Raw genomic sequence first — 63,671 nt, forward strand, 5'->3', positions numbered from 1 at the left:
GTTGGATTTTGTGTGAGGGCAAGTTTAAGTTAATTTTCCTGTTCTTGCTTGCTACAAACATACATTGATAATTATTTCTGTTATCGTCGATTTCAGTTAACTTTTCAAAAGGCGGTTGCCAAGTTACTTTCCAATGTTGCCAACTACATTTCCAAATATGGAATATTCGTTATGAACTTGTCAACTTGAATTGTGAAGTTGTGTACTTGAGTACTGAAGTTGTGAACTTGAGTACTGAAGTTGGGAACTTGAGTACTGAAGTTGTGAACTAAAGTTGCGAAGTAGTGGCAAACGCGAAAGGTCTTTGTACCCTGTAGACATTTGGCAATGAATCCGTTCAGTAAGCAAGGAAAAGCTTTACCAATAGAAGTAAGAAATGAAATACTTGAAAGGTGGTTAAATAACGAGCGTTTGACAAACATTTCGAAACAACTAAACCTACCGTATAAGACTATATAAAATATAATAGATCACCTCGCCAGAGCGAACGTGATGTTCGAACCGCGCGTACAGATGACGTTATTGCATACACTGAATATCTAAAAATTAATAAACCATCTATTTACGCAAAAGAGATTCAGCAACACCTAGAAAATAACAAAGTTTGCCTTCCAGCAAACATACCTAGCAGCTCATCCATTAGTAGAATTTTGACTAAAGATCTTGGTTACTCTTACGAGATAATAAGTCAAATTCCTCGATCTACCCATAGATCTATTATATTTGATATAGTCTTATACGGTAGGTTTAGTTGTTTCGAAATGTTTGTCAAACGCTCGTTATTTAACCACCTTTCAAGTATTTCATTTCTTACTTCTATTGGTAAAGCTTTTCCTTGCTTACTGAACGGATTCATTGCCAAATGTCTACAGGGTACAAAGACCTTTCGCGTTTGCCACTACTTCGCAACTTTAGTTCACAACTTCAGTATTCAAGTTCCCAACTTCAGTACTCAAGTTCACAACTTCAGTACTCAAGTACACAACTTCACAATTCAAGTTGACAAGTTCATAACGAATATTCCATATTTGGAAATGTAGTTGGCAATATTGGAAAGTAACTTGGCAACCGCCTTTTGAAAAGTTAACTGAAATCGACGATAAAAATGACGACCATATTACTAAATACGAAAATATTTTAGAACTAGCATGTTTACTTTTAAATGCAATATTTGTCTATATTTCTATTTATGTCAAACCAGAAAAAGAGAAAGTCGTTGCAGCTCAAGCCTCATGCATGTCAGCATGTGTGTCATTGGTCCATTGCGAAAACAATTTCGTTTGTCATTTTCATTCTGTGTATCCCTCTCTGTACACTCTAATACCTAATTTACCTATGTAATCCTCAGTATAAATTTGCGGCGGGAACTAAAATTTAAAAACGCATTATTTTAAACGAATTACGAAAGAGATCAATATATTTTTCTCAAAAAATGTTGCCTCGAAGGAATGTTGCTTTCCGAATAGATGTTATTCTTCAGAGTGTGAACGAGTTACGTGAAGGTATGAATATTTAGCGATGTAATCTCGGTTTTTCCGTCGTCATTTCATTTTCTGCCATGGAAAAATTGTTTATTTACAAGGCGAGTAAGAGTAAACGGCTTCGTTTGTATGTGTTGCAGAGAAGCAAGCTTTGGAGCAAAGATATACAGAGGAAAAGAACCGCTGTAGTAGTCTTGAAATGAAGCTTGAACACGGTAAACACTGAAAAAATTTTCACTTTCTTATCTTTTCATTTTTCTGCTGGACAGCAAAAGGTAAATAGCGTTTGTACTCTATATTTATCATTTCACTCCATGATATTTTTCAAGTAATTTAGTCAGGATATTCAACTCATGGACAAACTGTAATTGTGGAGTGAATAATAACACTGGAAAATGTACTTATAGGATGCCTAGTTTTGCAATCTGACTTCAATAGCATTTTAGTACTTCTTGAAATTTTACCAAATTTGAGCACGATTAAAACCTTACAACTCATAACTAATGACGGGAAGGAGGGGGCCATTAAAGTTATGTATAAATGGTGTGGTAGGTTTATAGCTAGTATATCTAGTAGGTAACATATGTAGTAAAACAGTTTGTACAAGGTTTTAGTTTTTAGGTTTATCAAAATAACTGCAGCTCTTTAAAGTCGCGTTAAAGTCGCGTTTGTATGAGCCGTATATAGTGTTTGTATGAGCCGAGCATAAAATTCCTTTCAGTAACGTTTACGATTGAGAGTGAATTCGTGCAAATCATATAAATTCCAAATAAGTGATTATAAATTCCGAGTGATTTCTTGCTTTATGGGAATACATTTGATCCCGAGTAGCTTGAAGAAAAACTGGCGTCATTGATTATTGTGCAGACTTTGTTCCATTTCAGAAAGTCTTAAATTTGGTCAAAGCAGAGGTAGAAATTCCAAGATGCAGGGTAGGTGATCATTTCTGTATTTTATTAACCAATAAATGCCATTTGTTTGTATAAAATATAATTGAATGTATAGAGACGGTAAAGTTGGCAGAGAAAAAGGTTGGACAAACTGAGAATCAGGCTGACAGGTAGCGATTTATAGCTGTATAAACCTAATGCCTGGTTTCCATATGATCGTTTCTGTCGCTAGAGTCGTTTCTGTCTGTTGAAAAGTCCCCTGCGGTGATCAAACGACAGAAGCGATTATTGCGATGAACTGGTTTCCATTAATCGTATGCATCGTATCTAATTTGAACTAGTCACCATACACTTACTGTATGATATATTCAAAATGGCGGCAGTCAATCGAAGAGGAAGACTTGTAGCGTGTTATTTTCTTTTGCGTGTGCTGAGAAGAAGGAGAGAGCGAAAGCAAAAAAGAAAACATCGTTTTTGGGTTTTAATAGTTCGAAAATTTGTTATATAAACAATCATACTTCTGTACTTCTTCCATAAATGAAGACGTAGAATTAAAGTTGATTGCCGCCATTCTTGAATAAGGAATCTCGCACATGGAATTACGGATGTATCATGGGATATATCAAGTCGCTTCTGGCGTAACGATCGTTTTGCACCGGTTTCCATTAAAAAAATGCAAGCGCGTAAAAGGTGTTTCCGGTCGTTTCTGTCGCAAGGATAGAACTCTAGTCTATCTCAAACGATCGATACGCAAGGATCGTTTCTAACGTAAGGATCGCTTTTGTAGTTTGAGTTGAGCGTTTCCATATGATCGTCTCTGTCGCTTCTACAAATTGCAAGCGACAAAGACGATCCTTACGACAGGAACGATCATATGGAAACCGGGCTTAAGATTGCTACAATTCTACATAACATGTTAACGACCCATGGGCTAAATAAAAGTATATTATAAAATCGTGGCCAGAGATTTGCCAGGCGGAAAGCGAATTTTCAATATGAACATAATAGCCCAACACAAGACTTTTAAAAAAGCCATCACAATAATAAAATAGAGAAAGATTTATTAATAACGTTTCGTCTTTAACTTAAGACATCTTCAGATTATTTGAGATAAATTATATACATGAGGTTTTAAATACAAGCATATATTACAGGGTGTTAAATTACATGTGAGGGGAGTAGGAAGTTTAGATGACGGAATTAAGTGAGAAGGTGGTATATTAAAGAAGGTGAAGGGGGATTGAGTTGCCTTGGGTGTTAAGAGAGGGTTTAAGTTTGGATATAAGAAGGCTTTCATGAATCATAAGGTCGTAATTGTCGGAGGAGGAAGAGAGAATTGAGAAGTCATTAAAATCGGCAGAGTGAGATGTATTTCTTATATGAGAAAGAACTGCAGATGGTGGTGGACATAAGGAAGGTTTCCCTGTTAAAGGAGAGATTCCCAAGTGTTCCGATATTCTGGTGTGTAATTGACGCGTGGTTTGACCCACATACGATGCAGAGCAGCATCGACACTTAAACGAGTATACAACACCACATCTCAGGAGCTTGGGAACCCTATCTTTAAAAGGAAAAAAAGAGGAGAGACGCCTGGAAGAACGAAAAACAAAGCGAACGTTGATATGAGGAAAAGCAGCAGCATTGTAGAGTCGAGTGATTTGAGTGCGAATCTGAAGACAGTGTAGGACAGTGAAAGGGAGACAGAAGTACATGATTTTCTTAGGAGCAGTGTGAATGGAAACTATCATAGTAAAATAGTCAAAGTTTAGTATGGCAGATTAAGATGATGGTTTTGATACAACACGAAACTCAATTTTACCAATAGCACCTTTTCTCAGCTTGTATGTGTCACTAAGTTCAATATTTTGAGCCACAGCCTTACATTTGACTGTTACTTCTTCAGAATGATTGAAAAGCTGGATTGCAACAATTGGTGTTCTGAAATGTGATTCTCCTCGAAATGGCCAGAAGCTTATTGGAAAGGCTTTCTTGCAATCGGGATAACACTTAATCTAAATTGAATAAATTATACAAATAACAAAAATTCGATTACTCAAAATGGCAATAGTTTAAGAAAAACATGAAATTAACATACATCCTTATGAGGTTCACAACTTATTTCTACAAAATTGCCAGTTTTTGGTTTTGGACTCCATTTATAAATCTACATTTAAATCATAAAAGAAAACCGTTAACAAGCATTGCAATGGCTTTGCCTTGAATGTGATAATAATAAACAGCCAAAAAATTGTTTAGAGCAATAAACCTTTGACAAACGAAGATATAAACATGGTCTTTTGTCATCATATCCATAGTTGGAATTTGAACGAGGGCTACATGGTCCCAAAGAAGTAAAATCAAAACCACATTGTCTCTTTGCATTCTCTGGTCGATAAGTATCACCAGGTTTGCACGGATCCTTTAAATAAGATTGTGTGTCATTGTAACCTACAATTTCATTAATCCTGTTTAGTAAATTATTTTTTATTCAAATGAGAGAGGAGATTTGTACAAGCATTCATGAGTGAAATAATCTTACCATACAAAAAATCATCATAGCTTTTTCTAATATTATTAATTTCAGATTGTTTCCAAGGACTACGCCCATCAGGAAACACCAAAAGTTCTATATGAAGATGAAAATAATGCTTTATCAGAAATGCAAAAGTACATTACAAATTACAGTTTTAGAAACATTTTCAGGATTCAAATGCAAAAAGTTAAAATACTTTTATGCCCAAAAATATTTGAAAAAATAGGTCTGAGGTCATGAGGCTTTATGGTTATTGAACCCAGACTGGTTTGTCTAAAGCACTGTTTGTTTTGGAAAAAAAACAATTATCTGCTTTTACATAAATCATTTGCAATTGTGAAGTGAGCAGTCATCAATTTACAGAGCCATTTAGTTGAATGTCAAATTTTTAGTACTTTATTATTTTTATTATTCTTATAAAGACAGAATCAACTTGTTCAGTCACTAGCCAGCTGGCAAAAATTCAACTAATGCAGTGAAGTGTTAGGATCCAGGATGAAATGTGCAATCTTTGACATGGAAAATGAAATCAAATTGCACATATGAAATGAAAAATTCATGTTGTTTATATTCATCATGAAAACAAATATACCATCTGAAAATAGTTGATTATTACAGTGGCAGTTACATAAGTTAAACCAACACTTCATACCATAACATAGACATTTCAAATGCTATATTATAGTCTCATAAAGAACCATCAGCCTTAACATAAATAAGAACGTGAAAGAAAGTTTGAGAATATTAATTGAAAACCAATTTCTGAACTGGAGTCAACTTACGTGGTTTGTTATAAAGAATCGATTTTGATACAACACGAAACTCAATTTTACCAGTAGCACCTTTTCTATGCTTGTATGTGTCACTAAGTTCAATATTTTGAGCCACAGCCTTACATTTGACTGTTACTGCTTCAGAATGATTGAAAAGCTGGATTGCAACAATTGGTGTTCTGAAATGTGATTCTCCTCGAAATGGCCAGAAGCTTATTGGAAAGGCTTTCTTGCAATCGGGATAACACTTAATCTAAATTGAATAAATTATACAAATAACAAAAATTTGATTACTCAAAATGACAATAGTTTAAGAAAAAACATGAAATTAACATACATCCTTATGAGGTTCACAACTTATTTCTACAAAATTGCCACTTTTTGGTTTTGGACTCCATTTATAAATCTACATTTAAATAATAAAAGAAAACCATTAACAAGCATTACAATGGCTTTGTCTTGAATGTGATAACAATAAACAGCCAAAAAATTGTTTAGAGCAATAAACCTTTGACAAACGAAGATATAAACATGGTCTTTGGTCATCATATCCATAGTTGGAATTTGAACGAGGGCTACATGGTCCCAAAGAATTATAATCAAAACCACATTGTCTCTCTGCATTCTCTGGTCGATAAGTATCATCAGGTTTGCACGGATCCTTTAAATAACATTTTGTGTCATTGTAACCTACAATTTCATTAATCCTGTTTAGTAAATTATTTTTTATTCAAATGAGAGAGGAGATTTGTACAAGCATTCATGAGTGAAATAATCTTACCACGCAAAAAATCATCATAGCTTTTTCTAATATTATTAATTTCAGATTGTTTCCAAGGACTACGCCCATCAGGAAACACCAAAAGTACTATATGAAGATGAAAATAATGTTTTATCAGAAATGCAAAAGTACATTAGAAATTACAGTTTTAGAAACATTTTCAGGATTCAAATGCAAAAAGTTAAAATACTTTTATGCTCAAAAATATTTTAAAAAATAGGTCTGAAGTCATGAGGCTTTATGGTTATTGAACCCAGACTGGTTTGTCTAAAGCACTGTTTGTTTTGGAAAAAAACAATTATCTGTTTTTACATAAATCATTTGCAATTGTGAAGTGAGCAGTCATCAATTTACAGAGCCATTTAGTTGAATGTGAAATTTTTTGTACTTTATTATTTTTATTATTCTTATAAAGACAGAATTAACTTGTTCAGTCACTAGCCAGCTGGCAAAAATTCAACTAATACAGTGAAGTGTTAGGATCCAGGATGAAATGTGCAATCTTTGACATGGAAAATGAAATCAAATTGCACATATGAAATGAAAAATTCATGTTGTTTATATTCATCATGAAAACAAATATACCATCAGAAAATAGTTGATTATTAAAGTGGCAGTTACATAACTTAAACCAACACTTCATATCATAACATAGACATTTCAAATGCTATATTATAGTCTCATAAAGAACCATCAGCCTTAACATAAATAAGAACGTGAAAGAAAGTTTGAGAATATTAATTGAAAACCAATTTCTGAACTGGAGTCAACTTACGTGGTTTGTTATAAAGAATCGAGTTATATTTTGGCCCATCCTTTATGTCTGGCCAAGTTGAATAAGCAATGGCAAACATAGCGGCAAAAAACGAAGCCAGGCATATATAGTAGATCAGGAAAAACAGATTAATCTTAGCTGTAAAAAAAGTTAAAACAAGCTATCAGTAAAACAACAAAGTAAATTTTATGTATTTCTATTCTCTCGTTGCCAACAGCTGCAACGTACCCCAACTTTCGGAAGTTCGTCCCATTATTTCTCCTGTTTCTTTATTGTACATAAACAGTTTAAAACCTGCATACATTGTTGCAAGTTTTTCTTTTGTTGTTGGTTTAGATTTTTCAGCCATTTTTCAAAAAAAGTACAAATTATGCCAACTATGTAGTTCACCACAAGATGTATACGAAAAGTATGAATATAATAAGCAATAGAAACGTCAAATTCCCACAATGCAACAGATACAACAAACCGCAGCAAAAGCATTGAGTTCTATAAGACCTAGAGGGGAAACGTCAACAAAATTACTATAAATTATCAGTGCGCGGCCGCGTGGTCAAAAACATGGCGGATTTTGGTGGTCAAAGTCAGCGGAGAGACGCGGGCTCATGAAATAAAAATTTTGTCACCCACCCAGATTTGACCACCACGATTGCCAGTATAGAAAATATCAAAACTATTTATTTTCCTAACATAAACACTTTATTACAATTTTATTTATTAAACTGCCAACTTCTGTGGTTTTCGGATGATGAAATAGCGACAGAAAAGGAACATTTCTTGACTCCGGTAAGTAGCACAGTAGTAGTTTTACTATTTTGTTTCTAACACGATACTTGAAGTGTGTTTCTACTACTAAGTTTTAATTTAAAGTTATTTTGGTCCAGTCTTGTTTGTTCTTCACTTAATCGCTCGCCAGACGTGGCGAAGCTGTCAATTTTTATCGAGTTTTGCATCCATCTTGTATCATGATCAAGGCATCAAGCTAAACTCTCCTGATTTGAATTGAGTTTACCTCCCAAAATGGGGCATAATTTGTTCATGTTTTTTGAAAGATGAAGGAAAGTTTACAACAGAGTTGTGTTGAAATTGAATGCAGTGCCATGCAAAATTAATGAGAACTATGGTATATGTTGTATAATAAAAATAACTATTAAACTGTTTGCCTGCTCAATTTGACTGACTGTATAGTGTAGACAATTATAATGGGATTGGAAAGTTGGATTTATGCAAACAATTTTAAAGTACTACTTAGCGTTTCTGTAAATGAAGTATTTATTGTTATAGTAAACAGGTTACTACTTCAAAACCAAGATAAAAGTAGTGTGTTGAACAATGTGCTAAGATTTGTTTCTACCTTGAAATTTTTGTTCAACAGTAGCTTATGATTATATCATTAATATGCATGAAAAATTAAACATATTATTGTCTCATCTCATTAAATCCATACTTGGTATGATTCCAGGTGATCCACAAATTCACATCGGATGCATTGGTTACAATGAAGTTGAATGTAGAAGAAGCAAAATAGATGGCAAAGAAATTCTTTGTGTCTTATGAAGAATTAGTAGAAATCAATAAAAGAATTCTTTAAACAAATTGTAAACAAATTTAAATTTGCTCATGGTCAAGCAACCTAGTCAAAGAAGCAAAGTCTGTCTTCAACATGTGACCTTTCCAATTATTTAGTTTCTTTGTACAAAATACTATTTTCGAGAAACTTGATTTGTAAGTCTTTCATTAATATTTTTTACCAAGAGATAAAAGGAACTAATTCAAAGGCTTGATGTAAAATACAAAGATTTAACAAGTTGTTTATCATTTAATTCCCAAATGTTAGTTTGTACATATAAATAATTAGTATTGGTAGCTGTAAGTTGTTTAAGCAAAACAGAAGAGTAGTAGTGCTCGAAGGGGTTAGCATTTTGAAAAATTATATCTTGTTCATGACATATATTACACAATTCCAAAAAACTGTAAGTAATGCACAATAATATCTATAGAACTTGATAAATTTCTTCACCTACACTGTCAAATAACTATTTTGCCTTCATGCAGCAATAGACAGTGTTTTTGTCAGAGAAACCAATGCACTTTAGTTTCCAAATTTGTAATTTCAATGGAAAATTAATGTAGTTCTGTTCAGTAATAGACCCAAGGTTCTGCCAAGCAGTTTACAAAATACAAATTACCAAGCAACAGTGTCATGGTGTTTTGAATTTATTTTTTTTGTAGCTCTACTAGTTCAACATACTTTCTTTATGAGTTTTCAGTAGATTTATCAGGTAATGACAATACACTTATGATACTTATCCATGGTAAATTTTCAGTTGACTTATGTCGTAGAACTGAAGCAAACATTTTCTCGCTTCCTTAGGAGCATTTTAACACAGATTTATCCATTTGAGCAAGAAAAATAGTTGCACCAAACTGTTTACAAACAGTCAAACACACAAGCATGAAATAATGTATAAGTTTGACGAGATTGACAGGTCTAGTAAAGAATGCCGTTTGATTTTCACTTTTAAAAGGCTAAAATGTCATAAAATAACTTAAATGTTACATCCAAAATATGCGTTTCTCTACCGTCGATTTTCTTTATTTGTACTGTGTTTTCACGCAATGCTGAAGCATTATTTTCACATGATATGCTGTCGGTATCGTAATTGTTTTTTCTCACTTGTTTTCGTTCATACAAACAGTATTAGAAATCAGGAGGAGTGAATATTGAAAAAATTTTTAAAGTGGAAGTTTTGACCACCAAAATCCGCCATTACCGCCATGTTTTTGACCACGGGGTCCAGGCCCTGCCCCTCCATATATCTCAATGATAACTACAATACATTTTATAGATATAAAGAAGCCAAAGTCCTAGTCTCTTGCGCGGTTTGTACGTCAGTTCCAGTCCTTCAAAGTCGAATTCATCGGTTTGTACGTCAGTTTCATTCCCTGAGTGCCAAACATACGGCCAATATAAATTTGAATACAAATTGCAAAAGCATAAACATATAAACAACATCACGACAAACAACACACAACTCTCTTCATACAGCTAAAACTTTACTACAGTGAGTTCGTTTGTAACTTACAACTTGTAACGAGGAAAAGCCAACTGAAAATTACACTTTATGCTAAAAGGCAATACAATAAGAAAATATGACGAAAATATTCAAGAATAAATTTTCTTTCGTCGGAAAAATTTTCAAACGGTGTCAGACAGTGTTTGTCTTTGGTCGTTTCAATGGATTTAAAGATCTGTTTTCCGAAGAAAAAGAAACTTGAATATCCAGGTTCATAAAAAATATTGAGTCTATAACTCGCATTTTACTTTTTACAGAGCGATTGTATCTTTCATCGATTTTGATAGTGCTTGAAATACTAAATGGTTGTCATCTCGATATCATAATTGAATATCCTTAAAGACTTTGATATGTTTTAAAGGAAAACCGCAGCGTAAAAGCAGATCGACTAAGTTAAGCTTCTCGATTTATCACTTTGATCACCAAAATTCATTTTATTTCGATCAAGATCCGAACTCTACCATTACCAAGGGACAAATGATTTAAAAATTAAAATGAACACAGCGACTCTGACGTGATGACGAATGATGACGACGTCATTTTGGCTTCACTTTGGCTTCGGTTATCATTCTCCAGTTATTCAAATGTCGGTTCACTGGGTCCGGCAGTGAACTCATTATTTGAATAACTGGAATGATAACCAGCAAATTAAAAAAATATTTGTCGTCATCATCTTCATCACACGTCAGGCTCTAGTCCTTGCGTGTTCATTTTATTTTTTCAAATCATTTGTCCCTTTAGTAATGTAGTAGTTCGATCTTGATCAGAGCGTAAAAATAACGTAGAAATTTTGAATGAAAAGGTCACGGAAAGGAATCAAAGTGATAAATCGAGAAGCAGTGAGCAATAGTTTATTCTTGCTTTTACGCTGCGGTTTTCCTTTAAAACATATCAAAGTCTTTAAGGATATTCAATTACTGATATCGAGATGACAACCATTTAGTATTTCAAGCACTATCAAAATCGATGAAAGATACAATCGCTCTGCAAAGCAAATGCGAGCGACCTAACATTTTTAAACCTGATATTCGCTTCTTCTTCGGAAAACAGATCTTTAAATCCATTGAAACGATTAAAAAAGACAAACACTGCTGACACCGTTTGAACTTATCTTCCGACGAAAGAAAAATCATGCTTGAATATTCTTCGTCATGTTTTCTTTTATATTGCCTTTGAGCATAAAGTGTTTTCAGTTGGCTTTTCCTGCCGCAAGTTGTGCGTTACAACGAACTCACTTTGTGTTTAGCTGTAAAATAACCTTTGCGAGGAGTTGGCCTCGTGTGTTGTTTTGTCGATGTTGTTTATATGTTTATGCTTTGCAATTTGTATTCAAATTTATATTGGCCGTGCGTTTGGCACTCAGGGAATGAAACTGACGTATAAACCGCGTGAATATTCGACTTTGAAGGACTGGAACTGACGCATGCCCAAGAGATTCAGGACTTTGGCTTCAATTTTATATCTATAAAATGTATTGTCGTTATCATTCCAGATATATATATATATATGGAGTTCACTGGGTCCAGACCATTGAGTTCTATAATAACTGGAGCGGCTATCTTTACTGGGGCGAGGCAGTGAACTCGACATTTGAATAACTGGAATGATAACCAAAGCCAAAAATTGAAGCCAAAAAAATATTTGTCGTCATCACTCGTCATCACTCGTGTTTCTCGCGTGTTTATAAACAATTTGTATTTTTTCGTATCCTAGATCTTTAGTTTGACCTCAGTTGATTTCATTTTACTAATCAGTTTTATCTTCACGAAGAAAATATTTTGAAGTATATTTATTTCAATTCTACATCATCCTAAGTGCAAAAGTATTATTACGTTTTTCAAATAAAGTAAGAGGATATGTTGGTATGAATTTTTATTCGACAAATTTTACATATAGAATGAAAACATCTTTAATATAGCTACTAAACATTTTTGTCATACACAGTCGATCTGCTCTTAAGCTGCGGTCTTTAAGGATATCATATTAAACATATCAAAGTCTTTAAGGATATTCAATTATTGATATCGAGATGACAACCATTTAGTATTTCAAGCACTATCACAATCGATGAAAAATACAATCGCTCTGTAAAAAGTAAAAATGCGAGTTATAGACTCAATATTTTTTATGAAACTGGATATTCAAGTTTCTTTTTTCGTCGGAAAAACAGATCTTTAAATCCACTGAAAATCTGAAATGACAAAAAAAGACGAACACTGTCTGACACCGTTTGAAAATTTACCTTTCGATGTAAGAAAAATTTTCGCTTGAATATTTTCTCGTCATATTTTCTTATTGTATTGTCTTTTTAGCATTGAGTGTAATTTTCAGTTGGATTTTCCTTGTTGCAAGTTGTAAGTTACAACGAACTCACTGTAGTAAAGTTTCAGCTGTAAAAAATAACCTTTTGCGAAGATTTGGCCTAGTGTGTTGTTTGTCGTGATGTTGTTCATGTTTATGCTTTTGCAGTTTGTATTCAAATTTATATTGGCCATGTATGTTTGGCACTCAGGGGAATGATACTGACGTACAAACCGCGTGAATATTCGACTTTGAAGAACTGGAACTGACGTACAAACCGCGCAAGAGACTAGGACTTTGGCTTCAATTTTATACCTATAAAATGTATTGTCGTTATCATTCCAGATATATATATATATGGAGTTCACTGGGGCGAGGTCGCCAAAAAAATGGCGGCCAACGGACGTATTTCCGCTGAAATGATCGCTTTGCAGAAAAATAATATTCTCGACCTCCCCCTGGTGTATATAGTAAATTATAAAGAATTTTTCAAAAACCAACACGATATCGTTAGTTCCATATTCTGTGACGATATCTTTTTGGCATTTCTTTATAATGCCAACACTTCAATCGTTCAATTGTTGGATGTCGTAGTTTCCACAAAAGGAACATATCGCTTCTCACAGGTGAGATAGTTGCTTGGTTTTTAGTCCGTCAACGATTGAAAACTGAAAAGCAATTATACATGCACTTTAAAGCCATAAAATACATATTAAAGATCGTATTTTTTAAGACTGACTTGAACGCCAAATATACTGATGTTTTCCTGTTTTTGTTTATAAAATTCTGCATACTTTTCTAAAGTCTGCATGAAGTCGTAAATTTACCCATCTATTTGCAAAATAGTTTCCCTAAAGCAAAAAAGACCCTGCACACATTTTGCTCTGTGAGTAAGTATCAAAACGAAATGATCAGCCCCAAGAGTACCCATGATTTGGAGCAGAGCTTGTTATGTTCTATTTGCTGACAACATGCAGGAAGACCAAGGAGTAAAGATGACTGGAAGATGTTATTGACCAGGCAGAGTCTTAAAAATTATGATGCTGTAAAGATAATTGATTTATCGTCTGCCCTATCCAGAGTTATTTAATTTGATCATGGTCAAATTCTAGGATGGAGACAATGGATTCACTAAGGATGCCTTGAATGCTTTGAAGTTAAAGTTCATGAACCAAAGAAAGATGGCAAGGTTGTGTGTGTTTTGATGCTTAATGAAATGTCAATTCACAAAGATATAAAATGGGAAAGCCATAAAGTCTATGTAAACATTTGTACTGAGATTGATGACTTGATGCAGATGTGAAGCATCAAACTGTATAAGCCATTGGGTTTTATATAACTTATGTTTAAATCAAGTCATATCTTTATCAAAACATTTTAGTTGAGTGTTGTATAAATGTTACTAATATCTAATGCACTACACTGAAGCATTAAAGATTCAGTGATGAAACTTTCAAAGTTACTGTACTGTATATTTCTTCATTATTACAGTTTTGTTTCAAGAAACAGTTTGAGCTTATTTACCTAGTAAAGTACAGAATGGAGATTTATCATATGCATTATTGCTACTTTTTAAAGAAAAGTTTTCACTTTTCAAAGCTTTCCTACAAATTTTTGCTTCTTATTTCTTTTCATGAGATTGATGATATATGGTTAATATAATCCAATAACTTTATAATTTCTAAAAGCTTTTAAGCTTCTAGCATAAAAGTACGCTATAGGTATTTGATTCATTTGGTTATATTGCCTTGCTATGACATATCTACTTGCACTTCATCATTCTTGTATGAACAAAACACCAGATGTGGATACTCAGAGAACAAAATGCACTACCAACTGCTTATGAAATTTATTATTTAGGTGAAAACTGTGTTAATCATTCAAATTGTGTACTTATTTGCAAATATAGGAAAAACAAAACAAAGTGAAAAAGAAGGGTAGAAGTATTAAAACTACAAATGAATTATAAACACCATTGGAAGCATAAGTGTTTTGATGATTATTTGCATTTTGCCCAATTCATGTATCAATACAACAAAATCAAAATGTGCTACAACTTTACAAGTATTTGATGCAGTTGCACTTCAGAACATCACAAAAGGTTACTTAAAGTAATTTCTATACAATATTGTTTGTTTTGATTTACCAAACCTATGCAGACTTGAGTCTTTTGAAATTTAATATGAAACTCAATTACAGAAAATCCGTAAATATCCAGAGATTTAATATTTACTTTTTTAAAGAAACAAGTAAAAATCCAACAATTGTGGCGAAAAAAGCCATTGCCCATTGCATCATGAAAAGAAGCAAAATAGCAATGATAACAAATAAGCTAACTTCTCTCTCGTGAACCGTGGAGATGAACTATGATATACTTTTTTGTATAGACTAAAGAGTTTAATCGATCAAACAAGTTCGACGTTGGTAAAAAAACGACGCACATCTGCATTCATACATGTGTAGCCGACATATAGCTCTTTCGTCGATAGTTATAAATGCATCCTCGTAGTAGCACATAACTGACAAACACAGTTGACTCGTTGTTATGAATTTGAGGTTTTTACCTTGATTTTCATCAAAAAATGCTTGACGAATCCCAAATACACACATACATTTTCTTCACTCTTTCCTCAGGAGGGAGTGGGAAATTGTGAAATTTTCGGAAAAGCGATCAATTTCGGTAAATCTCAGCGGCAACGGACGAAATCCGCCATTTTTTTGGCGTCAGCAGATATCTAAGGCCGCGCTTGAGATAGCCGCTCCAGTTATTATTGAACTCAATGGTCCAGGCCCCTTTGCCCCTCCAGGTTTTATAGAGCTCAATGAGCAAAAGCCACAGTGCAAGCGCATACGGCGCAAATTAATTATTTATATTGCCTTGTATTGATTTATATTGTGTTAATATAAATGTTGAGCAATAGCAAAGTTTTATTTATGTTTATGGTTTATCTTTCCGTTATGAGTTTTCATATTCTTATAAGCCAAACCACATTTTCTGGTCTTTCAAATTCTATTATCGTATAATATCAAATGCATTTATTGAACAGATTTGCTTTTCCTTTTCATGTTCTATTAGGAAAGCTTACAGATAATAAAACAGCGCAGATGAAGGCGAAATAACTTAACTCCTTACCCCAACTTTTTGCAGTACGACCCATAATAACCCGCTGGTTGATCACCTTCCTTTGTGTAGAGAAACTTAGCGAAGTCGGAACGCAACTGCGCCAACTTTTCAGTTTTCGTAGGCTTCTTTTTTTCCTCCATATTTTCGAATTGATCTGACGTCTGTTTCTCTGATTAACTGAGACAAAGTAGCTCCAATGTAAATATGGGTTGCTGTATAACGCACAAAGCCCAGACAAGTCTGGTAATATTCTTACCAAACACCAAATAGACAAGTGAGTTGTACGAACTACGAACTACGAACAGTAATTCAACACCGATAAATATAGGACCCTGAATGACTAAATAATTCATCACTTGGGTTGGGGTTCAAATATTTGAACATGTTGCGCAAGATAATACGCAATAGTATGAGGCCAAACTGGGCCATACTATTCAAGTCATTAGAAGTCATTAGCATTTTTTACAAATTTTTGATCCATCTGCTACCTTTCTGGTCCACAACACAATCTTTTCAAATATCATTGAAGTTTTTTGTTGGATTTTGTGTGAGGGCAAGTTTATGTTAATTTTCCTGTTCTTGCTTGCTACAAACATACATTGATAATTATTTCTGTTAAAAATGACGACCATATTACTAAATACGAAAATATTTTAGAACTAGCATGTTTACTTTTAAATGCAATATTTGTCTATATTTCTATTTATGTCAAACCAGAAAAAGAGAAAGTTGTTGCAGCTCAAGCCTCATGCATGTCAGCATGTGTGTCATTGATCCATTGCGAAAACAATTTCTTTTGTCATTTTCATTCTGTGTATCCCTCTCTGTACGCTCTAATACCTAATTTACCTATGTAATCCTCAGTATAAATTTGCAGCGGGAACTAAAATTTAAAAACGCATTATTTTAAACAAATTACGAAAGAGATCAATATATTTTTCTCAAAAAATGTTGCCTCGAAGGAATGTTGCTTTCCGAATAGATGTTATTCTTCAGAGTGTGAACGAGTTACGTGAAGGTATGAATATTTAGCGATGTAATCTCGGTTTTCCGTCGTCATTTCATTTTCAGCCATGGAAAAATTGTTTATTTACAAGGCGAGTAAGAGTAAACGGCTTCGTTTGTATGTGTTGCAGAGAAGCAAGCTTTGGAGCAAAGATATACAGAGGAAAAGAACCGCTGTAGTGGTCTTGAAATGAAGCTTGAACACGGTAAACACTGAAAAAATTTTCATTTTCTTATCTTTTCATTTTTCTGCTGGACAGCAAAATCTAAATAGCGTTTGTACTCTATATTTATCATTTCACTCCATGATATTTTTCAAGTAATTTAGTCAGGATATTCAACTCATGGACAAACTGTAATTGTGGAGTGAATAATAACACTGGAAAATGTACTTATAGGATGACTAGTTTTGCAATCTGACTTCAAAAGCATTTTAGTACTTCTTGAAATTTTACCAAGTTTGAGCACGATTAAAACCTTACAACTCATAACTAATGACGGGAAGGAGGGGGGGCATTAAAGTTATGTCTAAATGGTGTGGTAGGTTTATAGCTAGTATAGCTTGTAGGTAACATATGTAGTAAAATAGTTTGTACAAGGTTTTAGTTTTTAGGTTTATCAAAATAACTGCAGCTCTTTAAAGTCGCGTTTAGTGTTTGTATGAGCCGAGCATAAAATTCCTTTCAGTAACGTTTACGATTGAGAGTGAATTTGTGCAAATCATATAAATTTCAAATAAGTGATTATAAATTCCGAGTGATTTCTTGTTTTATGGGAATACATTTGCTCCCGAGTAGCTTGAAGAAAAACTGGCGTCATTGATTATTGTGTGGACTTTGTTCCATTTCAGAAAGTCTTAAATTTGGTCAAAGCAGAGATAGAAATTCCAAGATGCAAGGTAGGTGATCATTTCTGTATTGTATCAACCAATAAATGCCATTTGTTTGTATAAAATATAATTGAATGTGTAGAAACGGTAAAGTTGGCAGAGAAAAAGGTTGGACAAACTGAGAATCAGGTTGACAGGTAGCGATTTACAGAAGTGTAAACCTAAGATTGCTACAGTTCAATTGATGCTTTAAATAACATGTTAACGACCCATGGGCTAAATAAAAGTATATTATAAGATGTGAGACAGTTATACTTTTGCTGTTTACTTTAGGAAATTTGTTTGATTTTCTCATGGAAAATCAATATATAACCACCAAAAATATTTCCAAGCCAATAAAAGCGCGCGGTATTCACAGAAGATAACGCTTGCTATAAAATAATATTAAGTGTCAATATAATCATACATATATCTACTCTGGGGCCGCGGAGAGGTTTGAAAAGTGGGGCAAAAGTAGGTCCCAGAATCGGATTGTTGTTCCCAGTATAGCAAAGTTCTTTTAAACAGTTTCATCAGTAATCATTCAATACACAAAATTTGTTTGATTTCGTTTGTAAAGTTTATTTTAGTGCGTTCAGACTGAGTGCCCTGGCACAGTGCTCAGGTACGGGGACCAATATAAACCCAACATTTCGATGTATTAGTGCCCAGGTCTAGGCACCAGGAAAAGAGTTAGTACGCAAGCACGGTGTTCGGACAAGGGCACCAATGTGAACACAACATTTTGATGGTGCCCGTGTATAAGTGCCCAGGTGTGGGCACCAGGAAAAGAGATAGTACCCAAGTACGGTGCTTGGGCAAGGGCACCAATATGAACACAACATCTGAGTGACGTGTACAGAGAGGCACGTATTTAGCGCATGGTTTTAAAACTTGTTTACAAAGAAAAACATGAAATTATAAATAGACGAAGCTAGTGGATACTACGTATTGTAAAGAGCCTGCAGATTTTAGCCCGAACCTGGATATCGTACTCCGGCAATCAGTCTAAACGTGCTATAATTAATCAATCTAACGTCACCTAAAAATGAAAGTGGAACATAAGTGAGACATGAAATACTGTTAAACATCCATACTTATCAAATGTAAGTATTTGTTAAAGCGGATTTTTATACTTTTACACTATACAAAGCAAGAGATTATGAAAAAAGTGGGGGGCAATTGCCCATCTTCCCTCCCTTCTCCGCGGTCCCTGCAGTACTGTATAAGTAAAGGAGTAATGTGTCGAGTTAAAGAAATTATTTTATACATTTTTTTATTTCAGATTAAATGAAATAAATGATGGAAAGCAAAACATAATTTCTGAACTAAATAGAAAAATCAACGAGGAAATAATGCAAGAAGACGCGGACATGTAAGTGTTGGCTAGATATGCACGTGCAGGTATTTTAGTTCATTATGTTTAGCTCATTATGTTATCTTTTGATGAAAAATCTTTGCAGAAGAAAGTTTCAGACAAAAATCACACAGCTAACTCAACATTTCAGAGATGCTAAACGGGCAAACGTAGGTTATTTTGTTTTCATATTTCCTTTATTATGTTCAAGAATTGAATAACCATTTAAACGACCAGCTTTTGTCATTCATCATATCTTTAAAAATAATGGGTATTTTTGGCTGATGGACGTTTTTCAATTCATTAAATAAAACTACAAGAATTCGTATGGCGTATAACTGCACAAGACGCCTGTCGCCTGATTGTATTTAGCATTTAGCAATAGGTGACAACGGCTGAAAAGGAGTGAAGTTTCTTAATTGGTAATATGAACTGAGTATTCAACTACAATGAAACACATGATGCAAACGTTTTTTCCTAATAAATATCATTTCAATTATTCAAATAAAATATGGCCACCATTTTCAATATTCGGAGGATTATCCGACTCTTCGCCATATGAAATTTGAGGTGTTAACTAATAACTGTAATGCATAAACTTATAATTAAAATTCTAAATGAAAAGAAATTTGATAAAATTTTTTTTAGCAAACTATGTGAAATTTAGCAGAATCTGGAAAAACTATCCCAAGGACTTGTTTTCGTTATTTTAAGAAAATAACATTTGCAGTGACAAATTTTAGGATGATGATACTTTGAGAAAGGAAACACAAAATTACAAGGAAAGTATGAAAAATGTTGCAAATGAAGGTATGATATAATATATTTATGGAGCTACACCGAAATTATGATATATTTAGCTGTATAGTTTGAGGAATTTTATTTAGATTTATATCAACAATAACAACTGACATCAAAGACCTATTTTATCTCTTGCTGATAAAAATTGACACAGCTCATATATAGAATGAAAAGTGAGAGTAAAGTCCTCGGAAGGAAAATTACAAAAACAGTTAAAATAGTCTCCTATGATCTATATGTTTATTTGTATACAATTGATGTTATGTGGTTATATTATCACGAAGATTGTCAGTCACGTAAGAAAAACATCAGTTGTAAACACGAATAAATATCACAGTGTTGAGGTTCTTTCTCTTTGTTAAAACAGAAAAAGATTGTTCTCAACCAACTATACATCAAAGTATCAGTCTAAAATGTGCCCACTTCTTAGTGAGCTTCGTTAAAATCAAACGCTCTGAAATTATGCCGCAAAGCCAACAATTCTGTTCTTCTTTCGTAAGTCAGTTTTTCATGATCCTTTTTGTCAATTGAATTTCAGCAAAAAAGAAAAAAAATGAACTCGAAGATGTTACAAAAGCTTTTGAAAATCTTTTGGTCGATACAAATCAAATAAAAGGTAAAACATTTACTTACATCCTGAGAAAGTGAAGAGTTTGCGTTCATCATTATCGAAGTGATTTAAAACAGTTTCCAGGCACGTAGTCTGAACAATAATTGGGGGGGGCGGGGGCTCATGTTCATTTATATGCCTGAAATGCAGCAATAGTTTCTTTTGAAATCCATTGTTTTGTAAGGATTATAAAATGAACATATGATTATATCACACCCTCCCAGTTATCATTCAGGCTACGTGCCTGACAGTTTCTTGTCCTTTTAGTCATTACTAACAAAAAACACACCATTTTAGATCTCGTCGATAAGAAAATTGGATACAATGGATTGACCTTAAAAGAACTGAAAGTTGCTATGTGAGAAATTATCAAAAATATTATGATGTAAAACATGTAGCTACATAGTGTTGTCAGCTAAATTTTCTCTTCTCGTAATGCTTTTAAACTGTAAATTATCGTAAAGAAAAGCTTAAATTATTTTGTTATAGAGACCAGATAAGCAACAAACAAAACCAACTTGAACAATTTTTTCATTTCTTGGAAGCTTGTGAATGTAAAGCAAAAGATAAGTATGTTAAGTAATAAAATATTGTTATATAGCTGTGTTATTAAAAGAACGATCAATGCAGCCTCTTGTATACTTCTCATACTTTTCTTGTCCTGCAAAGTCGCAAACATCATAAAAATTGCATTTGTTTGAATAAGGTTAAACAAAATTACGATAACGTCGGTCGATCGTATCAATTTCATTCACTCCTGTGTTTTCCGCCATCTTGAATTTTTGTATTCGGATTCGTCTGGCTTTCCGTTTACAGTTTACACGAAGATTTTAGGGAGAGGAAAAGTTTTCGGATGCAAGAGTCCCACAAACTTTTTCGGATTCAAAATATCCAGTTTCCTCTTGCATTCAAAATAATTTTGTATCGGATTTATGACTGCAAATGTAAACGGAAAAATTAATCCAACATAAAATATCCCAGATTTGCGATGAATCCGAAAACTTTAGCCCTAGTGTTAAACGGGTCTTAGTGAAGCATTATGCATGTTATTTACATCAAATTTACTCGGTAAAAAACATTACTGTGGTTCTTCTCATTTTCATTGATTATTTTTCCTTTTTAATTGTACAGAGTAAATGATATGGAGAGAATCTGGCAGCAAGAATGTCCAATAGAACTGGTAAGTGAATGATACTTTTCTAAAAAACAATGTGTATTGGTCAGTAGGAACATAGAAACAAATTTTGCACGCGAATGCTGCTTATTTACTATATAGCTTATGCCTTTATGGTTTAATTTAGATAAAAACTATGCCTTTTGATGGAAATAAAGGTTGCTCATTAACAAGGGAGGGTAAGTGGCATTTGCGTTGTATCAAGAACAAATGAAGATGTAAAAATAGTTCGCAATTTTCTTCAGAGGAGCAAGGTTTTGGTGATGAAAAACTTCCTCAACTTGAGACATCGGTTCAATCTTCAACCATACAAACGAAAATAAATGTAGACGAATGTTTTTCTACTCAAACACAAGTTCAGGATATTCAAAGAAACCAAAAAGAATCTTCGAGTCGTCCTTGCAGCTCTACAGTTTACGAACCTTTTCTTTTCACTCCCAATGTCCAACATCGTCCTTTGAATGAGAACATTCACGATTCAAGTGGTGAAGTTCCAAATGAAAATACCATGTCTGGTTATCGTGCTGCATCTCGTCAAATAACTTCAGTCGATTCTCCATTCTTTATATCACTTCCTTTTGCTCGAAGCACTCGTTGAATTTTGATGCAAAATTTTTCATTTTAATCACGTTCATCTCATTCAATTTTAAAAAAGTTCGGTTGAATATTTGTCTATCATCTTTTATACCTAAAATTTCTTTTGTTCAATAAACTGCAATTGCAGTGACGATACATTTTACGATAAAACGAGTATTTATGGTTAAAATATTTTAAAGTACACCAATGCAATCACTAATTCCCTAATGGATTAGAAGTTCATGACGAAAATCTCGAGTTAAATAAAATTGTTGCGGTCGTTCTATAAATTCATTTGTAACAGTTCTCCTGTACTTGGGACTTTGAAAAATTCTCTTCACCATTATACCAATCTTTCTTCCATTTGGTTTCAGCATCGATCCGATGATATTGTGGTATTTCATAAAAGGAAACTCGTGTGTTGTTATAAAACGCAAGAATGATTTCTTTCCACCCACGGCATTCCACTTCATTAACCGTAATAATGATACGGTGCTTCGATATGTTTCTCGTTCTTTAGGAAATGAATACAGTTGTGTCTTTGCATTCTGTTTCTATTCATGTTTCGGTAAGAGGTTTTTGGTGATCTTCATTACTACATTTTTATTAAAATCATTAAACTACACCGGCAACAGTGTATATCGTGCCGTATAAATTCACTCAGTTGTTATTTTAAAATTTAACTAGTTCGCGAGGGAATATTATAACTGTTTTTGATGAACTTTGTGAAATGTATTCTACTTTGTACCATTATAAGTCAAAATGAGGTTGAGAATTATCCATGTTTTAAGCCGTCGAACTATACATTGTAACAAATCTCACTGCATTCGTTTTGTGTCGTCTGTCTTCTCTCCGTGGTACGTTGTTATATTATTGTTCATTTTATTAGCTTTATGTTTTAACTAACTAACATTTGTAGCTATGTATAAATTCACTACTTTAAGTCATGTCGATGTATTTGAATAAGGCTACACCTCTACAGCTCATTCGTCTTGAGACCATACATACATAAATGTAGTTACTATTTTTCGTTTTTATTTGATTTCCTCTATTAATGCACGAATTAGCTTCGTAAAAAATGTTTAGAATTAAAAACAGGAACTCTTTGTTATTTTATGTTCTTACTTTTTTCAATTATGCGCAAGGGATTGTAATTTTGCAATAAAAATTGTACATATATGTGTATATGTATTATACTTACGTAGCTATGCTTTACCACTGATGTCGTGTAGGCTACCCATTGCTAATTTTTTGTGATAAAATAGCGCTACTCGTACTTTAACTTAGAATGATATCTCTAATAAAACATCTTTCTTTCCAGTACGAAACGCGTGAAAAAAAGCCGGAAGGTTAAATCAGCTAATAACAACGAAGTAGGAATTCCTGTCAAATTAAACAGCCACGATGGATTAAATACGAAGGTAAAAGATGGAGTTAAAAAATACAATTGATGAGAACTGTGAAACATACATGTGCACTTTGTGCAGAAAGTTATGGACTTCTTAAAAAAACATGACTTTGTAAAAAGTTGTACACAGCACAAAATAAATTCTTTCCGGTAAAACAGAAATTCTTAACATGACTTTAGTATAAAGGCAACAAGTTTTCTCTTTCTTTTAGGGTGATGTTGAAAAAATAGTTTCATACTTTCCAGAGTTTGCTAAGAAAGAGTTTCCGAAGGGTATCACATGTAATCATACAACAAAAAATTTACGAGAACCACTGCTTGCTTGTACTGATCCGATCGAAATGTAAGTCTTAAAACACGTTGCTTGCTTGTACTGATCAACGATCGAAATGTAAGTCTTAAAACACGTAAATGCTTGCTTGTACTGATCAAGTCGATCGAAATGTAAGTCTTAAAACACGTAAATGCTTGCTTGTACTGATCAACTCGATCGAAATGTAAGTCTTAAAACACGTAAATGCTTGCTTGTACTGATCAAGTCGATCGAAATGTAAGTCTTAAAACACGTAAATGCTTGCTTGTACTGATCAACTCGATCGAAATGTAAGTCTTAAAACACGTAAATGCTTGCTTGTACTGATCAACTCGATCGAAATGTAAGTCTTAAAACACGTAAATGCTTGCTTGTACTGATCAACTCGATCGAAATGTAAGTCTTAAAACACGTAAATGCTTGCTTGTACTGATCAAGTCGATCGAAATGTAAGTCTTAAAACACGTAAATGCTTGCTTGTACTGATCAAGTCGATCGAAATGTAAGTCTTAAAACACGTAAATGCTTGCTTGTACTGATCAAGTCGATCGAAATGTAAGTCTTAAAACACGTAAATGCTTGCTTGTACTGATCAAGTCGATCGAAATGTAAGTCTTAAAACACGTAAATGCTTGCTTGTACTGATCAACTCGATCGAAATGTAAGTCTTAAAACACGTAAATGCTTGCTTGTACTGATCAACTCGATCGAAATGTAAGTCTTAAAACACGTAAATGCTTGCTTGTACTGATCAACTCGATCGAAATGTAAGTCTTAAAACACGTAAATGCTTGCTTGTACTGATCAACTCGATCGAAATGTAAGTCTTAAAACACGTAAATGCTTGCTTGTACTGATCAACTCGATCGAAATGTAAGTCTTAAAACACGTAAATGCTTGCTTGTACTGATCAACTCGATCGAAATGTAAGTCTTAAAACACGTAAATGCTTGCTTGTACTGATCAACTCGATCGAAATGTAAGTCTTAAAACACGTAAATGCTTGCTTGTACTGATAAAGTCGATCGAAATATAAGTCTTAAAACACGTAAATGCTTGCTTGTACTGATCAAGTCGATCGAAATGTAAGTCTTAAAACACGTAAATGCTTGCTTGTACTGATCAAGTCGATCGAAATGTAAGTCTTAAAACACGCAAATGCTTGCTTGTACTGATCAAGTCGATCGAAATGTAAGTCTTAAAACACGTAAATGCTTGCTTGTACTGATCAACTCGATCGAAATGTAAGTCTTAAAACACGTAAATGAGGTAGACAATGGAAAGTAATCTCAAGCGTAGCGTTTCATCGTTATAATCTCATTAGTTTTAATTACGATACACGCGTGAAATGATAAAATTTACTCGGTTATTTCAGGATTTTGGAGACTTCGTTCATTTAATTTTGGGCTTGAAAATTTTTATTATGTAGGTTGCTGTTGTTCTTTGGAATACAATCTTGCGATTTATGGGTGATATGGATGACATTGCTGAAGTATGTAACACATTTCTTGGAACAGATGATTGTTACAATAACTACAATGAACAAAAACAATAGTTGCACCTTCTTTTGTCTTTTTAATAAGCTGCTTTATTTGCGTTATTCTTTAGTTGCATGCTCAAAAGTTTAATTCTTAGTTTCAAAGCACTTTCATTAGTTACACAACAAATTCTTTAGAATGGAGCGACATAAAAACCCCTTCGAAGTTCGAACATTTGTAATTTTTACTTTCATTTATTCTCTTGCATTGCAACGCAATCTATAAATATGATTGTTTACTTTTTGTATATTTTTGAAAATTTCGTTTTGGTTGTTTCATTCTATTTTAATAAATAAATCTGAATTTGCTTCATTAATACCGTTTTGCCCATAAGTAGTATGTGGTCTGTTGGTTTTTTGTGATAAAGTGTGGATTCATTTATACATCACAAAGCTAATTTTTTTACTCAGTTGATCGATAACTTGAAATCGCTTTATTTTTGAAGCCTTCCATGGAGGAAACTATTAAAGGTGAAAGAGCAAGTATGCTTTCATCGAAAAGTTGGATATTGGGATCTGACAGGCTGAGATTTATCGTCGGCTTAGGCATAAATCGTCCACATTTAAGGTTGTTTTACATTTGATGAGTGCTTGTGCATTGTGCATTTTGCAAGTTTTTACTTTAGAGACGAAGTTTACTGTCAACTTTGTAAACAAGTTACTAATAATCCTTCAAAAACCAGTTTGTTAAAGGGCTGGATTTTGATATCGTTGTGTTGTGGATGTTTTCTACCATCGAAAAAGGCAAGTTTTTTTAATAAACTAATATTTACTGTTGTAATTATTGCCAGCAATATTCTTCATTCATGGTAAACGAACTTTGATAAAATAATTAATTGTTTCATTTCAGGTAGAAATGATCCTTATTGAAACAATGAGATGCGGTCCAAGTGACCATGTTAGATATTGTAATGAGAAAATGCTGAGAACAAGAGAAAAAGGAGGAAGAAAACAACCTCCAAATTCTTTAGAAATACAGGTAAACACACGTTTATGTATTTCGTAGAGGACTGAAATATTTACCATGCTTGGTTTGCTTGCTGATCTGAATTTTGGCCTATTATAGCTAACTCAGTGTAAACAAATAGGAAAATAAGAAAGTCATTTTTTTTTGGAGAGAAAGGGTTAAACAAGAACATTAAATACATGTTTTAATTAATATTTGTTAGTTATATAAATTATGTTATGTTAGTCATATACTTATATAAGCAATGTATTATAGGCTTCTCAACAACTTGCACTTCCAGTCGTATTAGTGGAATTGAACGATGGTAAGGAAGTGAGTGTTGAAGTAGATTCGTCGACAACAGCGAGAGAATTGTGTTTTAAAGTCTCAGATGAAACGGGAAACAGTCACAATGCTGACTACGGAATTCAAGTTCATATAATGGGCAAGGTTAGGGATTGCTGTGAATATACTTAAGTTGTTGTATATTTGTGGTCAGGCGTGTATATGTTGTGTAGAAATCAACATCAGAAATATTACTTAGGCGGTCTAAAACATAACTGTAGTAAAATTGAAACAACTTCTAAACATTTCATTTAGGACATTAATATCGGTAATGGTGATGAGAAAGTAATGGATGCTATATGGGTATGTGAGCAAAGTGCTAGAGAACTTGGTTATAAAGAAGACACAATTCCATGGAAAATTTACTATCGAAAAGAAGTGTATTGTCCTTCTGACGAATTTCACATGGACATCAGTTGGACAGATTTTGCATATAAATTCGTAGTTAATAACATCAAAACTCGTGTTAGCACAAAGTTAAAAAAGGTATCAAAAATAAGTAACATACACATCTCATCGTATATTGATAGTCTGATTTGTTTTGCAAAATTACTTTAGCGTAGTCATGCACTATATATTTATAATTCATAATAATTATGATATAGAGGTTCAGTAGTACGGAGAAAATTAATGATGTGAGTACATATTTCAAACGGACACCATCTAATGAAAGCCTGGTTCGCCAAGGAAGCTTTTCGAGTGTTTCATCTGTTGGAGCAACCAACAATTTTGGTGTACGGCGTAGGACCTCGAGAATCAGTGATTTACGTAGTGCCAAACTTGCTGAAGATAAAAATACATTTATTGAAGACAACGAAATGTCCTTGCAAGAAATATGCGAAGACTACGAAGACAGCATCAAAGATGTCCATACTTTAGAAGATTATGGAAAAAAGTTCTTCACTCAAACAAACATTTCAATGAATAGCGCCGTAGAAACATTATGTAATTGGTCTCATCAAACTGTAAGTTGTCGTTACTGAAAATTATATAATTATTGTAAATGTGTGTCTGTATGTATCTCTGAAACAGTTTCATAGTAGCTATATATAGATATATAATAATCTCATTTCTATAGGTACTTTGACTTGCATTTATATGACTGAGACTTTCTACACACAGTTTCTCAGTTATTTAGTATCTCTAATATAGTATCTGCTTTTTGAACTATACTTATTGTCATGTTTCTACCAAGTCTTTTTATTGCCAAATTTCAATAAAAAAAAACACTGCAGTAATATATTTTGAAAGCATGCTAATTTCATTTATGCTTCCGATGGTGTTGTGCTGTCGACACAGGAACCATTAAAATCTCCACTTCTGGCTCGATTGGAAAAGATACAAGAATTATCAAAACTCTCACTGAATATGTTTTTGGATATCCTTTCTGAAAGCATGCAAAAGAATGTACATATTTCACTTTGATATCTCAGTATAACGTAAAGGTTTTCAATTTATCATCTTGCTTTCCTTCACTTTTGATTACCAATACTTGAGTATATGCAGGAAAGTAGATCAAGTGACAGATCTTTAAAGTATCGCAAGAAAGAATTGACAGTCGTAATCTTCAATTTGGCGCTGAAACATGTACGTTTATTCGTGAATAAGTTTATTATTCATAGATGAATTAATCATTGTTTAATTTTTGTAGAACGCTCTTCAAGATGAACTTTACTGTCAACTTATGAAACAGCTCACAAACAACAGAAATGCGTAAGTCATTATAAAGATTATAATATTTTGAAGCAATATATTATTAAACACAAGGACATATTTATAGCTTTGATAACTGTTCGTTTTTACCTACAGTGATAGTCGTCATCGTGGATGGGAGCTGATGTTTCTAACCACTAGTCTATTTTCTTGCAGGTTTGTTCATACAACACAAGCACATGATTACTTTTAACATCTCCACTTCATAATGCACATGTTTATAGTTTTAACAAAATCTCTATTTCATACACATGGTAGTTAGTAAAAAATTCATCATCTATCTACAACTTTCCATTGAAAACACCGGTTTTAACTTTTAAGGTACTTTTAACTCAAATTTATCTCAACACGATGATATTAATATAGTGAACGGAATGTACTTACGGTTGTTTGCTGAAAAAATGTATTATTAAATCAAACATGAAAATTGACTTGTTCAACAAATTTTAGTGAAGATGTTTTAAAAGAAGTGATGTTGTTTTATGCTACCTGGAGTAAGCATGAAAAAATGGCTATGAAATGCTTAACAATTCTACGTGAAACTGTTCTGACTGGTCCAAGAATGTGCCCTCCTCACTTTGTCGAATACACTGCTGCCACGGTATGAAGAGGGTTGATGAGATTTCAACCGCATGCAAAAGCTTACTGTGTAAGAAAGAATCATATTTGTTGAATTGATGATATTGTCTATGAAACTTCATTTTTCAGAAACAGCTTGCAAATGTTTCGCACAAAGTATATTTTCCGGATTCAACATCTAAGGTAGATAATTTTATTATTGTGAAAATTACCATACTATTGTGAATAGTAAGATTTTATTGGATGTCATTCCTTTAATACATCATGTTATTTTTAAAGTGTCAATGTCGTACGTCATCAATGTCATTTTTTATATGTTATACAAATAATAGATACATATTTTTATGAATTATGTTAATTAATTTTGCTCGCACAAGTTATGTAAAGGAATCGTCTCTTGAGTTGGCAAAAAGTTCTTCCTTAGAGGAACGATTGTATTGTTGTTGTGTATACGTTACACAACATGTTATATCATACATAACATCTTTTATCAATAAATCGAACGGATTTTCATCAGTCTCCCATTATGATGAAAAATACTATCACGGTAATTTTTTATTATGGTTTTATAGAATTTTGATGTTAATGCTCGTACTAAAGTCAAGAATCTGGCACAGAGTATTGTACAAAAACTTGGACTTTTAAATGGAATTGGATATTCGTTATTTATTCAAGTGTTTTCAAAAAGTTGGTGAAAATTAAAAAACAATTTTTCACGAACATTGCTATACAGCCTTGTTATCAAAATTATAATTATAATTTTTATACAGCTGCACCGCTTCAACCTGAGCATTTCTTATTCGATGCTATTCAACAGTGGACACAAATTGTAGAGAAAAACTTATCTTTGCCAATGGGTGAGTTACATGGAAGGTGTGTATGTGTGTCGAGAAAAATATGCTTAAAATACAATATGATCACCACTGCATACGATAAAACTTTGAAATCATTTCAAATCATTCATTTGCTTTGACTGTATATTTACATGGATATTTTATTTACTTTTCACAAGAATACGATAAAGCAAAAGGAATCCCATACAAACTGATCTTTTTAAGAAGAGTGTGGACTCAAGTTAATCCTGGAGATGATCCAATTGCTGATGCTGTATTTATCTATCCTCAGGTAATTTGTTGAACACTGTGCTTAAGCGTTAATAATTTTATCGTTTTACTGATCCATCTTTTTAAGGAAGTGTATAAATATCTTCGTGGATATTACAAACTTGGAATTGATGAAGTTGCCTACCTTGCAGCGTTGATTTTAAAATATAAATATAAAAGTGGTTGGAATTGTCCAGAAATCACGTAAATATTATTATTTTTACATTTATCATGGCTTTTTTTACTTTAGTTATTTGGAAACATTTTCATGTTTTTTATTGTTGAATTCAGACAAATGTTAGAAGAAATTTTGCCCTATAACATTATTGAAGATCTTTTTCCTGTAATATGGAGACACGTAAGCTGTTTTATAAAGTAATAATTCATATATGAAGAAGTAAACAGAGTTTCAGTGACAAAAACTGTGTTCAGACTTATTTGACTTACTTCATGCAATCATGTTTGACATAATTTCTTGTATAAAACATAATGAAATTTCTTGTATAAAACATAATGAAAATGCTCATCAATGGATAACTGTATACACATACATTCACGAGAGCGTTGAAATATCATTTTTTGAGTATTGGAAAATTTTGTATTGTTGCAAACTTAATTAAAATGAACGTTCGTGTTTCCTTCCAGTATATTTTGACGAATTGTGAGAAGATTCCATTTGATTCAGAAAAAGAAATTAGACTGTTGTTTTTACACAGTCTTCAGAAAAGCGAGCGCTTTGGAGCAGCTTATTTTAAAGTGTTGGTAAGATTTTCTACATTTATAAAATATAGTAGCGACTGTAGCGTTCAGTGTATAGGAGCAAGTTTAATTCAAATCACGAGTCGTAACGATCATTTTAACTCTGTTCAAAATTGCTTCTGTAATTGTCTGAATGTCTTTAACTTGATTGCGAGAATTGTTTTACGGTTTATTTACCAAACGCTTATTATCTCGTTTAATTTTCCCTTCAAGCAAAATCAATTCAGGGATTCACCTAAAGTTATCATCATTGGCATTAACAGTAAAGGAATTCATGTCATCAATCCTGAAACTATGGTATAAATTGATAATGAAACAGTATAAACAGTAAAACACTTTACATGATTTAGATGTTTTGAGTTTTTATAGATTACAATTGAAATGTTTCCAATGGAAAATGTTTTGAGTCATTACGGTGAAGAGAAAGGCTATACGTTTCAATTTCAAAGTACTCTAGAAACAATTCAACAAATAAAATTTCAAACAACGCAGGTATTTACATAACGTTAAAACGGGAGTTTGGAGTAAAATTTGTCATACCAAACAATTTATACATGCCGCGCAAGATGACAATAGACTCGCATACATACACTAGACTTTTTATTCACTTTTATTATATGGCTGGGATAAATTTGTATTTCTCTTTGTAGCTAGCTGTTTTGAAATGGCTATTCTAATTTAAGTAGCTAAATGGATGAAAATAAATGAATAATAATGTTTTCATTTTTTTAGGGATACGAGATAGCTAGTATGGTTGAAGCTTACATTCCTCAATAGAGCGTTTGATAACCATCATACAAAATGTTAACATGGTACGATTCATTGCAAAATAATGAACACCAGAGGTTTTGGAAGCTTTTGAAATTGATTGGTGTCAAATGCTCACCATATCATCACCCAGAAGAGTTGTTCTAGACATTAAACTGCTTCATGTTAGAGTGAAAGGTCTTTGTGATGATTTGAAAATTTTCTACACTAGTGCCTATCATTCAATATATCCTAAAACGTTTAAGCAAGAAGCAAATTTTATATGTGTCCTTCTTATAAGGGACACCTACACTAAACTATGGGTGTCCAGATACCCAGACACACGTGGCTTCCCAAGCCCCTGATGAACACAATCTTTTGTAAAACGACTGCAGAAAAATATTTGTTTAATTTCATACTTTGTATAAGTTGTTGACTTTGCTCATTTATCAATATCTTAATAATGCACATCGAATGGGTAGTTGCCACTGTAAATTATTTTCTAATTGTTAAATAGAAAAGAGATATTTAGCTCTACATTTTGTATAAATTCATGCGTTTTTAAAAACGCGGGTTCTCACACATTAGCTATATTGTATGATCCAATGCCAAAAACATCTAGATAAACGTCGAGACTTATATTGATGAATGCTTTTTTCTGATAATACCAATGTTTCTGATTGTGTGTCCCGAGAGATTAGAACCTAACCTCAACTTCTGCACGATGGAAAACAGTCGCCGTCTTATATTGCGTGTAAAATAAAGTATTGCATGTACAAATGAATGTAACAGAATGGAAGAGAAACGCTGAACAGAAATGAACTGAAAATGGATCTGGAGGATATGAACATATTACGTCCTCAAATTACGAGAATTGGCAATAGATATTACAGAAAATTGGTGTTTGAAGAGGGAGATAGTACAGGCAACACAGTCAGCAATAATGGTAAGATTTGACAAAAATGAAACGTTAATTAGATCAATCAAGTAAATTTCAAAAAGGGGGGTCAGTCTAAATCAGCGTCAGTTTCTTGTATAATGATGCACATGCACCTCAGTTGTCTCATGATAATCTTATTATTTAGTCCAGCGTGTCTACAAATGTAAAGGGACCTCTCAAAACGTAAAACGATACTTGGCAGCAAATTTTCTTTAGAAGAACTCTTACATATTAAACATGACATTTTTTTTTGTAATTTCACTTGCATGATAACGATTATTTATGTTTGTTGCCTATGCTTCCTTGAATGTAAGGAGAATGTTTCTTTATCAATGATCCTTTGCTCGGGACAGATTATAGTGAAAATTTCCTACAAACAACCTTTAAGCTGGTTATTTCTATAACATATATGTTAATTATCCTAAATGACTGTTTGATATTTACAAAAGTGTTATACATAAACCAGCCTACATCTACTACAATTTATATCATTTCCCACAATGATCCTAGATGTACCATTGTTGACACTTGTGAACCACTTGATGTGGACCAATGTACTGATATTTATAATTTCATTATAAATTCAAAGTAGTATGTACTTAAAATTTTCAATTGAACTATGTTTAATCTCGTTTTATAAATTAAAACAGTTGTAAGTGACGAAGAGGAGTATCAAGACAATGAAAATGATTGTGAAAGTATTGAGAAATCAAGCAATGGATTTAAGAGTATTGTGGATGTACCTGTTGAGCTTGTGAAGTTTATTTGTGGCAAAAAAATGGAGACAAAGACCAGGATTGAAAAAGAAACAAATACTCAGATCAAAATACCCAGAATTGGTGCTGAAGATCCTCTAGGTACTTATGACTATATTGTAGTGGTGGTGTACGTATATATGACTGTATTTAGGGGACCTGTAGGTATGTATGACTATATTGTGAGGGATTGTTAGGTATGTATAACTGTGTTGTAGTGGAGGTGTAGGTATATATGACTGTATTGTAGTGGACCTTTAGGTATATGGGACTGTATTGTAGGGGACCTGTATGTATGTACAGTACCGACCTCGAGTGACTCGCGATGCAGTTGCGGAGAAAGAAATTTTTCCGAGTTATTTCGATATACTCGCAAACAGCAAAATATTTTATCCACTCGCAAACCTCTCACACGCAACTGCATCGCGAGTCACTCGCCATTCGATACTCGCGAGTCAAGTTATGTTACTCGAGGTCGGTACTGTATGACTTTTTTGTGTGTTCAGTTTTTATTTATCTCACAATCTCACCAATATGTTTTTGTCTAGTTATAACTGGTGCAAAGAAAAACAATGTGTCATCATGTCGACGAAAAATTGAAATAATCATTGAAACATCACGACAAAAAATTCCTCCAACACATTTCATCTCGTTTCCTTTGTATAACAAGGATATTATTGGTCGTCTTGTGGAATTTAAAAGTATTGCATTAAAAATGTGTAAACAGGTGAATGATGTAACAATTTCTAACATGAAGTATTCATTGAAAAAGTAAGCAAATAAATTGTGTGCTAAACTCAATGTGAAATTTATATTTGAAAAAAAAATTAATAATGGAAACTTTATTTAAATCTTTTACATTATTTACTGTATATGTCTGTTAGACATCTGAGTTTTGGTTTTTTATTCTGTTTATTGAACATATCTTTTATTTTTTTGTAGTCAAAAGGTCTGGAATCTAGTATTTTTCAAAAGCCTGAAAAACTTCATCTTACAGTTGTTATGTTGACACTTTTAACAAAGAACGAAGTTGTATGTTGTGTTTGTTATTTTTTATTTGTTGTAGCTGAATGTGGCTTGATTGATGTTTAAAAATAATTGTTTTACTCATGTCATATATTATTTATAACGTTTTGGTGTCATATATGTAAGACAGTTGATTCGTTGGTCCTTCAAATAAAATACTGCGACCTTAAGAATAGCTGTATTAAAAATCTGCTAGAATTGTGGAAGAAATTGTATTTTTGGGGCCGGTTTCACGAAGCCTGGACAGTTTTATCCATTGGATAGTAATTTTTCAACTTTTTCATAAAAAGGGTTATATTTTCCTTACGATAATGAAACTATTCAATTCTAGGATTAATAGTGTAATTATTGATTGTCTATTTCAAATTGTAGTTTTTCATTTCAAGAGGTCTTTAAAGCGTTCAAAAAAATTGCTATCCTGTGGACAGCGCTATTCCTGCCCCGCGATCCTGTTTATTTGACTTACTTCACTGTAGTTCAGGGGTGGGCAACTTCTCCAGTCGGCGGGCCAGATTTAGGAAAATGAAGTTATTGGTGGGCCGGATTATTACATGAATAATATTCAATATTCAATGGTCGGATACAGTAGGCGGGCCAGTCAAAATCCCTTCAGGGGCCGGCCCCGGCCCGCGTGCCGTGTGTTGCCCACCCCTGCTGTATTTTGTACGTAGATTTTGTTGATTGTGTGAAAGATTGTGTTATCATATTGTGTATAAAGATTGTTAGTAAAGACAGCTGTGTTTCGTTAAAGGAGTTTTTTCATACATGTTTTTCTTTTCTAGGAGAACGCGATTTCTGCTTTAGAAAATTGTTTTAAAGAAGTTATCAAGTATGTCTGTATTTTCTTATCGTTTTCTCTATTTTTCGTTTTATGATGTATTTATAATCCTTCAATGATGATATTTTAGATTTAAAGTTTTTTGTTGAAAGTTGTATGAAAAGTTTACACTTGAAAGATATAAACTGACAAAAAATTATCATTAAAGGCCGCTATTAGCGGATAAACCAATAAGAATAACACTTGAAGGAGTTGAATACATGAACGATGATCCAAATAAAGTGGATGTTTTATATGCAAAAGTGAACGAAATGGATGAAGGTGAAAGGTAGAGGTCATATTTCTTCTCTTTGTTTTAGATTTTGTTTTACATCAGTACTAAAAGGCAAAAACTAAAGAAGGTGTATAATCACTATTTTCTGTTGTGACATGAAAATATACTACAGTGATTAATATCTTTCATTAAGGTTTCATTTGTTTTTAAGGCTTCAGAGGTTGGCAAATGAAATCATGAAATACTTTGTAACGAAGAATTTAGCAAAAGATGAATTCGACAGTGTAAAACTGCATGCAACTGTTATAAACACGAAATTGCGTGAAATGAAGTCGTTGGCAAAGAGTGGCACGCGAGGGCAATCTGTGAATCGTGTTAGTTTTGATGCAACTCAAATAACAGAGGTGAATTTTGTTGGTTTTTATAGCTTGATAGATATTTTGACCAATGCAATTTCATGATTCGTATTTGTCTTCATCTTAGTTGCATGTTGTATCTGTTTTTGCTTGTCTTTCGGACACACTGTCTTTCTCGTTGTTTTCTCCTGGCATTCAAGTACCATTTAGGATCAAATATTTCATGTTTGTTTTATTGACAATCGTTCGACAGCCAAATCCTGTCACCATTCTCGTGCAAGTCTTTCCCAAGTTCCTTTTCAACGATGGTCATGATATTCATATTTTTGTTTTTAGAATTTTAAAGATTTTTATTTTGGTGAACATCATATTGACAACATCCATCTTTGCCAGCGTGGTGTTTTTGAAGAAAATGGACAATATCATTGCTGTAAATCCCTGGCTTTAACATAAATTCCGAATTTCCTCCATTTAAATTTGAAAATTCATTTTTCCGGAGACAAGCTTCACTGATTAAATAACTACATCAGTACTATATCAAGTTAATTATTGTTTCCATTGCATAATGTTTATGTCATGAAGTTGCGCGGTGTTACTTAGTGAATATTGTCACAAACTTACAGCTCTGTTGCCACAGCAAAATATGAAACTTTGTGAGCTTTGTGTGATATTTCACCAGAAAATTCTATAGGCCTTACACGCGATTCTGCAATAAATTTCTTGAAGAAATTTATTCAGACATATGTTCTACAATATTCTTCGAGCTGAAAATTAAGGAAATGTTGAATGACATTCAGGCATGATCAAAAAAAGTTTCTGGCAAAAACTTCCTGGGTCTGTGTGCTCAAAATTGATATTAAGAAACATTTTACAAATATCATGTACACTTACTCAGGCAAGTACACAACTAATATAATAATACTCCCTTTAAAAATTTTAAAAATTACCATTTCTTAAAGCATCTTGTAAATTTGTTGTTATTTCTTCCCAAGTTAACTTTAAGGGACCACCCAGTGTTTTATACATGTGTAACCTTATACATAGAATTCCGTCGTTTCCGTCACCTAACTAGTAGTGTGTGCGTTTACTTTTGCGACATATTCCCAAATTTCACAGCCAAATGTTGTAAAGATGAACGCGACATTTTTGAACACATTTAGTAATATTTCTGGTTCAGTGGCCATGCTGTCAGATGAAACGATCGCAATTCAGTCAACGGTGATGCTAATTCTTGTCATATCATCGTTGGTGTGTAATGGTCTTGTTCTTTTTACCTTTTACAAGAGCCGCGATCTCTTCACTGTAACATGTAATAAGTTTGTATTGAATATGACATTCGTAAATGTTTTTTCGACGCTTTTTGTGTTGCCATTTGTTACAACGACGAGCATAAATAATGATTGGTTATTCAAACATACTTGGTGTCAAATTAATGGATTTTTGTTGATATTGCTCTCGTGTGCTTTGCTTTTAACACTAGCTGCGTTAAGTTATGATCGTTGTTATTTCATTGTTAAACCTCTACGTTATCCTATTCATATGAGTTCTTCACGAGCGTATATTATGATAATTGTCATATGGTTGTTATCATTATTTACGGCCATATTGCCTGTACTTGGCTGGGGAAAATTTGGATATCAAAGATCGAAGTTATCTTGTACTGTCTTATGGCATTTATATACAAGTGGCTACTCGAAGTTCTTTTGTGTGACTTCAATATTTTTACCTCTCCTTATCATTATTGTATCCTACATTTTATATTGCGCGCAGTACATAAGCAGGTTCGTGGTGGCCGACTTAGTTTGGGAAGTCTTATTTCACCAAGTGAATATATCCAAGCACAAAACCAGCAACGGGCAATGGCCACTAGAGCTGAACATTCACGAATCAAAGCATGGAAGACACTTGTCCTTCATGTTGGAACTAATTTAGTTTGCTGGATACCATATTCTGTGTGTATTTTAGTAGAGGATTTGCGTGGACGTACTGATGTAATACCGCAAGAAATTCAAACAGCATCAGCAATTTTGATCTTCTCTTGCGTACTGTGGTGTCCTATAATATATGCATTTCGAGTGAAATTGGTTCGACGTGAGATAAACACTTTAGTTCGTCGAACTTTTAAAATTGGTGCTAACAGTGTGAGGCCATTTAATCCAGATGAATGTTCATTTATTATAGAAACCTCTGCTGCATTGAAAAATCGCACAGCTTCTCAAATAACAATTAAAGGTTATGACGATCTTTTGAGTACAGATATTGAACAATCTACTGCATTACCATGTATACCTGAACAAATAGAAATACCATGTAATGATGATATTGTAAAAAACTACATTGAATCATCCCATCCAGATACTGAAGTCACCGAAATCACAACAAGTTCACTACCTGGACAAATTACATAATACTTTATTATCTTCACATAATAAGTGTAAAATTTTAAAACAGCGGAATGGAATCAAAAGTCAAATTAAGTTATGGTCAATGACATTGTATCTTTACTATATTTGATTTTGAGTCTAGTCTACAGTCATTCGTCGTCATCTATTGGGCGGCACTTCATGTATTTTGCCATTAGGGTATGATTCAAGTAAATGCGTTTCGACATTTTTGGTTTTCTATTGTTACATTTTTTAGGTGTTTTCTTTAGAAAGTCAACTAATGTCAAGGAAAAAGAGTTTGGTCTTTGAATGAATTGAAAAGCTCATTTTAGACATCTAAATTGCTTTTCATTGAATCGCAGGGTTATATTGAAAATTATCCTTCTCGAACAAGAGTTCGGAATGAGTTTGAGGTGTTGCAAATGCTTGGAAAAAGGAGGGTTTGCTTCAGTTGTCAAGGTAACTTTTATTACATACAACATCGTTTAAATAGAAGGTAATTTGGTCATGTGAAGGAAATTTTGTAGGTGATTTGGAAATGCTTTATATACGCTTAGGTACGTAATAAATTGGACGGGTGTCTCTATGCGATCAAAAGAATTCTTTTGAATCCTTAAAAATGTGCAGTTTAATCGCAACATTACTCGACAAGAGAAGTTACTTTCTATATTGAATCATAAAAAATATTGGAAGGTAAAAAGAAATTTACTATGCAAAAGGCATCAAAATTATATAACATAATGTTTCAAAGCAAGGATGAATTTAGACGATACAATTTGCTTAGCTTATTAAATGTTATCTTTGTAGAAATTATTATAACAAAGTAGATGATCGGTTTTTTCCATGAAGCCCATGGATGCTTTTGTTCATAATGAGAGAGTCATATTGTATAAGGAACCTCTCGTTCATCACGAGAGAGTTATGAGAAAGTTACATTGTAAAAGGTAACAAGTAAATAACGTATAAACAGACTTAGAGTTGGTTTAAATTATAAGTCAAAACGGCAGAAGTTGTTTGAACCTTTGCAGTATCCTTGGATGTTCTAGATTCTTTTATGAGAAGAATTCTTGTAAAGAAAAAAGACAAATTTTAAAAACAAAAAAATCTCGTTTTTGATCCATGCCTCCCGATACCCCGAGATAGTTGAGCACTAGGAGCATACCATGTTTATTAAAGAAACCCAGGAATAATCCTGTCTGCCATGAAGCCTATGAATGATTTGCTCGTGATAAATGAGAAACAGTAAATGAGAGAGTTAAATCAGAAAGATATAAACCAATAAAAATTGTATAAAATATATTTATTATAAATTGTCAATACACATATTTATTATAAGTGTCAGAATAACTTAAGGCACAGTGTCAGAAGAAGCTAATTGAAACAACATTGCTGGGTTTACATTATAAGAAGAACTCTTGTAAACAAAAAAAACAACAAAAACGATAAAATTCGAAAGCAAAAAACCCCGTTTTCGGTCCATGCTTCCCGATACCTTCTTAAGCTCAAGGCACTAGAACGCCGCATGTTAACGTTTCGGTTGGAGATTTCGGCCCCTCCACGCTATCCTACTTGGGAGATGCCAATAGCAAGCTTCCGCCCATCAGACCCTGAGATCACCTGCGATAGGCTTTGCTCAGGGTACGCAGGGAGAGTGCGGTCGCCACCGAAGTGTGAGCCCCTAAGCCACTGCATACTATATCGCACCCAGCTTCCACTGCTAGTTGACATCTACTATTTAATGTATTTACTTTATATATATATACGTAAATTCAAAGGCTTACGAAAGTTGTGGTATAATTGACATCGTTACTGCGCATGCGCAGATGATTTTTTTGATAATTTACGACTAAGTGAGTTATTTGCCTCTAATGTAGTGTAAGTACATATAATTAATCGTTGCCATGACTATGAACAATTAGTCTAGTAGACTGCGCATGTGCTTGAGCATGCGCAGATGATTTCTCTATTAAAATGTTACTAAGCATGCTATTTACTTCAAAATCGGTGCTAGTAGATGCTGTTGGTCGTTGCCATGACCATGAACTTGTGCAGCTGGTCAAGTCGACTGCGCATTCTCAAGCAGACTGCGCATGCGCAGATGATTTCTCTATTAAATTGTTACTAAGCATGCTATTTACTTCAAAATTGGTACTAGTAGATGCAGTTGGTCGTTGCCACGAAAATGAACTTGGGTATCTGGTCAAGTTGATTGCGCATGCTCAAGCAGACTGCGCATGCGCAGATGATTTGTGTTAAAACTTGTGACTGAGCGAGCTAATTACTCCAAAATCGGTACTAGTACATCCAGTTGGTCGTTACCATGAGCTTGGAGAGTTTGTGGTTTGACAACACATGCTCAGATTCTCAATTTATTTGTAACAGAGCGAGCTCTGAAATTGGTGCTTGTAGATGCGCTGAGCAAGTTTTCAATCATATATTTTTGGCACGCTCTTTGTCTTCTTAAGCTTGTTTTGACAAATACATGTCAAACTCATCAACACTTTGTTACGGCACTCGTATTATTGGTGACAAAATAGAGATGTTTTTATTTTTCTCTATAACTTTATATCTTCAAATTGCATTGTCATAGTTAAGCTTTCTTTTGATTCGATGGAAAATTATGTATATTTACTCTTACATCTTCTGCCTTTATAATTAGTGGTTTTGAAATATTAAAATATGATTTACATATGATATAAAATATGATGTCCCAAGTGCATCATTTGTCATTATTCTACATGTACAATACTATGTCCCACCATTTCATTGTCCGAATTTTGTAATTTGATCTCGTACTTTTGACAAGTGTGTTTACCTTCGGAATGGTGGATTATAGCAATTACAGCACTGTAAATTGAGCACAGTAAAACCTGTATTAAGCGGTCACCTGTGTTAATCGGTCATATGGCAAAGTTCTGAAAATTTCATAGCATAAATACTATTAAAGTGACCTTTATTAAACGGTCACCTCTATTAAGCGGACGCGGTCACCTTTTCCAATGTCCCAAACTTAATTTTTCATTGTTTGGAAACTGCATTAAGCGGTCAGGTTAAGTAAATACACCACATCATAAAATATATAATTAAATATTTTTTTGAAACATGTCACTTATATTGTATACATGTCTTTATATTGTATTTATCTTCCGTAATGACTCATAAAGCCAACAATATTTTCTGTTTGTGTGGACGAATTGCACCAGCAATCTGAACTTTCCTTACGTCCCTTCAGCCATTGACAAGAAAATGTATCTCCAAGAAAGGGATATACACACGGAATTTATAAGTTATTCCTGACTTGCAATTCTGCCATGTTTGTGGTATAATACAAATGAATATTTTATCAGTGTTCTTGTTGGCACCAGCCGACGTGGGCGAGCAACATTGTTTGGTAAATCTCAAGAGAATGGTTGAAAGTCAAAAATAATCACCTTCTCAGTTGACACGTCTGCCATTGATTATTTTTCATCAGTTTGTGCCGTGACATGTTTATGTATACTATTTTTAATTTCCATTTCAAACTTAAAAAAAATTGCTTTATGTAGTGTTGTTATTTGGCATATTTGTTAAGCAACAATACCGATTGGCTCAACTTTAGTTGTATGAAACATCACACGTGGCCCGTCTGGTGATTTTCCTAAAGACCTGTATTAAGCGGTCAACCTGTATTAAACGGTTTCACGAGAAATCCCCAAGGGTGACCGCTTAATGCAGGTTCTACTGTACTTGCTTTGGGCTACAAGTAGCTTGCACCGTAATATATGTACCTAATCTGTTGCTCTGTTACTCAGTAACTCGGAGTACTTGTGATATTATAACTGGTTTTATTTAAATTTTATAAAAATACAGTACAAAATATAAATGCATTGTTTTTTTTATGAATTTTCCTGAAATTTAAAATTATTATTTTTATTTCACTATGCGCTTGTCACTTTGTACATTTGGCAAACTTGTCATTTCCCTATGGATAGGATTAGTTGTAGGGTACAAGAAATATTGGCGGTTAATCTGCCACCCCCCTCTCATCTTATCTACCGACCACAGAACACTGTCACTGTACCAGAAAAAGGCGGTTGAATACCATCACCATTTGAAGGATCCACATTTGTAAAGAATATTGGAAATATATGTGACACCGTCACCTCGATATGTCATGAAATTTTCATTATTTCATTAGTTATTACTTTAATCTTTACGAACATGCATCTACTTGCTTTAGATGGATTTTCAATTTGAAGTAGTTAGTCATCATTTTATTCGACAACAATGTCCAAAACCATGTCGAAATATAAACAAGAAATCGAACAACATGGTTCCTCAACATCGAGGATATTCAATCAAATTGATTTGCCGTCAGAAGAACAAGAAGAAATGAATAAAATGGCACATGATGTTTCTGAAACTGTGAGGTATATTTAATACTTACTCATAATTCAAGGTGTTTTGTTAGTTTAACCATTAATATGTCTGGCATCTTTGGCACCTATTTTGATTTTTGATTGACCTCATACTGATCATGGAGACCCATGTCTTACTCTCTAAAACACATGTACGTAAGAGCCTAGGAGATAAAGAATTTACTGAAAATCTTTAAAAACTACCACTAAAAACAAACTAACCAACTCATCCTGAAATTATTTAAAAAAACCATGGTTCTCAAAAAAGCAGTTCAGTTAAAATCAGACCAATGATACCACTGGTTGCAGACCTGATTAGACATCTATCTCTCTATATTATCTCTACTTTAATGTCTTTTTTTGTAGTGAGGAAGTATTTTTGTCATATCAATGTCATTCCTTGCATCACATTAACAAAATTCAAAAACATCCAGGAAACATTGTTGAAGCTGGTTCATTATCTGTAAGTTATTTTTTATATTCACTGTTTGTGGAACAAAAAGACAATCCTTTTTTTTTGACATATAAATAACAACACTGTTTAACGCGATTGAGGAAAGTAAATAGACAGAAACTCTTTGAGATTCAGGTCATTTTCCCTACTTTAATCTAAATTCATGCATATGCTTGACAAAAAGTACAGAAGTGGCACAGATGCTAAAATAAACAAATATAAGATGTCTTCACAACAATAATGCAGTTCAACCTATACGTACTAATTTTAAAGTGTATTAAGTTTGTAACCATTTATTATCTTAAAGGGCTATTGCACATACTTCATTACAAAGAAAGAAAATTTAACTGCTAAAAATATTAATGAATCAAAACAAATGTAATGCAATCAACCCAGTCCCTAACCCTTATCCAACTATTAACCTTTTAAGTTTTGTTAAAGTAAGAATTATATTTGAGGAGTTTGTGCTTGGAATTAATACCAAATACATGCCTTTCCATTGAAAAGTTGCCAAAAGTGCAGCAAAATTAGCTATTTTAAAGTCTGTAAGTATCTTCTGACATCAGTTTTTTTTGGTATTGTTGAATATATAGATGTAAGGTTTTTCATAGGATTCATTGGGAAAAGTGGGTCAGACAATATGTTGTAAGTTGGGAACTTGTATGACATTGATAGCATTTTTTAAGTACGTAGCAGGATAAATTATATAACATGGATTACAGTATATAAGAAGGAATTTAGTAATTATAAGCATAAAAAAGACAAATGAAACACATTTTCAAGTAATTAAATTGGTCTGCAAGATTTTTATGTAGAATGGTACACTTATAATATATAATTAATTTGCTTGATACAAATTTCCAGGCACAAACTTTGCCAGAAGCTGTTTACCCAATATGTGATTCAATAAGTAATGAAATTATTGAAAACGGTAATTATGAAAAAATTGAATTGTTTTTGTGCATTTATACTTAAGGATTACTTCAATAGTTTATATACAAGAATTTGTATTTTAAGTGAATTTAATGGAATAAATGTTCATTAATGCTTCTAAATATCTCCAATATATTATTGTGATGAACTATTTAAAATTATAGGAAAATTGAGTGATCTCCAGCTTGAGGGAGTTGTTTATTGTGTAAGTTGTTTCATGACATATTAGTGTTAATATTTTTCAGTTTCAACATCATATATATCAATGAATTGTTTTGATTTAGGTAAACATGTGTGAAATTTAATCTTTTAATTATCATCTACAAGTTGTAAACATCCTGATATTGACTAAGAAAAAAATTTATTTATTTATACATGTTGTTTTCTTTTAAAGTGTCAAAGGCATCAAGTTATATTAGCTTGTGGTCAGAGAGCTGGATTTTTTATTGGTGATGGAGCAGGTGTTGGTAAAGGCAGACAGGTTACTTCACCATTTTTATCATAAACCATCATAAACATGCAATACGGAAGCCAGTAAAGCTGTTTTGTTTATGATTACGTAGTTTGTTGTCATGGTTTTTAACAATGAAACTTCAAACGTAAAAAATGGGATATTTTATTGTATTTTCGTTGATTAATTAAAGACGACTTAATTTATTCATCCCTTGACATTAAATTCTGCAGCATCAAACTATTTATCGTTTTTTATAATTTTCCCAATGTATGAGCTTCATCTCCAGCTCAACAAATTTTGCAATACTCACGCTTTATAAACGGCAGTGAAGCTTCATGTATTTGCAAACGTAAATCCTAGCTTTCACTGCTTTTGGTTATCTAACTAGCAAATTCAATGTTTTAGTTGTATGTGGTGAAAAAGCATATTTTTTGTTAATAGATAGCGGGAATAATTTTGGACAATTTTGCTCGGGGAAGAACGAAGCATGTTTGGTTTAGCATATCATCGGATCTTCGTCTCGACGCACAAAGGTAAATATCCAATATTTTTTTGTATTTCACCACTGTTGGGCTTGGAAAATATGCATTTTAACAAGATTAAAATAACTTCAAAATGAAAATAAGATTGAGATCAAAACTGCGTTTTGCTGTAAGGCATGAGTTGATAAAATCCAATGTTTGTAGTCACGAAACTTGATGTTGTGTATGACGTACGTAGAATTATGATCTGTTGGATGATGATCCGACAGTTTCATTTATTGGATTATCGAATTTTCGTCCAATGAAATTACTGATCCGTGTTATATTTAGAGATCTTCAAGATATTGGTTGTTACCTTAAAGTAATTGATGGATGTCAACAGCTTGATAAAGAAACAAGGTGTCTACATACATATACATCGTTTACTTCAAAGTTAGAAATAAGAAATTTCTTGTAAATTGTGAATGCTAGTTGAGATCTGTTCATGATTTTATATTCATTGGTAACTGTAGAAATTGTTAATATTTCAATTCTTTTAGCCTGATTCAATCTTTATGACGAATAGTGTTTTCTTAATTTCAGAGTATTTGGCCTTTCCATTGACTTCAAAGAAGGCGTCGTCTTTAGTACATACGCTACACTTGTCTCATGTACACAGCGTGCAGGTAAGTATGTAAGTTCTGTTTTGCATACTCCTGTCACATGTACGTACATAGTCCTGCTAGTATAGTATGCTTTTTCTTACATACTCCTGTCACATGTACGTACATAGCCCTGCTAGTACGCTTTTTCTTACATACTCCTGTCACATGTACACGTACATAGCCCTGCTAGTATGCTTTTTCTTACATACTCCTGTCACATGTACGTACATAGCCTTGCTAGTATGCTTTTTCTTACATACTCCTGTCACTTGTACGTGCATAGTCCTGCTAGTATGCTTTTTCTTACATACTCCTGTCACATGTACGTACATAGTCCTGCTAGTATGCTTTTTCTTACATACTCCTGTCACTTGTACGTACATAGCCCTGCTAGTATGCTTTTTCTTACATACTCCTGTCACATGCCAACAGCCTTCTGCCATGTTCTCCTTACATACTTATTGTTCTCCTTATAGCTACGTATATATGTTATACGGTGAGAGCTCGTGAAAAAGTTAATAAATTTAAAGTTTTATTAAATAATGTGTATTGGTGTAGGAAAAAGTCGAAGTCGACTGCAGCAATTGATTGATTGGTGTGGAGGATCATCGTTTGATGGATGTTTAATATTTGATGAATCACACAAAGCTAAGCATTACATTCCGGTAGAAGGAATTTTTCGCTCAGATCATCGCATTTTTTTGTCTTCAGTGTTTTATAAGCAGATTTTACTTTTCAACTTTTAGGGAAAGGAGAAATCCAGCACAAAAGTAGCCTTAGCTGTTGCAACTTTACAAAGGTGAATTTTAACAGAATGTTTGTGTTTTTGTAGCATCTTTTTCATCGCAATATTGTTTTTTCTTCATCTGTTGATGCAGACTTTTACCAAATGCGAGGGTTATCTACTGCAGCGCAACAGGTGTCACAGATGTTAAAAATATGGTATTTGCTATTTTTTGTTGTTAGGAATGTTATAGTAAAATTTCATTTTCTCAAATCGTATGTATTGTAATTAGTCAACTTATAGGCTCATGACTATTAGGAGTAACTTAAAAATTTATATTTGCTTCCCATGACATGTAACTAATGAGAAGTCAGACGATATGATTTTTCTGTTAAGGCATTCATGGAGAGACTTGGTCTTTGGGGTGATGGAACGCCTTTTAAAACATTTGAAACATTTGTTGATGGCATTATCAAAAGAGGATTAGGTTTGTCTTAAGGAAATAGATATGTTATGAAATGTATTGAAAATCAAATTGTTATCTATTAAAGCATGCCATCTGAATTTGATGTTTAATAGCTTATCTTTTAACTTAGGAGCGTTAGAAATGCTGGCAATGGAAATGAAAGCAGCTGGAATGTATGTTTCCAGAGGATTAAGTTTTCGTGAAGCTGAGGTACATACGTACTTGTTTTGTGCATAAGAATCATTATGTAACTCAAATTGAATTTATTTATAATTGACATTTGAGATTATCTTTTGTCATAAATATTCACTTTATTGTATGTAACTAGACTTTGCTTGTTATTAAAACATTTAGTTTCTTACTGTGCAATCATCTCTTTCCGAAGAGCAAATAATTCTTTTTGACAAAGCTGCCCATCTATGGTAAGCCTGTGTTTGTTGTGTATGTATTTTTTATGGAACTGAATTCTTCAGTTTTGCTCGCATTAGTTGTAACGTTGCCACATGTTGTAAAAAGTTTGCTCACTTGAATTGTGGTATAAAGAAATTATCACTTTAAAATCAACCCTTTCTTATCACGAATGAACTTTAAATTTTATAACTTTCCAGGAATGAGCTGAAAAAATCACTGGAGATAGCGGTTACCAGAACAACAACTTCAAATAATAGGATTTGGTCGACTTTTTGGGCCAATCATCAGAGATTTTTTAAGCAACTTTGGTGAGCTCGCACTTACTTTGATCATGAAATACCCTTCACATAACGTTGTATTTCTTCTATTTATTTTCATTTTTTATTTCGTTTTAAGCATGAGTATGAAAGTTCCATTTATTGTTAAAGAAGCTAAAGAAGCGTTAGCATCTGACCATGCAGTTGTCATTGGCTTGCAGACAACTGGCGAAGTAACGGAATCATTCTATGTTTTTTAGTCAGTGAATTATAACTGAAAGTAAAGGTTTTGTTCCGTGAGCTGTAGTTGTTGGCATAGAAGTAATATGAAATTTGGTTTTATATTTAATATGGATATTTTATTTTAGGCAAGTCTTGAAAGTGAAGTGACACGTCTTGGTGGAAACATCAATAATTTTGTATCAACAACAGCAGAAATATTAAATCGTTTCATTGAACAATATTTTCCAACTCAAATACAACAACCTGTGGGTATTCTAGAAGTTTATGTTTGTATTGTGTGTTTATAGACTGCTCTACGTCTGCTCTATGTTGATCTTAGATTATTTTAACATTAGAGTGGTGAATACGTCTGTGATAAGTGGTGTGTTCAAGCGAAAAAGCTTCTTAAAGAATTTGTTGAGAAAATTAACTTACCAATAAAGTAAGTGAACAAACATATGTGCAGCATTGCATTTTTTTGTTGTTTTTTATTATTTAGGCAGTTTCAAAATATTGAATTCATAATTATTTAAAGTTTTGGACACATAATTATGCTCACAAGGAGAATAGAAATGAATTTTTGCTCAGGCATTCACGCTATTGAAGGAAATGAGCACTATCCCTATTGTGTAAAATGTTTGTATATAAACAACTTGATCTAGAGGTTATTGTATTATCATTTGGATTTTATTGGTACTTATTTTGAAAAAGGAGACTGTATGTTAGGTTTTCTTGATGACCATTAGCATTGTTCACTTTCTTTTGACGTATTTCTTCAATAATAATGTTTATAAATGATTATTACATGTCAGCCCATTAGATGAACTTATTGACAATCTTGGTGGTCCATCGTGTGTTGCTGAAATGACCGGAAGGCGTGGACGAATCGTACGACTAAATAAAGGAAATAAGCCACAGTATCAAGCTAGAGAATATGACAGCACCAATGTGGATAGTTTAAATATACAAGAGGTAGTTACATTCGCATTCAAATCTAACGTACGTAAGAAACAAGTATTTTTACGTTTTAAACGCTTTGTAAGGGAAATTGTTTTATATTATTATACATGGATTATTGTATGAATTGTAGTTGAGTTACTTCATGAGAAGCAATTGAAATGATCTGATCTGATGATCATGTCACGTAAAATACATGTGGAAGGAATTCCTCTGTTTAATAATTTCAGCAAAATAATTTTTCTTGATGTTTTTAAACAGAAAAACAGTTTCATGAATGGTGAAAAGTTTGTTGCGATAATTTCAGATGCTGCCAGCACAGGTTTGTATGTTACATGATAATTATTAATAAGATACATGATAATTTTAATAAGAATGTGATAATTATTAACATAATAGTTTTTAATATATATATGATAATTATAACGCATGCGTAGATTACTAGGGCATTTTGATTGTCAAATTTGTCTCTCATAGGAATATCAATTCATGCGGATATACGTGCTAAAAATCAACGACGTCGTGTTCATATAACAATGGAGTTACCTTGGAGTGCAGATAAAGCTGTTCAACAATTAGGAAGATCTCATCGATCAAATCAAAGCAGGTTTATTGAAAATTTCTATACGATAAATAATCAATTGAATTAATCTTTAATGTTTTCAAGAGTATGGTTTTGCTTTTTGTGATGTTTATAGTTGTCCAATTTATAAACTGGTAACAACGAATCTTGGAGGAGAAAGGCGATTTGCTGCAGCTGTTGCTAAACGACTTCAATCGTTGGGTAAATATTTCTTGTTTTCTTGAACACTAGGAACTTGTCAGTATTGTTAATGTAGTCTGATAGAACTATCTTGGGTATTCTACATTTTCAACATAGCTAAAAATTTGTCTTTTCCGTGCTTACGCATGCTTTCAGATTTCAAAGTTTTCTATCTAAAACGAATTAAAATTTCAAAACGTAAGGGTTGAAGGTGTAGTTCACTTTGAACTATTCAAAAAGGTTGGCTTATTACGTAAATGTTTTCATTGCAAAAACTGTAAAGTGTTGGAATTAATTATTTATTTCAACATCAAATGAGACAAGGAAAGGAAATAATCTTTGTTTGATTGAAGCTCCGTGGATGCTTTCGTTCGTGATACATTAAACAATAAATGAGAGAGTTGTTTTTAAAAAATATCAACTGATTAAAAATGTACAAACATGGACATAAGGTTAGCTTAAATTATAAGTCAAAAAGGCAGTTGTTTGAAACTTTGCAGTATCGGCCTTGGATGTTATAGTTTATTTTATGAGAAGCACACGTGTGCGGGGCAAAAGGAAAAAAAATTGAAAGCAGAAAATTCCGCTGGAACCATACCTCCCGATAATCCGAGACAGAAAGAGCACTTGGGTGTTGCATGTGAAAAAGCATGTGAAAAAGGGTGTTGCATGTGAAAAAGGGTGTTGCACGCCCTTTCTAAGGTAGACAGTGTCGGCAGTTTTTGATTTGGTAAGCTCACATGTGTATGTTGCTTTGTTTTTCAACTCTTAGGTGCTTTAACTAAAGGAGATCGACGTGCAGCAACTGGAGCTGATCTTTCTCAATTTAATTTTGATACGACTTATGGAAGGAGTTCTCTTCGACAGATGTACTCTGCCATTTGTCAGGTAAATCCATCACAATTTTATTCTTCTTGAGGAAATTATTAAGAGTTTCAGTCTAAGATTTTTAATATCACTCCACTTGAATATCACTTTTTGCAAAATATAACTGTCTTCTGTTGATTGTCAAACGTTTGAAAGTATCTTCCCATTTTGTGTTGCATTTTTCTTGTTTTTTAGAATCATCTTTTTCCCGGTGTCAACTTGTCTGCTGTTTTGACATTAGCGAATGCAAATAAAGAATATCAATTTGTAGAATTCAATGACATAATGAAGGTATGAAGTTATAAATTTAATTTTATGTAGTTTGCCTTTGCTATACATTGTATAATTGGACTTCATATAAATTTTACATTGGTTGTTACATTTCAGAATTGCTTGGTGTCAATAGGAGTTCTTATTGACGTGAATATGGTTGCTTCAGGAGTGAAGGAAAATGAGGCGGGAGATGTGAGCCGATTTCTAAATAGAATACTTGGATTGAGTGTTGAAAAACAAAACTTGGTAATGTATATTGTATTATGTCGTTGCAGTCAAAGGTTTATTTTCAACAAAAAGTATTTATTTGTGTGATATATTTTCCTATGATTTCCTGACTTAACAATTGCTCATGGTGGACAAATAACTTTGCATAAGCTGTGAAAATTCTTCATTAACGAACAAAGACATTTATCTTTAGATTTTTAGTTATTTTTGTGAGTGCTTGCACGCCATTGTCGAAGCTGCTAAACGTGAAGGAAGGTATGGCAGCTCAACTATATACATTGAAGCACGCAAATGCTTATTTTGACTTGAAGTTTCAGTTTAAAAAATCATAATAAAGTTCTACGTAGGCCAATCTTTATCTTCTGCCAGAATTCGTTTAATTTTGATTAAATTTGTAATGTACCTGTAGGTACAACCAAGGTGTGACTGACATTCAAGCTACATCCATCAAAATCGTAGGTGAACCAAGAGAGGTATTTACAGAGATACGACGTGGTACTGTTGTAACAAAGTAAGGATATCTTTTTTAAACTTCCGATTTTTTTATCTTCATGTATAGTAGCTACCATACGTTTTACTTGTACAACCTTAGTTTATGCCCATAAAGACATCTTTTTTTTCTTCGCGTATGATAAAGTTATAAAAATTAAGTTTACAAACTTTTCGAAGTCGCACACTGCTTGAAATGAGAGATTTGTCATGATAGTGAAGTAAGAATATTTCTTTCCTGCGTCTACGGTGTAAGGTTGTACACCCCCATGTTAACCTTTTCGTCAAGCGCTAGGCTAACATGGGGCAGCTTTAGTCACCATAATTTTCATTGAAAACTGAGTTTTTTTAACACAGTATTTGGTTACGAAGAACTCGACATTGCTTTGCTAGGCATGTTAAACTTCAAACTGACCGTGGTGTCTCATGGGAAATGGCGTTAAAACGCTTGGAGCATTCGAAAGGAAAGATGAATGGATTTTATTATTCTAAGAAACAGCAGAAAGGAAAACGACTTTATCTTTTAGCTATTCAGAAGAAATCCTCTTCTCATTTGTTCAGCATAACAAGGTTCATTTCTTTAGGACAAAGTTTGCTCGTAAAATTTATTTTATATTAAAGAACAAATATTTTAATTTAGACCGAACACGGGAATATCACCTTTTGATGAAGAGAAAAACAATCTTCTAAACAAATACATCGCAATTTCTCCTGAAGATGCAGGTATTTTCATGAATTGAGATCATTTGTTGATAAAGTTCGAATTTATTGCTTGAGTTTATCTAAGGAAGTTTACAAGGATAAAGCTCCTAATAACGAGAACGAGGCTGTAGTAGGCAATGTACACCATCATGGTGTACACAAGGTTCTGGTCAGCGTTATGTACACCATGATGGTGTACACAAGGTTCTGGTCAGCGGTGTGTACACCATCATGGTGTACACAAGGTTCTGGTCAGCGTTAGAAATGTTCGATAATATGAATAGGGTGTAAAATGTACGCGCCGTATTGAACGCTGTATTTCTGATTTAGAGTTTGGCTGGAAAGCACAATATGAACGTACATTGGATTGTTGTATTCATGGTATAGGCTGTAAATTTGGCAAAACTTGTAAAAGTAAGTTGACAATTTTGCTATTGAAAAATATTTATATATTCATTAATGGATGTTAACTCTATTTTTGTGTCTAGTTGGTTGTCGTACTACAGAAATTCACCTTCTTTGTGGTGGTATTATTCCTTTGTTGTCATTATTGGAGAGTACTGTAGCCAGAAGAACAAGTAGTCTTGAACTCAGGTAACTACAATTTGTATGGCTACAAACAGAGGAGAAACTAGAACGCTAATGGGGTAAATATTCATACATTAAGCTCTGCCCTGCTGATTTCTTTTGTTGGCGATTTTAATTTGAAAAGAAATCAGCAGAGCAGAGCTGAATATACGAATATTCCCCTCCCCAATTAACGTTCTAGTTTCGCCCCTGGGTACAAAATGCCATATTTACCATGCCATACCTACATAATCATACACATACATACTACAGTAAAATGGATTTCTCGAAATAAATGGAACTTTGAATGAGTAAAATAATTTCATGTGAAGACAACCATATTTAAATCAACCAGAACCAATTTACCTATTTAATTATTTGTCTGATTTTATTGTGTTTGTTATTCTTGATTTTTTTTGCAGTAAAGAGCTTCGGTCATTGCGTGTTGTACGAGTTGAATTGGACAATGGTCGTCGTCTTGTTGGTCTTCGCTATCCTGAAGCCCTAATTACTGAAGTGTCTCTCTTAATACAACAACAGAAACTAAACTCTTTGGCGGTTTGTATTTCATATTATGATCAATTGTAGATATTACGTATTTTGGTTTTAATCAAAAATAAAGAATCGATGTAATTTTTGTAGAATAAAGTTAACCTTCGTTTGGGCATTGCACCTGTCATCATGCCAATGTTAACAGACGCAACAAACTTGACGACATTTGAGGAACCAACTATTGTGAATACAACCTTACTAAAGAAAGCTTTGGCTCCACCTGTTAATATAAGAAACTTTTTTAAACCTTGTAAACCTGCCGTTACAGAAAAAACTACTTTAGGTAATTCGAAGAATATGGGAGTCACTTCTACCCATAAATGTGAATCAATGTATTTCGAAACTCGTGCGTTTTGCAAACCTCCAAACGACGCAAAGAACAAAACTAATTCTATGAAGGGAACTGCGTCTATATCAGAGAACAATAAACGACCATCTGAAAGCAGTTTCAACCAAATTGGTATCAAAAGATGTAAAAGGCAAGGAAGTATACTCAACTCATTAAATACGTCGACTGTCGAGAGAAAAAAGTGCCCCATTTGTAAAAAGATTTTTGGTGTAACAACGAACAATAAAGAAGTAAATGATCATATTGATAGTTGTCTTATCAAGTGATCTGAAAAACGACACCATGATAGTTGGCTGGTTGTTGTTGAACATAAGAAATGAGATAATTACGTGGTCGACAAGAAACATCAAGATTCTCTGCGTGAATTAGTGCTCTATCGAAGCATAAAATGTACGTTTGTCTTTGGTTTGAGCATTTACCTTAAATGTCGTGCCTGAAATAAATGTCCCGTGCATTGAATTGAAAAAAATAGTTAATTATTCTTACTATAGGCAGTATACGTAGTTAACTTTTGGTTCATTTATTGTTCCGTTTTACAAAAGAAATTTCAATATTGCAACTAATTGGACACAAAATATTATCATAACTTTGATGAATTTTGACAAACTTAACTTTGCAAATATTTTACACCCACAGTAATGAAAAATTCATCCTCACCAAAGTCTTTGATATAAAAATGTGCTAACTGCTAAGGTAAATTTGGTAAAACCTTCTGTTGTTTACTACTTTTTTAGTCAGTTTACAGTTGGACATTCGATTGTGTGATATCAAAATGCTTGTATTTTAGAAAGTGTGTTCGAACTTGAAGATGGAATTTTAAATTGTAACAATAGCTTTTAGTGTCACCATAATTAAACTTCCGGGTTTTTAATGTCAAGATGAAAGCCATTTGTCTTTTACAAACTTCTTTGACCAAAAATGATGTATTACAGAAAATATATTAGGACATCGCAATATACTTGAGCAAATAATGTCAGATCAGACACCGATAAGAAATGAAATAGCGTGGTTTCATGGAAAACTTTCTCGTGAACAAGCCTACCAAATGTTAATCGAAGCAGGGCAACAAGATGGGTTGTTTCTTGTTCGTGAAAGTCTAAATACGCCAGGAAGCTTTGTTTTATCTTTATGGAGTGATAATTCGGCATTTCACTATCAAATTCGAAATCGTGGTTATGGTCGTTTTAATATTGATGAAGGACCGTTATTTATTGGTCTAGATACTTTAATAAATTATTTCAGAGATCAAGCTGGAGGACTAGCTACAAAGTTAGTTCGAGGAGTTGTTGGTCGACCTCCGCCTTCGTCAATATGTCAAGGACTTGAAATCAATAAAGCTTTATGTCGTGCTTGTGATGTAGGAGATGAAAATGAGGTGAAAAGATTACTGCAAGATCCTAATATTGATACTGAGTGTATTAATGAGGAAGGATTGACGTCGTTACATGTAGCTTGTAGGAAAGGTCATATAGGAATTGCGATGAAATTGATTGAGTCAAAAGCGGATGTCAACTGTAGAGACTATGATGGTCGAACACCACTTATGGTGAGTAATCTTGAAGTTATATATGACATGGAAGAACTATAGCATTTTTTTACTTATTACACCTCCAGGCAGTTAGAAGACCAAGAAATCTTGGTCCATTGGTAAAATGTACTTTTAGATATTCTACATATTGACTTTGTTTTGTTTTCTTGCCTTTCAGTATGCATGCCGTGGTGGTCATCTGCAACTTTGTGAAATTCTTGTATTTCATAGCAATGCTGCAATTCAAGATCGTTCGTATAGAGAAGGTCATGTCGCTTTACATATTGCTGCAATGCAGGGTCACATTGATTGTGTACAACTTTTGCTAAGAGCAGGTGCTCCAGCTCATCCAAGATCAATTAGAGGAAACACTCCTAAAGATTTTGCCAAAGACAATGGTTATAACAATCTGGCTAAATATTTAGGTAGGTATGTAGAACACAAAAGAAACTTGTAATCACTGAAAACACTTTCTATTTGTTTTAGTGACAGGTGCCTAATGAAAACGCTTCAATTTTTATTCCTTAGTCACTTTATTGTCCATGTTGGTTATATTACTTGTTTGTCATTATTGCATTGTGCCTTTCTCTGAGAAAGTATGTAATGTTTGTCATTGGTTTTGAAGAAACATTTGTCCCTCCAACTCCAAAGGCCAATTTGAAGCATTGGCTTCATGAAAATGTTGATCGTGAGGTGTGTATGTAAAACTGTTTACTTACACAAGTTTGAAATATCTCATTGTAACAATTTAAAATAGTTAGTGTTGCTTATTAATACTTATTTTTCAATTTCAGGTTGCTGTTTCTTTGTTATACAAATGGCATTGTACTGATGGCTTGTTTCTTATTAGAACAAGCACGAGAGACTGGGGCGTCTATGTGTTGACAATGGCAGATAGAAATTCACCATATCATTTTCAGATACAAAACAAGGTATACTTTTCTATCAATAGCTTTATTTTGTAAGCCTACAATTCAAACTTGATGGTAAATGGTTGAATAAAAATACCATTGTTAATGAATGTCTAAAGATATTAGTATCAAAATATGACTAATGGCTTTATTTCTAGAGTATTTTGAAATTTAAGTACATTCATTAGTGAACTGGATGAGCCACCACTGATTACAACACATCATGGGTCATTCCAAAGATATCTTTATTATCAACTGCACTTACATAATGTGGATGTCATAACTGCCATAAATATATGAAGTTTATTTATCTAAGCAATATGACCTCATTACTACACTCACATTGTGTTAAATTGATATAAAAAGTTTTGCCTTATAGGGTGATCGATGGTTTTATATTGACGATGGTCCATTATTTGAAACACTTCCTCACTTGGTAGATTATTATGGTGCATTAGCTGATGGTTTACCCCACAAGTTAACTTATGCAATTCAACCATCTGGAAATCAACTAATTCCAATTCAGTGCAATCCACTACCTCTAAAAATTCCTTTACCCATCCCTAATATTAGAACTCAGTCTCCTATCGTTAAGGTGAGATGTCTTAAATTTGGTAAAAAAAGAAAACTTATGTAATGGTGAATGATAGTAGATTCTTCATAAGAGTATCCTTTATGACAGTCTGTTTATCAATTTTGTAAATGAAGAGTTCAGTGGAACATGATATACCATGGGTTGACTTGGGAAAACAAAATTTGTTTGCTATAAAGAATATATTTTTAGTACAGTTCAAAAAGAGTAAAACTATTACTAGTAAATGGAGTTACTCTGGGTTATTTCAATTGACGATTTCAAAAAGTTGTAGCTAATATGCTAAATCATCTGTTGATGATGAAATCTGTTCTAGTTACTGTAATCACGATTAAAACCAAAAAACAAGAAGGTTCTTGCTACTAATTGAATGCCAAATCTTGCCCACGGTGAAAAACTGTTATAAATATGACGTGCTGGCTCTTTTTGAATGGCATTTGATTTTAATTAAATTGTTGTATGCGTCATAATTTATGTGTATTCATCATCTAGCCTAGAAAGCCTTCTTCCAATATTGATTGTATCGATCGTCCTAAAACTCCAGAAGAACCTTTTCATCATCAGACAAACTTTGGTCGACGTCCACCTCCACCACTGCCGGTAAACAGTCAATCTAATTTCAATAGACCTCCACCACCACTTCCAAACGAAGAGGAAGATGAAAAGAAGCCGCAGACAATAATAAACGTGAATGATGTTGAAGCAGGAGCTGAACTTGGGCAAGGAGAGTTTGGTTCTGTTTTACGGGGAATATGGAGAAATCCTGGCGGTAAAGTTGTAAGTATTGAATTCATATTTTGACAAAAACACTGCAACATTATCTTTCGTAATTTTATTTTTATTTTTCAGATGGATGTGGCCCTAAAAACGTTACATCCTGATAAAATAATGCAAGGTGAACAGGTACGATGTTCTATCGTTGTAATCTATACTTAACAAAGTTCGAAAATTGTTAAACTCATTTGATTTACACTAAAGGAATTTTTGCGTGAAGCTCGTGTCATGTCAGGCTTGAATCATCCTTGTGTCGTAAAACTACTTGGTGTCTGTCTCGGACCTCCTCTTATACTCGTAAGTGTTAGAATTTACACTAATTTAAATTTCATAGTTCATTGTTATCATGAGTTAGGACTAAAAACCATGTCCAGATTACAATTTGAAAACATAAATTAAAAAAAAAGAGGATATAATTGTTATTGTTAATATGTTTTTTTTTCAGGTTCAAGAGTTGGTAAGCATGGGTGCTTTGCTTGATTATCTCTACACTTTGGCCGAAGAAATATGTTTAGGTGATCTCAAACTATGGGCAGCGCAAATTGCTTGGGGTATGATGTATTTAGAAGAAAAACGTTTCGTTCATCGTGATCTTGCTACAAGAAATATTCTTCTACAGTCTAGGAATCAGGTAGCTGAAATGTTGCAGTTTTTAGAAAATTAGTAGAGGAAAAGATGGACTTTAATCTTTTTGATAGAAATTAAACCAACATCATTTCGCACATCACTGCCCAATTGTTTTTGTGACATGTGACGTAGGCATAATATTTTCAAAGAAATGTGAAACGTATTATATTTACTTCTCAGATCAAAATTAGTGATTTCGGTCTATCAAGGGCTATTGGTTCAGGTAGCAATTATTACGTTGCATCAAAGGGCGGACGGTGGCCTGTAAAATGGTAAGAAAATTTTGTTATAATAACTATGTATTGTCTAAGAAACAAGTTTCTCATTATTTGCTACATGGTTTGGTTACTTGAAATTTTTATCAATCGTTGATTGTGATTTCACCGCTGTAGGTACGCACCGGAGTCAATAAATTATGGTAGATTTTCACACGAAAGTGATGTTTGGAGTTATGGAGTTACACTTTGGGAAATGTTTTCATTTGGTGAGCAACCGTATGGAGAAATGTCAGGGGCTGAAGTAATGGAACTTGTAGAAATTCAAGGCAAGCGATTAGAGCGTCCAGAGAAATGTCCAGAACACACATATCAGCTGATGTTAAGATGCTGGGATTTACAGCCTGAAAAAAGACCAACTTTTGCAGAACTACATGAAATCTTTAAAACAAATCCACTATATTCAGATGTTGAAATAAACACATGATCGTAAGTATAGGAAAATTTGAAAAAAAATGTTAATAAATTACCATGTAGCAGTCAAACAACTTTTTTAAGCATGTGTGTGTTTTTTTAATTGTTTAATTGGATGATGAAATGATAATGAAAAAATTGTAAAATTGAAAATTCAATGTGTGATTATTTTAGCTAATCATAAAATCCATGTGCAAAATTTAATAGCCATGCCATAATATATTAATCTATGTCAAAATTTTTGTACTTCAACTATAAAATGTCTTGTTGATTCATTGTCATGAATGAAAGCAGAAACGAACACAAGTAAGACTAAAATGCGAAAATGCTTGAATTATAGTTTTTTGTGAAAATGTTAGAAAATGCATGAATTATAGTCTTTTGCATGAAAATGTATGAACATGTTTTTTCACATTTTTACGTAAAGACTATAATTCATACATTTTTACACATTTTCATGCAAAAAATTTAATTATACCATTTTTTCATGAAAATTGGCGAACTATAGTCTCTTGCATGAAAATTGGTGAAGTTTAGTCTTTTGCGTGAAAATTCGTAAACTATAGTATTTTGCATGAAAATTCGTGAACAATAGTGTTTTGCATGAAAATTGGTGAACTATAGACTTTTGCATGAAAATTGGTGAAAAGTAGTCTTTTGCATGAAAATTGGTGAACTATAGTCTTTTGCGTGAAAATTGGTGAACAATAGTCTTTTGAGAGAAAATTGGTGAACAATTGTCTTTTGCATGAAAATTGATGATTTATAGTTTTTTGCATAAAAATTGGTGAACAATAGTCTCTTGCGGGAAAATTGGTGAACTATAGTCTTTTACATGAAAATTGGTAGACAATACTCTTTTGCAAGAAAATTGGTGAACCATAGTCTTTTGCATGAAAATTGGAGAAATATAATTTTTTGCGTGTAAATTGGTGAGCAATACTCTTTTGCATGAAAATTGGTGAACTATAGTCTTTTGCATGAAAATTGGTGAACAATACTCTTGCACGAAAATTGGTGAACAATACTCTTTTGCACGAAAATTTGTGAACTATAGTCTTTGGCATGAAAATTGGTGAACAATACTCTTTTGCATGAAAATTGGTGAACAATACTCTTTTGCACGAAAATTGGTGAACAATACTCTTTTGCACGAAAATTGGTGAACTATAGTCTTTGGCATGAAAATTGGTGAACAATATTCTTTTGCATGAAAATTGGTGAACAATACTCTTTTGCACGAAAATTGGTGAACTATACTCTTTGGCATGAAAATTGGAGAAATATAATTTTTTGTATGAAAATTGGTGAACTATAGTCTTTGGCATAAAAATTGGAGAAATATAATTTTTTGCGTGTAAATTGGTGAACAATACTCTTTTGCACGAAAATTGGTGAACTATAGTCTTTTGCGTGAAAATTGGTGAACAATTGTCTTTTGCATGAAAATTGAGGATTTATAGTTTTTTGCATAAAAATTGGTGAACAATAGTCTCTTGCGGGAAAATTGGTGAACTATAGTCTTTTACATGAAAATTGGTAAACAATACTCTTTTGCAAGAAAGTTGGTGAACCATAGTCTTCGGCATGAAAATTGGAGAAATATAATTTTTTGCGTGTAAATTGGTGAACAATAGTCTTTGGCATGAAAATTGGAGAAATATAATTTTTTGTATGAAAATTGGTGAACAATAGTCTTTGGCATGAAAATTGGAGAAATATAATTTTTTGTATGAAAATTGGTGAACAATAGTCTTTGGCATGAAAATTGGAGAAATATAATTTTTTGTATGAAAATTGGTGAACAATAGTCTTTGGCATGAAAATTGGAGAAATATAATTTTTTGTATGAAAATTGGTGAACAATAGTCTTTGGCATAAAAATTGGAGAAATATAATTTTTTGTATGAAAATTGGTGAACAATAGTCTTTGGCATAAAAATTGGAGAAATATAATTTTTTGCATGAAAATTGGTGAACAATAGTCTTTGGCATGAAAATTGGAGAAATATAATTTTTTGTATGAAAATTGGTGAACTATAGTCTTTGGCATAAAAATTGGAGAAATATAATTTTTTGTATGAAAATTGGTGAACAATACTCTTCGGCATGAAAATTGGAGAAATATAATTTTTTGCATGAAAATTGGTGAACAATAGTCTTTTGCATGAAAATTGGTGAACAATACTCTTTTGCATGAAAATTGGTGAAGTATAGTCTTTGCCATGAAAATTGGAGAAATATAATTTTTTGCGTGAAAATTGGTGAACAATACTCTTTTGCACGAAAATTGGAGAAATATAGTTTTTTTTCGTAAAAATTGGTGAACAAAAGTCTTTTGCATGAAAATTAGTGAACTATAGTCTTTGTCATGAAAATTGGAGAAATATAATTTTTTGCATGAAAATTGGTGAACAATAGTCTTTTGCATGAAAAATCGTTAATTTTAGTCTTTTGCATGAAAAATCGTGAATTATAATCTTTTGCATGAAAAACCGTGAATTATAGTCTTTTACATGAAATATCGTGAATTATAGTCTTTTAGATGAAAAATCGTGAATTTTAGTCTTTTGCATGAAAAATCGTGAATTATAAAGACTATAAGGTGAATGATAGTCTTTTGCATGAAAATTTGTCTATTATAGTCTTTTGCATGAAAAATCGTGAATTATAGTCTTTTGCATGAAAAATCGTGAATTATAGTGAGGTGTAGTCTTTTGCATGAAAATTTGTGAACTTTAGTCTTTTACATGAAAAATTGTGAATTATAGTCTTTAACATGAAAAATAGTGAATTATTGTCTTTTACATGAAATAGTCCATGATTTTTACACTTTTTCATGCCAAAGACTATTTTTCATGATTTTCAGACATTTCCATGCCAAAGACTATAGTCCATGATTTTTACACTTTTTCATGCCAAAGACTATTGTTCATGATTTTCAGACATTTCCATGCCAAAGACTATAATTCATGATTTTCACACATTTTCATGCCAAAGACTATAGTCCATGATTTTCACACTTTTTCATGCCAAAGACTATTGTTCATGATTTTTAGACATTTCCATGCCAAAGACTATAGTCCATGATTTTCAGACATTTCCATACCAAAGACTATAATTCATGATTTTCACATATTTTCATGACAAAGACTATAGTTCATGATTTTTACATATTTTCATGCCAAAGACTATAGTCCATGATTTTTGCCCTTTTTCATGCCAAAGAATATAATTCATGATTTTCACACATTTTCATGCCAAAGACAAGACTATTGTTCATGATTTTCAGACATTTCCATGCCAAAGACTATAGTCCATGACTTTTACACTTTTTCATGCCAAAGACTATTGTTCATGATTTTTAGACATTTCCATGCCAAAGACTATAGTCCATGATTTTTACATATTTTCATGCCAAAGACTATAGTCCATGATTATCACACTTTTTCATGCCAAAGACTATTGTTCATGATTTTCAGACATTTCCATGCCAAAGATTATAATCCATGATTTTCAGACATTTCCATGCCAAAGACTATAATTCATGATTTTTACACATTTTCATGCCAAAGAATATAGTTCATGATTTTCACAAAATCTCATGCCAAAACACTATAGTTCATGATTTTCACATATTTTCATGACAAAGACTATAGTCCATGATTTTCATACTTTTTAATGCCAAAGAATACAATTCATGATTTTCACACTTTTCCATGCCAAGACTATTGTTCATGATTTTCACACTTTTTCATGCCAAAGACTATTGTTCATGATTTCCAGACATTTTCATGCCAAAGACTATAGTCCATGATTTTTACACTTTTTCATGTCAAAGACTATTGTTCATGATTTTCACACTTTTTCATGCCAAAGACTATTGTTCATGATTTTCAGACTTCCATGCCAAAGACTATAGTCCATGATTTTCACACTTTTTCATGCCAAAGAATATAATTCATGATTTTCACACATTTTCATGCCAAAGACTATAGTCCATGATTTTTACACTTTTTCATGGCAAAGACTATTGTTCAAGATTTTCAGACATTTCCATGCCAAAGACTATAATTCATGATTTTCACCCATTTTCATGCCAAAGACTATAGTCCATGATTTTCACACTTTTTCATGTCAAAGACTATTGTTCATGATTTTTAGACATTTCCAGGCCAAAGACTATAGTCTATGATTTTTACAATTTTTCATGCGAAAGACTATTGTTCATGATTTTCAGACAATTCCATGCCAAAGTCTATAGTTCATGATTTTTACATATTTTCATGCCAAAGACTATTGTTCATGATTTTCAGACATTTCTATGCCAAAGACTATAGTCCATGAATTTTACATTTTTTCATGCCAAAGACTATGGTCCATGATTTTCACACTTTTTCATGCCAAAGAATATAATTCATGATTTTCACACATTTTCATGCCAAAGACTATAGTCCATGATTTTCAAACTTTTTCATGCCAAAGACTATTGTTCATGAATTTCAGACATTTCTATGCCAAAGACTATAGTCCATGACTTTTACACTTTTTCATGCCAAACACTATTGTTGATGATTTTCAGACATTTTCATGCCAAAGACTATAGTCTATGATTTTTACACTTTTTCATGGCAAAGACTATTGTCCATGACTTTTACACTTTTTCATGCCAAAGACTATTGTTCATGATTTTCAGACATTTTCATGCCAAAGACTATAATTCATGATTTTCACACATTTTCATGCCAAAGACTACTGTTAATGATTTTCACATATTTTCATGCCAAATACTATAATCCATGACTTTTTGCACTTTTTCATGCCAAAGACTATTGTTCATGATTTTCACACTTTTTCATAACAAAGACTATTGTTCATGATTTTCACTTTTCATGCCAAAGACTATTCATGATTTTCACACTTTTCATGCCAAAGACTATTGTTCATGATTTTCAGATTTTCCATGCCAAAGACTATAGTCCATGATTTTCACACTTTTCATGCCAAAGACTATTCATGATTTTCAAACATTTCATGCCAAAGACTATAGTTCATGATTTTCACACATTTTCATGCCAAAGACTATAGTTCATGATTTTTACATATTTTCATGCCAAATACCATAGTCCATGATTTTCAGACATTTCCATGCCAAAGACTTTAATTCATGATTTTCACATATTTTCATGACAAAGACTACTGTTCATGATTTTTAGAAATTGTGAAAATCTGTGAAAATGCGTGAATTATAGTCTTTTTGTGAAAAATTG

At 33.0% G+C, this 63,671-nt stretch overlaps 7 protein-coding genes across 11 annotated transcripts; 6 read left to right on the forward strand and 1 right to left on the reverse strand.

Annotated features, from left to right (window-relative positions):
- Positions 1-4,121: 4,121 nt before the first annotated feature.
- LOC124445829 (sodium/potassium-transporting ATPase subunit beta-1-like) lies at positions 4,122-16,022 on the reverse strand. Of its 2 annotated transcripts, none has more exons than XM_046996611.1 (10): positions 15,745-16,022; positions 7,234-7,371; positions 6,459-6,545; positions 6,186-6,367; positions 6,015-6,083; positions 5,687-5,930; positions 4,911-4,997; positions 4,638-4,819; positions 4,467-4,535; positions 4,122-4,383 (listed from the first exon to the last, which is right to left on the reverse strand). In XM_046996611.1, the coding sequence occupies exons 1-10, from the start codon at positions 15,767-15,769 to the stop codon at positions 4,150-4,152; spliced, it is 1,317 nt and encodes a 438-aa protein (XP_046852567.1). In that variant the 5' UTR covers positions 15,770-16,022; the 3' UTR covers positions 4,122-4,149. The 2 variants fall into 2 exon arrangements, with proteins under 2 accessions (XP_046852567.1, XP_046852566.1); XM_046996610.1 differs by lacking the exon at positions 15,745-16,022 and adding an exon at positions 7,462-7,707.
- A 474-nt stretch (positions 16,023-16,496) lies between these two features.
- LOC124446834 (CAP-Gly domain-containing linker protein 1-like) lies at positions 16,497-22,416 on the forward strand. The gene is made up of 13 exons (XM_046997715.1): positions 16,497-16,753; positions 16,872-16,946; positions 17,591-17,638; positions 17,712-17,766; positions 18,894-18,983; positions 19,072-19,135; positions 19,709-19,775; positions 20,305-20,382; positions 20,674-20,734; positions 20,866-20,946; positions 21,508-21,556; positions 21,678-21,729; positions 21,796-22,416. Exons 1-13 carry the CDS (start codon positions 16,684-16,686, stop codon positions 22,146-22,148), a joined length of 1,143 nt encoding a protein of 380 aa, XP_046853671.1. The 5' UTR covers positions 16,497-16,683; the 3' UTR covers positions 22,149-22,416.
- Positions 22,417-22,587: 171 nt separating this feature from the next.
- LOC124445825 (unconventional myosin-VIIb-like) lies at positions 22,588-32,113 on the forward strand. Of its 3 annotated transcripts, XM_046996601.1 has the most exons (26): positions 22,588-22,694; positions 23,448-23,547; positions 23,747-23,849; positions 23,947-23,978; positions 25,277-25,339; positions 25,831-25,952; positions 26,011-26,128; positions 26,235-26,363; positions 26,607-26,780; positions 26,931-27,161; positions 27,281-27,640; positions 27,975-28,053; positions 28,162-28,262; positions 28,327-28,388; positions 28,485-28,544; positions 28,839-28,989; positions 29,097-29,150; positions 29,540-29,654; positions 29,738-29,824; positions 29,980-30,092; positions 30,159-30,274; positions 30,362-30,428; positions 30,716-30,832; positions 31,043-31,126; positions 31,199-31,321; positions 31,562-32,113. In XM_046996601.1, the coding sequence occupies exons 1-26, from the start codon at positions 22,687-22,689 to the stop codon at positions 31,604-31,606; spliced, it is 2,814 nt and encodes a 937-aa protein (XP_046852557.1). In that variant the 5' UTR covers positions 22,588-22,686; the 3' UTR covers positions 31,607-32,113. The 3 variants fall into 3 exon arrangements, with proteins under 3 accessions (XP_046852557.1, XP_046852559.1, XP_046852558.1); XM_046996603.1 differs by lacking the exons at positions 22,588-22,694; positions 23,448-23,547; positions 23,747-23,849; positions 23,947-23,978 and adding an exon at positions 24,885-24,932; XM_046996602.1 differs by lacking the exons at positions 22,588-22,694; positions 23,448-23,547; positions 23,747-23,849; positions 23,947-23,978 and adding an exon at positions 24,977-25,038.
- Positions 32,114-32,206: 93 nt separating this feature from the next.
- On the forward strand, positions 32,207-36,240 carry LOC124445833 (activating signal cointegrator 1 complex subunit 1-like). Its single transcript, XM_046996615.1, has 8 exons — positions 32,207-32,522; positions 33,167-33,373; positions 33,820-33,998; positions 34,214-34,303; positions 35,080-35,126; positions 35,284-35,403; positions 35,561-35,753; positions 36,042-36,240. Exons 1-8 carry the CDS (start codon positions 32,405-32,407, stop codon positions 36,156-36,158), a joined length of 1,071 nt encoding a protein of 356 aa, XP_046852571.1. The 5' UTR covers positions 32,207-32,404; the 3' UTR covers positions 36,159-36,240.
- Positions 36,241-36,401: 161 nt separating this feature from the next.
- On the forward strand, positions 36,402-38,193 carry LOC124445830 (G-protein coupled receptor 161-like). Its single transcript, XM_046996613.1, is given in 2 exon segments — positions 36,402-37,455; positions 37,458-38,193. Coding segments are annotated over 2 exon segments (1,275 nt in total). The 5' UTR covers positions 36,402-36,836; the 3' UTR covers positions 38,114-38,193.
- A 4,003-nt stretch (positions 38,194-42,196) lies between these two features.
- Positions 42,197-53,749, forward strand: LOC124445824 (protein FORGETTER 1-like). Its single transcript, XM_046996600.1, has 33 exons — positions 42,197-42,498; positions 42,853-42,949; positions 43,805-43,871; positions 44,038-44,078; positions 44,268-44,354; positions 44,769-44,860; positions 45,140-45,208; positions 45,392-45,474; positions 46,012-46,118; positions 46,200-46,252; positions 46,332-46,395; positions 46,574-46,664; positions 46,774-46,853; positions 46,998-47,065; positions 47,252-47,362; positions 47,451-47,544; positions 47,680-47,799; positions 47,890-47,975; positions 48,346-48,505; positions 48,752-48,812; positions 48,968-49,097; positions 49,189-49,274; positions 50,026-50,141; positions 50,316-50,411; positions 50,508-50,639; positions 50,815-50,876; positions 51,031-51,132; positions 51,504-51,680; positions 51,751-51,833; positions 52,143-52,226; positions 52,301-52,406; positions 52,802-52,937; positions 53,022-53,749. The coding sequence occupies exons 1-33, from the start codon at positions 42,356-42,358 to the stop codon at positions 53,544-53,546; spliced, it is 3,609 nt and encodes a 1,202-aa protein (XP_046852556.1). The 5' UTR covers positions 42,197-42,355; the 3' UTR covers positions 53,547-53,749.
- A 485-nt stretch (positions 53,750-54,234) lies between these two features.
- Positions 54,235-58,639, forward strand: LOC124445826 (tyrosine-protein kinase HTK16-like). Of its 2 annotated transcripts, XM_046996605.1 has the most exons (12): positions 54,235-54,826; positions 54,987-55,233; positions 55,434-55,501; positions 55,603-55,740; positions 56,099-56,314; positions 56,804-56,901; positions 56,938-57,088; positions 57,161-57,214; positions 57,290-57,382; positions 57,531-57,716; positions 57,893-57,984; positions 58,105-58,639. In XM_046996605.1, exons 1-12 carry the CDS (start codon positions 54,251-54,253, stop codon positions 58,412-58,414), a joined length of 2,229 nt encoding a protein of 742 aa, XP_046852561.1. In that variant the 5' UTR covers positions 54,235-54,250; the 3' UTR covers positions 58,415-58,639. The 2 variants fall into 2 exon arrangements, with proteins under 2 accessions (XP_046852561.1, XP_046852560.1); XM_046996604.1 differs by having other exon boundaries at positions 56,804-57,088.
- Positions 58,640-63,671: the final 5,032 nt, after the last annotated feature.

This window comes from Xenia sp. Carnegie-2017, unplaced genomic scaffold (assembly GCF_021976095.1).
Source record: "Xenia sp. Carnegie-2017 unplaced genomic scaffold, XeniaSp_v1 HiC_scaffold_22, whole genome shotgun sequence".
In the NCBI taxonomy this organism is placed as follows: Eukaryota; Metazoa; Cnidaria; class Anthozoa; order Malacalcyonacea; family Xeniidae; genus Xenia; species Xenia sp. Carnegie-2017.

Excerpts from the sequence above, each read along its gene's own strand:
- LOC124445829 (XM_046996610.1), bottom strand. The coding sequence starts at position 7,582 with ATGGCTGAAAAATCTAAACCAACAACAAAAGAAAAACTTGCAACAATG. Across the intron at positions 7,372-7,461 it reads ACGAACTTCCGAAAGTTGGG|CTAAGATTAATCTGTTTTTC; the intron begins GTACGTTGCAGC and ends CTTTTTTTACAG. Across the intron at positions 4,998-5,686 it reads GATTCTTTATAACAAACCAC|AACTTTTGGTGTTTCCTGAT; the intron begins GTAAGTTGACTC and ends ATCTTCATATAG.
- LOC124446834 (XM_046997715.1), top strand. The coding sequence starts at position 16,684 with ATGTTGCCTCGAAGGAATGTTGCTTTCCGAATAGATGTTATTCTTCAG. Across the intron at positions 19,136-19,708 it reads GAGATGCTAAACGGGCAAAC|GATGATGATACTTTGAGAAA; the intron begins GTAGGTTATTTT and ends GACAAATTTTAG. Across the intron at positions 21,557-21,677 it reads AAGAATGTCCAATAGAACTG|ATAAAAACTATGCCTTTTGA; the intron begins GTAAGTGAATGA and ends GGTTTAATTTAG.
- LOC124445825 (XM_046996601.1), top strand. Across the intron at positions 28,054-28,161 it reads CTCACTGAATATGTTTTTGG|CAATACTTGAGTATATGCAG; the intron begins ATATCCTTTCTG and ends ACTTTTGATTAC. Across the intron at positions 28,990-29,096 it reads TCGAATACACTGCTGCCACG|AAACAGCTTGCAAATGTTTC; the intron begins GTATGAAGAGGG and ends TTCATTTTTCAG.
- LOC124445833 (XM_046996615.1), top strand. The coding sequence starts at position 32,405 with ATGGATCTGGAGGATATGAACATATTACGTCCTCAAATTACGAGAATT. Across the intron at positions 32,523-33,166 it reads CAACACAGTCAGCAATAATG|TTGTAAGTGACGAAGAGGAG; the intron begins GTAAGATTTGAC and ends AAATTAAAACAG. Across the intron at positions 34,304-35,079 it reads TTTTAACAAAGAACGAAGTT|GAGAACGCGATTTCTGCTTT; the intron begins GTATGTTGTGTT and ends TTTCTTTTCTAG.
- LOC124445824 (XM_046996600.1), top strand. The coding sequence starts at position 42,356 with ATGTCCAAAACCATGTCGAAATATAAACAAGAAATCGAACAACATGGT. Across the intron at positions 50,142-50,315 it reads TGTACTCTGCCATTTGTCAG|AATCATCTTTTTCCCGGTGT; the intron begins GTAAATCCATCA and ends CTTGTTTTTTAG. Across the intron at positions 52,938-53,021 it reads AGAAACTAAACTCTTTGGCG|AATAAAGTTAACCTTCGTTT; the intron begins GTTTGTATTTCA and ends TAATTTTTGTAG.
- LOC124445826 (XM_046996604.1), top strand. The coding sequence starts at position 54,251 with ATGTCAGATCAGACACCGATAAGAAATGAAATAGCGTGGTTTCATGGA. Across the intron at positions 55,502-55,602 it reads ATGAAAATGTTGATCGTGAG|GTTGCTGTTTCTTTGTTATA; the intron begins GTGTGTATGTAA and ends TTTCAATTTCAG. Across the intron at positions 57,985-58,104 it reads GGACGGTGGCCTGTAAAATG|GTACGCACCGGAGTCAATAA; the intron begins GTAAGAAAATTT and ends TCACCGCTGTAG.